The 70,588-nt window shown below is 47.0% G+C and overlaps 3 protein-coding genes across 3 annotated transcripts in view; all 3 read left to right on the forward strand.

Annotated features, from left to right (window-relative positions):
- Nucleotides 1-3,949: 3,949 nt before the first annotated feature.
- GPR157 (G protein-coupled receptor 157) lies at nucleotides 3,950-15,119 on the forward strand (the record flags this gene model as incomplete). Its single annotated transcript, XM_082009388.1, has 4 exons — nucleotides 3,950-5,151; nucleotides 11,525-11,738; nucleotides 14,204-14,398; nucleotides 14,898-15,119. The coding sequence occupies exons 1-4, from the start codon at nucleotides 4,514-4,516 to the stop codon at nucleotides 15,117-15,119; spliced, it is 1,269 nt and encodes a 422-aa protein (XP_081865514.1). The 5' UTR covers nucleotides 3,950-4,513.
- A 9,084-nt stretch (nucleotides 15,120-24,203) lies between these two features.
- Nucleotides 24,204-34,301, forward strand: LOC309412420 (solute carrier family 2, facilitated glucose transporter member 5-like; the record flags this gene model as incomplete). The annotated part of the gene is made up of 12 exons (XM_082009319.1): nucleotides 24,204-24,260; nucleotides 25,827-25,925; nucleotides 26,459-26,619; nucleotides 27,131-27,255; nucleotides 29,721-29,873; nucleotides 29,957-30,082; nucleotides 30,379-30,566; nucleotides 30,978-31,088; nucleotides 31,593-31,694; nucleotides 32,102-32,177; nucleotides 33,316-33,443; nucleotides 34,068-34,301. 12 exons carry the CDS (start codon nucleotides 24,204-24,206, stop codon nucleotides 34,299-34,301), a joined length of 1,560 nt encoding a protein of 519 aa, XP_081865445.1.
- A 25,896-nt stretch (nucleotides 34,302-60,197) lies between these two features.
- The window catches only part of ENO1 (enolase 1), a gene marked incomplete at its 3' end in the record, with an annotated part of 15,145 nt that continues 4,754 nt past the window's right edge, over nucleotides 60,198-70,588 (forward strand). Inside the window, exons 1-4 of the mRNA XM_082009371.1 lie at nucleotides 60,198-60,290; nucleotides 65,759-65,852; nucleotides 67,189-67,284; nucleotides 69,868-69,926. Coding sequence (XP_081865497.1) covers nucleotides 65,768-65,852; nucleotides 67,189-67,284; nucleotides 69,868-69,926 — 240 coding nt within the window. The 5' untranslated portion in view covers nucleotides 60,198-60,290; nucleotides 65,759-65,767. The remainder of the gene's footprint in view (nucleotides 60,291-65,758; nucleotides 65,853-67,188; nucleotides 67,285-69,867; nucleotides 69,927-70,588) is intronic.

Here is a 70,588-nt window from a genome sequence, read left to right on the forward strand (position 1 = left end):
ATCTCTCTCGGAAGCCTTCTTTTAATCATGCTTCCCTGGTTTCCTTTCAGCTGATGCAGTGAACCTAAAGATGAGATGATGACTTAGAAAAGTGGTCTGGTTCTTCTGGAAATGAAGAGCTCAGGTGCTGGTAAAACTGTTGGCTAGCTTATTTTTTTACTGTATTAAGATTCCAGAGTTCAGTTCATGTTTCCAGAGAATCGGGTTTATGTTAACTCTTGGCTAGATGTTCTCGTAGTTACGTAGTGTCTTGCACGGGAGTAGCCAGGCTGTGCAGAAGATCTGTGTCAGTGCAAGGTTATGCACAATGCATTTGATTTTGCATTCCTCTGAGAAGGGCAGGAGTTAGGTGTCTTGTTGCTCCGAGGCTGAGCCCTGAGAAGCTAATGAGTACCTGAAACCAGTTGTACTGACTTCCTTGAGAGGAACTGCATGGTGATTTGAAAACGAAAACAATGAAGACGTTTTGCCCAAACTCTGCCTCTAATGTCTGATTAAAAAAAACAAACAAAAAACCCCCCAAAAAACCCCACAAAAACCAAAAAAGCTGGTGGTTTCAGTACACATCTACTCTGATCTTTTTTTTTTTAATGGATGCAGTGAAACTGGGCTCTGCTTTTTTTCCACGCTCCTGCTTGAAACCACTTCTGTAGTGGGCTGTGGATGTGAAGCAGGGATGGCAAGAGGTGACCAAGGTACATCTGCTGGTCTTAGAGCCATCTGCCTTCATCAGAGAGAGAGGGTGGAGAAGCTCTTGCTAGATCAGGACAATGATGATGGGGGAAAAATTACTGCCTGGAACAGCACTGACCTCTTGTGGGTGGTGAGGATGGCTGGTTACCCGGCAGCTGGCACCTGGAGTCAGAGGATATTACTCACTCAAAGTGAGTGTGGTAAAGGGAGCTCGGATGCTCTTGGCTGGGTAGCAGAAACAAACAGCGGCAAATGTGCCAAGTCTTCTTCCTTGCATGTATGTGCCCTGGAGCTGTGATGTGAAAGTGTCCCAACTGGTCAGGAGCAGTCCAGCGTCTTCCCTCCCCTGGCTGAACCCAGAGTTTGCCCTCGACCACAGCAGGGGTGTAACATAGCGTGAGGCCAGAACTTTTGCTCATGTACTTTTTCCATCAAGTGTCTTCCATGGCGGGTCTTTGGCTCTGACAAAAGCTGTCTCCCTGATCTGGCACAAAATCGGGAGAGTACCGGGGTACTACTGCTGATGCAAGCAAGCTTTGCGTCAGTGGTGCGCGGGGTACTGTGTGCGTCTCGGGCTCTAAGGCATATAACCATGTTCCCAGTGAACTGAACCTAAGCCTCAGCCCAGCTTCCCAGCCAGCTGCAAAGGCAAAGTAAAAACTTCTTGTTGAAGCCTTTTTTTTTTTTTAAGGTTATGTCAGTACATTCTATCTCATGGTTAGTGGAGGTAAATTTATGTAGTTACAGCTCAACTGATGCTTTATAAGATGCAGGGTGTAGCCTCTGTGTCAGAAAGCTCTTCTAGTAGTCTGAGACAATTCAAATCGGGAAAAACACCCAGTACTTTCTGCGCCTTTCCACCAAATACCAGGTTGCTTCACCTCCCTGTGCTTTAAGAGCATCTGAAGGTGAAATTGTCGAAGGAGAATTTTCATTTGGTATGTTGCTTTATGACAAGCTCATTGCTTAGGTTTTTTTACTTCTCTCTCCTCTGAGCACTGCCTTTGAACTGTCGTGTCTCTGGGCAGTTCCCAAATATTTCTAGTCTCTGGACAACTGCAGATTCCATGGAACTGAAGGTAGGAATGTGTATCTGGGCAGAGACAGCTGCACTGCTACCCTGCAATTAGAAGGGAACACTGTCAAGATTACAGGAAAGCCCCAGAGATGCTGGGTGGTGGATGTCTTGCATGTGCAGATGTTAAAGGGAAAGGTAGTGGGAATCTTTAGTAAGAAGTTACCTGCCTTGTATTACTCAGTTCTGAAGCATTAACTCTTCATGCATGCCCTTCTGTTGAGTGATGACTTCTGTGTGTAAACTTACCATATTCCTATTTTTAGAAAATAGGAAGAGATCCAGCAGAAGATCCTCTGCCTGTCCTATTTCTTTCTGATTGCTAAGGGAAAGATAAATCTCTCAGTGAATCAAGATGAAACCAGAACCTGCATTTCCACTAGCTTGTGGTTGTGATTCAGATAGTCCCTTCTCTCCCGTTTTAAAGTAGTTTGTCAGGTCACCATAAGTTGTAGAAATAAACTACTATCTTGCAAGACTTAGTTAAGCTGTGTTGTAGAGCCTCATCCATCACCCCAAATTTATTTTGAGCAACACTCAAAAGTCAGAGTATTTGCTGAAGTCGTTTGTCTGGATGTTTGTGATAGGTGAGTGTCGTGTGCCGCAGAAGTGCAGAAGGGAAACAAAAGAACAAGGAAGAAGCCAAGAATGCGCAAGAGCAACAAGTGGGAACACAGCCTTCACAAAGTTTGTCTTGTCCTTTTGGGTCAGATGGTAGCTAGAGAAAGCCTGGAATTAGTTAAAGCTATTAGTGTCAGATTGTGTTCAAGGGGAATGCAAGTTGCTGCAACTTCCTTTTTCTGTAATAGAGCATGCAGAGGGCATCCGGCTCCAAAATAAACTTCTAAATGTAAAACCCTGCTTGACTGAAGTTCAACTGAGTGGTAAAGGCCAAAGAGATACCTAGAAGGAAGACCTTGGTTCCAAAGGAAGTAACTTTAACAGAGCGAATGGTAGATGCATTGAGGTGACCAAGCAGCAGCACAGCAACCCTGGATGTAGCTGGAGACTGAGTAAAGATAATTTTAAAAGCTCTGAAGTTCTATCTAGCAACTTCTTGGAAAGTGTTGGAGTGACACGTCCTTGGAGGTGAATCTCTGGAGCAGAAGCAACATGTTTGGATGGCACAGGAAAGGCAACTGTAAGATGGTTTATTTGTGGGGTGCTCTGCATGCTGACCCATGTGGCTCCCTTTTGTGCTTTAAATCAATCCCGCAAAGAGCTCTAAAGACTTCATGTAGAACTGGTGCCCAATCCTAAGTAGCCAAGGCACAGCTGAATGTTGTGAACTGGCAGAGTGGGTGTGAAGACTTATCCTGACAAACTGATGTATCCCCAAGGACTTCCAGGATTCATTAGGAAATTGGATTTGAACTTAGAAGTCAAAACCAGATGAAGATAATCAAAAACTTAAGGAGGCAGTGAAATGGCTGCAGGTTTTGAATACAGCTGTGCAGCAGAGTAGTGGAAGAAGAAATTGCTGCAGTGGAAAAATGGGAAAACCTGCTCTTAAAAATCCATGTAAGCAGTAGTGGCCCTCTTATACATCTGAAGGGAATGGGGGTTTATTTAAAAAAAAAAAGGCAACTTTTTTACAGTAAAGTGGCAGTAGTGCAAAAACAGAGTTCAAACAAATACTACTTATCCTGAAAAACTTGTTGGTTTTGTTGTAAAATGGTGTGTTCTAAATACAAGATTGGTCAAAAGAAGTGATTTAATGTTGAGAGGAACCCTTTCTCAATGGGGAAGATGGGAACGTAAACCTGAAAGGACACTATGGCCAAAAGTAATATGCAAATACTGAATAATTTGTGGGTTTTAAAGATATTTGTCAGGTGTGTTTTCTAGGGTGTGTTAGATGGCTTCAGCATGGGGAATAAGGCTTTACAGGTCGGAATAAACCTTGTTAAAAGTTGTGAGTTTAGCAACGATCCTTCCTGGCTGGGCAGCTGGGAAGTTGAGAGAACAAGACCCCTGAAACAATCCTCTCCTTTGGAATCTGAGCACGTCACTGCCCACGTCCAAGGTATAAGGTACGTGTTGTCTGTGTGGAAGCCCATGAAATACCAGGCAAGTTAGAGGCAAACAAGGATGTGCTTTCACCTTGTAAGTTCTTGGAAAGGGGGGGAAAAAAGCACTTTCTTACCAACAGAAATGTAAAATCTGTTTAACATGGTAGCAAATGCTCTACTGTGTCTGCTTCTCGTTTTCTGCTTCGCATGTTGCAGGATCCTGCAGGAGTCGGTGCTGGCGTGTTCCAGAGTAAAGAACAGGGAAGGTGAAAAGGGCGGTGCCAGCGCGGGGGGGCGAAGGAACCGCGGAGGTTTGCTGGCCCGGTGACCTCCGATCCCGGGGCTCCGGCCACCTACGGGTCAAACTGTGCCCCTGCGAGTGGTCTGCGAAGTACCGAGCTATATATAAAATTATATATATATATATTTCTCTCTCGGAAACGGGAGTTCTGCGCTCTCCTGAGGGAAGAAAGGTATCAAAAGATGCTTTTAAAAAAAAAAAAAATAGGCATTTCGTTCTGAATCGGTTCCTCCTGTCGCATTGCACCGGGCCGTCAGGGCGTTGTTGTTTTTTCCCCCGATTTAAAGCCATTTAAAGCAGAAAGGGTGTTCCTGGGCTGCGGGAGCCACCGCAGGCTTCCTCCGCCTGCCCTGGCGCGGGCGGTGCCACGGCGGGGCCCGCAGCGGCGCTTCCCCCCGCGGGAGCGGTGGGCCGGGCCGGGCCGGCGCTCACATGACGGGCGGGGCGGGCCGCCCCGCCGCCTCCCGGGCTGCCGGCCCGGCTGCCGCCCGCCCCGCCCCGCCGCTGCGCTGCTCATCCCTTCCCTTCCCTTCCGTTTCTATCCCGCGTCTTCTCTCCCGCTCTGCCCCAGAGCGCAGCTGGGGGGTTGCCTCCCCTCCCGGCTTTCGCGCCCGGCTCTGCCCGGCACCGCCCGGCTCTGCCCGGCACCGGCTCTGCCCGGCACCGGCTCTGCCCGGCACCGGCGCCGCCGGCATGCCCGCACCTCTGCCCCCCACAGAGCTGTACGCCTCCGAGCGCGGCGTGGTGCTGGGCTCCTGCGTGCTGTCCTTCCTGGGCTCCGGCCTCCTGGTTTGCACCCACGCCCTGTGGCCGGAGCTGCGGACCCGTCCCCGCCAGCTCCTGCTCTACCTGTCGCTGGCGGACCTCCTCTCAGCCCTCTCTTACTTCTACGGGGTGCTACAGGACTTCGACAGGACCTCATGGGACTGCGTGCTGCAGGGCGCCCTGTCCACCTTCTCCAACACCAGCTCCTTCTTCTGGACTATGGCCATTGCCCTTTACCTCTATATCACGATTGTGAGGGGCTCGCCCACGGGCACAGGCTTGCTCTGCTGCTTCCATGTCGTGAGGTGGGTGCTGTCGGCCGTTCCTGTGAGAGCACGAGGTGTGGACCCTGTAGGCACCCACCCTGCGGCCAGGAGCCACCGCTGCTGCGGGCGGCGTGCTCTGCTCCGCAATGAAGCTCTTGGATGGTTGCTCGAGTCACCTGCTCTTTTCTTAAAGATAATATGCCCTTCTCAAGTTCCTTTTAAACAGGGATTTTGCTGTCTTTTAACTAGCCAGCGCTGCTTACTTCCCCCCCCCCCCCCGCAGGTGAAGAAATGGAGGTGTGGAAAAGTTAAAAATTGTTTGCTTAAGGTCACATAGAAAAATCTCTGGCAAGAGATAATGACTGAAAATCCTGGCTTCTGCTTTCCCTCCACAGTCTGCTCTGATGTCCTAGAAATAATATCGTGAAACTTGTGTTTGCGATACTGGTCTGCTGCTGCCAAAACTCCCGTGTTCGGATCTGTTTCCACGGGTCCCTGACGTACCCGTGTCAGCCTGGTCTGTAGATCCCTACCCTCTCCCCGGGCAGGCTGCTGTAATTCCATACTCAGAGGAGAATATAGCCACAAGTGAGGAGGCTGCTAGAAAAGCACTCTGAAGGTTGTTTTGGCCAGTTTGATTGAAAGCAAGACAAAACAGACCACAGTGTAGCTTTATGTCTCAGTTGCTGCTATTTAACAAGCTGATTTTCCACATCATGTTTAGTAAAAGCTTTCATTATGCAATTTGAGCTTGTGGAATCATGTGCTACCTCCACGCTGAGCAAAACAGTGATCCTTTAGTCCTCTGTGCTGCCAAGCTTTTGCAATAAATTGTAAGAAGAATGACCTGGTTTAAAAAAAAAAAAAAAAAGCTATCGGGGCAAGTACTGAATTTTCTTTGGTTTCTTAGTCAAGTATTTGTCACCTTTTATTTTCAAACAGCATCATTTGGGAGATGATTAAATTAGAGTTGAGTCCAGGTAAAGGTGGGCCACAGAAAGTCATTAAGGCCAAGTGTGAATCAGGGAGGAACTTCAATTCCTGCCTTACCTGTTCTAATTACTGCTTGACAGGAAGGGCTGCCGGTGAGGTGACTGCGCATGCATTGGGATACACCAGGCTTGGTGAAGTTGAACTAAGTTGCAGTGAGGCAGTGGAGTTTGTTAGGTTATTTCGTTTCAAGTGAATAGAGAACTGCACCGTAAGAATTTTGGAGAGGATGGAGTGCCAGTGAAGAGCCACAGGTTGTTTAGGGAGCAGAAAAAAGGAGTCTCACTTCTTCATGGGCATGCTGTCTACACCAGGCTACATCAAAGAGTTGATGTAAATCTGGCCTATTTGTAGTTCTCCTGTCTGCTAGTCGCTTGTTGTGTGACTTTTGTCTGTACTTTAACTTCTCCATCTGGTTTACTGCTTCTTAGCCATATTGGCTACGAAGTGCGGAAAGAAACAGGCAGACTCAGGGAAATAATGTTGGCTGTAATCTGTGCACTCCATTAAAACCATAGAAATCCTGAAAGATGGCTCTAACTCTGCGACAGCGAGGAAGGAAGCATTCAAACTGAACGCTAGGTGAATCTGCTAGGTTTATTTTCACATCTTTGCAGTAAAAATAAAATGCCATCTCCTGTTCTTTGTATTGATCAGCTCCACTTGCCCTGTTTAAAGGGCAATGTGAATAGCTTTCATCAAAGACCGGTTGCCAGGTTGTGCTTTGTAAAGACTCCCATTCTGTGCAGAGCCGGTGTTTAAAGCTTCTTCCTCCTTCATGATCCGTATGGAAAGCCAGAGGAAACAAATGAGGACCTGTTCTCTGGCCATCCCCTTGTGACACATCGTCCTTCTTTCCTTCCCGGCACTTTTATCATTACCTGAGAACTCAACCATAAGCAAATTCTGGACATCGTGCTTGGACATGGCTCCCCCTCACGCTTTTCAGTGCTTCAGGGTGCTACCGGCTGGCTGTGGTGCTTTCAGCCTAAAAATCTTTTAGTACCACGCAGATGGGAACTGCCGCAGCTGATAGGGAAAGATCCCAGCACATACATCAGTTGCAGAAGGTAGGAGAGGGAGACCTGTCTAGGGCAAAAGCAAAGGTGGCAAAGGGCAGATGGTGTTTTAAGGGTTTAAAGATTTAAGTTTCCAGTATTTTTGTCTAGGCAAGAACCAGGGATTTTCTCCTCCTCGCTTCGTAGGTTGCTAATGCAGTTGTGCGGTGACCATTGTGTGGAGAGTCATTCTGAGCCTCTTCTGGAAAGGATTCAAGGCAGGATGGAGTTTTGTCATGCGTGTTTCGTATTCTTCACAAGCAGTTACTCATAAGGGGCAAGTGTTTGTAAAGACGAATACTCTTTTGATGCCAAGTACAACCAGAGACTGTTTGTTCTTTAGCCGGCGGAGCTGACTGAATATACCTTGGAAGTCAGTACCTGAAATTTTCTTTTCAGGGCAATTAGGATGTCACACTGGATGCAACCTGTCAAACAGGTTCGTTCCTTACGGATTTCATGTGGTAACTCATCCGCCTGTTCTGCTGCCAGGCTGGAGAGCTTCAGGCTCTTTTTGGTTTTAAACTTGTGTTGAGCTCAACTGAGCTTTGAAAACAAGCTTACAGTTAGCTTTGAAAGTATTTATGTAGTTGTAAGTTCTGGCATTCGGAGAGTAAATTTCCAGGCTACCTCACTTGTTCTGGATTTTGAAATATCAAGTATCGTTTAGTTGGGTAATGTCATCTTTGCTGTGAGAGTAGTTGATCCAAACTGAGGGTGAGGAATGGGCCAGACCCCACCTTGGGGTTGTTTCTTGCGTTGCTTTTGATAGCAAGTGCTGTCAACCTCTGAAGTATTTGCGTTTCATGATCAGGCTATGCAGATGCTTACAAGCATATATATGCTTGCTTTAATATATATATACGTGCACACATATGTGTGTATATATATAAAAAGTACAATATATGCCTGTATGCTTATATACACATTTATAACCTGGCATATATATGTGTATATGCATGCAAGTCCATGGAGCACTTGAGGTCTTTTAACGTACTACTGTATCGTACATCCGAGTCCTCAGTGGGCTGCCCCAAGCGTGACTGTGCCAGTGCCGAAGTTCAGAACTGGACTTGAGTCCCTAAGTGTTGCCCGTAAGATGCAGGAATCTCTCGAAATTTGCTGTGGCTTTATTATTTAGCTTGTAAAAGCTCATAGGTCAGGCCAGCCAAAGTGCGAGATACCTGACTGCTGGTGCCTTAGCTTTCCAGCTCTTGCATGCGTCTCTGCGGGGAGTCCCACCTGGTACCAAGAAGCTGGTACCTTGGGACTGCAGACGCTTTAATTTTGGGGGGGAGCAAAAATTATATTGGAGAAGATTTGGTCTGGAGTTCTGCTTACAATGTATGCTCAAAGCTCTTTCCTGAAATTGGCTGGTATATCCAGAACTGGTATATCCAGAAGACTGATTTTTCTCTCTTCACAGAATAAAAATTCCTGTCCCAAGAAAGAATTGCCTTCAGGCTTGCTGGTAGAATGGCTTGTCGTCTAACCTGTGCAGGCAGGGGACCGCAAATCTTCCCTGCTTTGTAAGAGCCTCTGGGGTGTTTAAAAAAAAAAAAAAGAGGCAGCTGTGCAGTGTAAATCAAAATGTGGTATTAAGCAATCTGACCCAGGCATACTGAGGACAAGAAAACCAATACAACTTGAGCTGAACACTGTGGTAGTTTAAGGGTCCTTGCCTTACCCTGTATAAATGCAGCATTGGTGTTAATGTTGAAATACATGCTGGGTTGTGTGTATTTTTATTAATAGATTGCTGGGGGACATATACTGGAAATAAGTACTGTTGCATCTGCCTTAGAGGCGGGATTGCCAGCCTTTTTACAGAGATGTAAGGAGCAGTTTTCTTTCCTTTCTCTCCCACGCTGATTGCGTTTAGATCCAAGTGTGCTTTTGAGCGGCCCAGCCTACATAATTGCACCGTCTTTGGTGTTCAGAGTAAAGTTTCTGCCTCTTTGTGCTGTCTTGGATCCTTTTAATTTCAGACATATATGCCTTGGGTGTGTCATATTCTGATTCTTCTGTTCCTCCATTCTTCTAGACGGGTATAAAGCATTGATATTTTTCGGTCCTTGAGAATCTGTCATTTTGGGATTCTCAAGACTAATCAAACCACTAGTCTCAGTTCTCCTTTCCAGTTTTCTAAAATGGAGCTGAAGAAGTTCACTGAAATGTCTGATTACTTTCGAGACTCTCTCTGACTTCACTTTAGTCTGTCATCCTTTGTCCTTGGTGTTAATTGTAATAGCCATCTCTTCCCAATATGCTATTTCGGTGAAAATTAACTGCCCGATGTGGGCAGTTTTCTTCCACATTCTTCCTTTTACGAGTTGGATACTTGAAGATCTTTAAGCCCCTTGAGTAGCCGTCTGTTATTTCCTGCTGTGGCCTCTCTCACGGTGTCTTTACGTTCGTAACGCTGTTCTCTCTTATATCCACGTGTAGTAATTTGACCTGGTTTCATCGTCTCATATAATTCTCTTTCAGCCTCAGGTCACCGTGGAGATTGTTATTTAGGCAAATTAGTATCTTAATACACTTCCTTTTTCGCGGCCTGGCCTCCTTTGTGCTGTGTGCCTTAATATGCCTTAAGGAAGTGCCAGTTCTCCTGAATTCTTTACCTTAGTGGTCCGTTCTTCCAAACGTACTGAAATTTTCATGTCTTTGTGTCCGTAATCCTTGTTTTCAGGCAAACCGCCATTTTTACCAAAACGAGCCTTGAGTTGTGCAGACGCTTTCATGGTGGCGGCCATGTTTGGAATGTTTTCAGAACGCCTGCTCTGAGAATAGCATGGGGAGGGCTTCCTGCAGCAGAAGTGTCCTTAAATAACAACGCTGCCTTGGATTAGCACTGGCTGTTCTGAACTGAACGTGGAAACAAAATGTTCTAAACATGCTAGAAGGTTGACTGATATTTTTACAGCATTATATTTACGTTTGGTTTGTTTTGTCGGTGAAACTCAGACTTTATTTAAGAGTAGGAGATGGGGAATTCTGGAAATCCAGTGTCATGGGATTATCTCTGATTTTTCAGTTGGGCTGTGGAATTTCAGATAATCTGGTCTAGGCCACTGCTGGTTGCCTGTATAGCGTGGTGCATGTGGAACTGATTTTAGGAGGAGGAAGGTCCCCTTCAGGCTCTCAGCAGACGCTCCAGGCCGCGAGCGGAAGACGAGTGCGAAGCGGGAGGGTGCCGAGAGCCGCGCAGCCGCGGCTTTGGTTTCTTTGCGTCTGGAGGGACCAGAGGGTTGTGCTGGGAGCTCGGTCCGAGCACCCCGAAGCGTCTCTGTCATTTGCTGAAGCAGCGTCTCTCGTCCCGCCTGAGGCTCCAGGCAGCCGTGCTCTGGGGCGAGGACGGGAGGGGCGGGCGATGCGTTCCGTCGCGTTCCGTCGCGTTCCGTCGCGCCAAGGGCAGCATCTCGGCCGCGGAGCAGTTTGTGCGTTGTACGTTGCAGGTAGGGCCGGCCTCTGGAGTCCTGGGTATTAACAGCACCCAGGAAGGGGCCGAGTGTTTGTACGTTTGGGCTCGTGGAATTTTTCAGTTCTTCCTGACATGTTTTTGTGGGCAGCCCAAGCTGCTGAGTGGCTTAATTCACATGTGTCACCGCAGTTATTTTTCTTCTGAAGGCTTGCCTGTATTTGCCTCAGGCTGTCAAGAGAGAAGCCAAAGTCAAAACACAGTGCGAAATGATGTGAATATGGCTCCTCTTTGCCTTCTTAGCTTTTTTGCTGTTACTGCCAGTGCTTTTCCTTGGGAAGAAACTTGCCCTTTGTCCTTCAGAAATTATCCTTTTGCTCCCAAAATATTGACTACACCTCCACTTAAAAACAAGATAAGCAAACAAACGGACGAACAAAGGAGAACACCAAAACACTGATGGAATAAAAGTGTGGATTTCTTTGTGTGCTGGTCTTTTATGTGCCGAGTGCCACTTAGGAATCAGAATGTGGGATTTGGTTGCTTGTGCTGTGACAGCTGTCAGTCAGCCGGCTTGCTCTCAAATGGCTGGGTCCTACAGGGTGGTCACATCGTACGGTGCTCTGGCCTTGTCAGATCCTCCACCTCACCGGCATCCAGGAGAGTGGGAGAAGGGCTGTAGGTGGGATGTCCCCTCCCTGGACCCTGACTGCTCGCTGTGCAGGCCAGGCTCCAGTTCAGAGTGTAGCACATCATGATGCATCTGTCCTTCAGGGCTGGGGATCCAGGTTCCTGGAGTGGGTCCCTAGGAAGTGGATTTGCAGTCTGATGAGGATTTCGATGAAGAACCCCTTGGTCTGTCACCCATTTTCTCCCTGGGGTGTGGAGGGACTAAACTGAGTATGTTCTTGGCTTAACCTTGCTCTTTATGTTCTTTACTCAGCTGGGGAGTGCCCCTTGGCATCACGGTGGCTGCTGTTGCTCTGAAGAAAATTGGCTATGATGCCTCCAATGTTTCCGTGGGCTGGTGTTGGGTCAACCTGGACGCAGAGGATCGGGTCTTGTGGATGTTATTAACAGGGAAAGTTTGGGAGATACTGGCCTATGTGACTTTGCCGGTGCTCTACATTCTCATCAAGAAGCACATTAACAGAGCGGTGAGTATTCTGCTGCTTTCAGCTTAGGTTGCAGACTTGCTATGTGGTTATATCCTCCCATGCTCTAAAGGTTTTGCTGCATATTTAGCAGCTACACGGGCAGGAATTGCTTCATGCACTGCTGAAGGGCGTCCGCCCCTGGGAGAAGCAGTACACCTGATTAAGCAGCCTGCAGCATCATTACACAATGACTTAGCAAAAGAAGGTTGTAAAAGCCTTTTGGAAACTTAGGGGGTTATGGGATGTACATGAGTGAAATGTAAATGCTACAGTAAGAATTGAAACAGGAGGTAAAGGACAAAATTCAGCTTTAATCTGTTTTCTGCAGTTCCACATGTACCAGGCCCGAGTTTAGTGTCTGGACTTACCTAACCTCAGTCATTTTAGGATCTCTAATGATACTTTGAGCTTACGACTACCTGTTTTGTACTAGCACAGTAAAGCCCCATTTGGGAGTCTGGGCACTATAGCGTTAGGCAGTATTTGCATACACGCTATAGGAAGACACCTTGTCCTAGGAGGGTTTCAGCATTCGGAGGCTTATTTGTTGCTGTTCCATGTGAACACAAAGAGTCCAGGCATCTAGGACAGCATTTGCATAATAGAGAAATCTAGATTGAGAGTAGCAGAAGGAACTACATCCAGAGATTCCTTTTTCCCTAAGTTGTATTAGACCACAAGCCCTGGATGGATGTCCTTCTAGGAAATGCTGCCGCTGCAAAGCTGCTTGCTGTGGTGAACCGGTGGCAGTCGTAGTTGGGGATAAACACAGGTACGGTTAGGGCAGGATCCTGCAGATGAGTTGGAAGAATGAATTAGGACTTAACATAGTCTTCGCCAGGGTCCCCTAAGGGTCCTGGGAATGGGGAGCTGGGAAGGGTTTGCTCGTGCCTGTCGCCATCACTCGACGCAGGTTAGGCAGGACGCCGTGTTCCCGCAGCCGTTAAGGACAGCAACGTACCTGGAAACTCCCGCCGGGGCTCGCTCTGCCGGGGCTCCTTGGGCGCTCTGTGCTCCCCATCCCGCTGCCAGCCCCGACCCTCTGACCGCAGCAGCGCTGAGGGCGGGCAGTTGTCACACTCCGTTCCCGTAACGGGGCATCTGAGGACCAGAGCTGCATGGCACCGGGACTGAGGGTCTCTCTTCCCATCGCTAGGGCTTTTGCCAAGCCCGGTAGCCTGCTTGCTAAGCCTCTTTACTGGCAGGAGTCTCCCACGTACAAGGAAGAGCAATAGGCAACCAGGGCTGAGCTTGGGCTGTAGTAAAAAAGGCTGAAGTGGGTTTCGCAGTTGTAGCTCCTACGCAGTCTGAGGGGCAGGAGAAATGATGGAAGGAGCTGTTGGGCGGCGCACAGGCAGGGTGTGTACTAGGGGCTTTCCAAATGGAAAATACTGCACGGGAGCGGGTGGGAAGCCGCACTGAAAGCCCCCAGAAGGGTTTGACTCGGGCCACCATACAGCGTTGTCACACAGCTCTGTTCTGGAGAAGGTAAGGTGCTGGGGCTGGGAGTACTGGAGCCAAGGAGAATACATCGGAGGAGTGTGTGCTCTGTAGCCCTGCTGGTAGGAGGAATAGTTTTCTGCAGGTCAGCTATCCTGAGATTTAATCTCTTCACCCCCGTTAACATCCTGGTGTTCAGCACTGCGTGTCTGTGGGCCCTGTGGACCTGCTCTCCCCCATCCGGGAATCTGAGTGCATCCAGTAGCTTTTACCATAGGAAGCTCTCACGGGCCTTCCACCTCCAGCCAACCTGATCCAGGGCACAGATCCCTGTTGTTTTTTTTTTTTCCTACATGTGCTGGTGTAGACAGGTTTGCTGCCTTGTCCAAATTCATGGAAGCCCATTGCTGGCAGTATACGGTCAGAAATCAAGCAGCAGGTTCTACACTAACATACTGAAGGACTGGTTCACATGGCCATAAATTCCTTGTGGAACTTGCTGGCTGTGGTAAAGGACAAAAGTTTGAATAGTCTGAGAAGGATGAGCCAGACTTCTCCCCATGTATATATCTTGATCTAGATCCATCTATATACCTCTCAATATATAGATCCCAAAAAATATATATATCTCAAGAAGCCAAGGCCAAACCCTTAGCCGTGCATTTACAAAGTGGTAAAGCCAGCAGCAATTGTGCCAGACCACTGGACCAGCAAAACTATTTTGTGGAGCACCACATTTTTTTTAACATGGTTATGATTGGTTTCTTGACAACTACATAGTGATGTTTGTTAATATAAAGCTTTAGTGGGACTCTGATAACTGCCCCATATCCTTGGCTTCAACAGGAATGTTTGCATTAGCAAGGGCAGAATGAGGCTGAAGACTGGTGCTCATATGGTGTCCCTGTTAACTTCCCGCAAGATGCAAAAACTTAATTTGCTTTGGAAAGAATCCCTGGAGCTAAATGTCCAATGTGTGTAGCTTTTTGTTCACGTTTTTGTCTCCCTCCCACCCGCCATGGAAGCATGCAGCTCTCTCAGAGTATCGCCCCATTCTCTCAAGAGCACCTGCATTTCAGCCCCGGACTTCCATAGCAGATAAGAAGTTGATTCTCATCCCTGTCATCTTTATCATCCTCCGCATCTGGAGCACTGTACGCTTCATTCTGACCCTCTGTAACTCCCCTGCAGTGCAAAATTCAGTCCTGGTTGTCCTGCACGTAAGTATTTATGAGGAAATGCGTTAGGAGGAGGATCTGGGAGGGAGAGAAGGCTTTGTGGCTCTTAATACCAGTTTTTTGTGGCAGGATGCAGCCCTTGCGAGGACATCTGCTCCCTGCTGGCAGATGCCGGCTGGGATGCTCGGCCACAGCTATTTCGGCAGCATCTAGTGGCTACAGAGGTAACTGCGACAGGAGCGTTGGGCGTGCGGGCTGCTTGTAGGAAAAGCAGGCTCAGACCAGAAGGGCTGGGTGTCCGTCCTTCCGCGGGGCTCAGCCCGCTCCTGCCCTCGGCCGGGCTGGAGAAGCGGCAAGCCACAGCAGCCGTCTGCTCCGCTCCTGGGTGCAAGGTTGATTTTTCTGAATGTGTTTTTCTCATTTAGGTGGAAGCTGCGGACGTCAGCTGGGCAGTACTGTAGCTGGTCCGACACAACGTTTGCTCTCCTCTGGGGGACGCCTGTAGGAGCAGCACTGACTCGTTCCTTTCTTGCCCTTGCAGGGAATTGGCAACACGTTCCAAGGAGGTGCCAACTGCATTATGTTTGTCCTCTGTACACGGGTGGTCCGGACTCGGCTGTTTTCCTCCCTTTGCTGTTGCCACTACAATGAGTTGGATTTGCCTTTGCAAAGATCAAACAGCTACCGGCAGCACCCAGAACCTCACAGGAACAAGGATGTGCCAGGCCCTGAGCGGACGAAACCCTTGCTTTCCAGCACCTGAGCCTGGGCTGTCCACATCGCGGCGTTGATTTCTCCTTTCTTGGTAAAGATCTAGTGTGAGTCTTTCCTCCTGCCCTGCCTGTGCTCAGCTTGATGTGAGGGGCGGCTCTCAGTAAGCAGTTGACAGAGGGGTGGGTTCCCGCGCCGCAGGGGCTTCCCTGGCTGACTCTGGAGCAGCTCCCCATCACGCCCCTTTGGGGTGAAACCATTTATAGACCCGACCCACTCCCCTCCCCTGTGAGCTGGGGTAGTGTCTGTAAGTCAAGCCTGTAAAATGAGGAAATAGGCGGCAGTGCTGTCTGGCCCACAAGGACAGGACACCAGTGACAAATGAAGAAGAGGAATTAGTGGCTCCTTCTGATGTAAAACACCGTGCGCTCATACATTTCTTCAGTACTGCACAGTTCAGATGTATTTAGTGCCCCACTAAATGAGTACTCATAAGGTAATGCAGTCCCTGCTGCTGATCATCATAAAGAGAAAATGGAGGGTGAGCGATTCATCCAAGCTTACATAGAAAACCTATAGGAGCAAAAACTTGACAGAAGCTCTTCGTCATTTCAGGTACAAGACTGGACACCGATGCCCTTGCATTGGTCTAGTTGTATAAGCATCTTGTTTCCTTGTGCTTGACCTCGTGAGTGATAGTTGCAGAACACGCAGGGGTGTCAAGACTTACTCTATTTAAGAGCGCTTGGGCTGCGGTGGTGTGGGGGCTTCTGCCGGTGAACCGAGTACGCACAGCACTCCCTTCCGAGTGCAGCTGAAGGAGGTAAAAACCTAGAGCGGCTGTCGGGACTGCTTCGGTAGATGCAAGCTGGTGTGCTGGGAGCTGCAGTCCCTTCAGAAAGGGGATGAGATGCCCGTGGTTCTGCAGTTACACTTACCCTGCGGGGCACGCTCAGGAGCAGGCGCTGAGTCTGAGGGGCAGCGAGCCCACCTGGGGCATGGGGCACAGCAGGGCTTAAGCATCCTGGAAAGCAAGCTGCGTATTGGGTGTGATAAATCTCCAAGGAAATCTCTCATGTACATCTGTTTCTTGTCCTCCCAGACCACAAAACCCCCAAAAAACAAAGGGTTTTTTTAATCAAATGACTTTTTTTTTTTTTTTAATTTGTATAACAAGTTTTTGCAAAAAGAACAGGGGCCTCATGAATTGCCTGGGGAGGGAGGGCAGCTGTCAGGCTCCCACTGCTCCAGGCACCCAGCTCTTCAAAAGCTGCTCTTACTAGTTTAATTTTAGTGATGCTAACAGCATGCAGAACAGTTAAACGACAGAGTGATCTCATGGGACTACAGGCATAGGTGAGTCGTGCTAGCTCCTGAATTGAAGACTTGGCATTAACTTTATTATTATATTAAAATGTTTAAGCCCCTTTGTACACAGGCTGTATAAACATGGGAAGGTGAAGTCCTCGAGAGCTCATTACCCCATTTCATGGGGCTGTAGAGGGGCTCAGCTCTTGAGCATCCCTAGAGTCTTTCAAGGGTAGATGCAAGCATCTTATCTCTTGTATAGATGACTTCCAGAGGCCTTGCCTCCTTTCAAAAGGCTTTTTTGGACTTCTAAAAGCTAAGTAGCAACCTTGGTAGCTCAAAGTCGTGTTAATCCCACGTGGTTTGGAGCTACATTAAAAACTTCTTGCAGAAAGGTAGGACAGTAATCTTAAATTTTATGAGACACAGAATTGTGCTGTTTTCAGGTTTTTGGAGCCAGCCCCAAAGAGAGGAAGTAAAATCGTCACCAACTTGGCTTAAGGGAAAGCAAAACACCACAAACATTCCCCCCCAACCAAAAAGCCTCAAACAACTAATCAAAACAGACTCCTTGTCCTCAGCTTGCTTTTTTCCGTAACAGAGCTCTGAGAAATGCTTTTGGAGGAATGTGCAGCTCGATGGAATTACATTGCCAGCTCCCCGGCGTTCAGGGAAGCACGCTGGTTTGGAAAGGCTGGCTGTTGGCAACAGCAGCTGTGCCGATGCCAGTGGCAAGTCTCTTGTCGTCTTCACGTAGGCGAGGAGAGAGAAAGAAAAACAGCCAGCAGAACCTCTTAGAAGTGTCAGTAGTTCCTAACACTGAAGCCGACTGCAGCCTAAGGCAAACAGGGATGGGATGAAAGGGGAGGTGGCGTGCAGGAACGCTTGGCTGCTCTCAGCAGGTCCCCCTCAGTCGCAGCGTGAAGTGCGAGTGCGGGGCTGGTGCTGGCGTGCAGCCCTCCCTGCAGCCCCCGTTGCCTCTGGGCTCTCCCGTCGGGCACGGACTGGAGAAAAGTCAGATGTTTCTGAAGGTGGCTGAGGTTGGGGTACTGGCTGTGCTTCAGGAATGTGTCTGTCATGCCTGTTTCCAGCTGCTGCAGGTGATGTCCCTGCAGCTTGTTGGCCCGGCTCAGGGCAAACCCCTGCGCGCTGGCTGCAGGAAGACGGGGCAGTCCTGGATTTTTAACTGTGCTTCATTTTGGGCAGGTGCAAGTTCATCCCAGAGTCCCAGAGAGGGAGCTAAAGCCTGGGGAAAGGCACCGCTGGCGCGGCTGAGCAAATGGAAGAGGTCCCACTCCTCCTCGCCATTCAGATACCAGCCGCTTTGGTCTTGAACTTTGCTCAGGATCCTGTGGAAGATACCGTTTGGCTGCACCCCAGCTTCCTGGTTCTTTTCCCTCCTTGCCCTCTCCCTCCACTGTAAATCTTAAAACTTGTTTGGGGTTTTGCTTTTCTGTCTGACAAGGCAAATGTGTTGTGAGTTCTGGGGTGAAGCAGTATCATGGTGGTAGGAAAACTTTAGTAACTGCTGAATAGGACTGTCCTGGGCACGGATTTCAGTCCTAGTGTGTGAGGTCTTCCAAGGAGGTCCAGACTGGCTCCTGTTCTTCACTTGAATGTGGACAACTGTGCAAACATGCTTGTGTTGTAGTAGCAATGGGTGGTTCCTCGTGATGGGGTGTTCCTCCTCCTGGGTGGTTAGGGGTCGTCATCATCATCGGGGTTTGCGCTGGCAGCGTGCTTGTTGCCTCCTGGGGAGATCTGAACTCTGCAGACTCCCTTGGTCCTCGGGGATATCTGGATGTGCCAGTCTCCAGCAAGGACAGCCCTCACAATGCCAGTGCTCTGAGCTCCAGGTGTCCTCTGCCTAAGCACAGGCCACAGCCTGTTCTTGCTTTGGGAGTGTTATATCAGAGCTGAGGAGGGGATGTGGTTTTGTTTGCTATTTGGAAATAGTGTTTTACCTTGTTTACAGCTCCTCACTTGTTTGTTTTTAAAACCCATTCTCCAGCTTTTACAAAATAAAGTTTTATTCTTTACCAAGGTGTTGTTCAAGCATGTTGTGATAGGTCTCAGCACCTTGGAGAATTTGCATGAGAAACTGTTGCAAGATCTTCCTTCAGATTTCTTTTGCGTCTACCTTAAAAACAGGGGGCACGCACAGGAGGACAAATCTTTCCTACCTATTTGTAAATATGTTTTTCTTCCTATCTTTTTTATATGTATAGAAATGTAAATCTTTCATCAGTTTGAGCAACCTGTTCACCAGTACGTGGTGTTATACTTCATTCTTGCTGTCCTGTTGGTATGAACTGTGAAAAGACCTCTGAGAAGTCAGTGGGTCTTGTTTCCCTTGGGTTCAGCTGACCTCATGGGCTGTGGCTCTCAGCTATGTGAGATTCCAAACTATATGTAATCATGAGGTTACAAACTGCACTTTCTCCAGATGAGGCCAGGCTGTAAGGTAAGTGGGGATAATGTTGGGGAGAGATGATGCCATCCCAGGACTTGCCCAAATAGAGAAAATGCAAGTCATTGTGGGGGAGAAACCTGAGGCATGGGCAGGCTGACAGTTGAGTATTGCTTTCTAAGTTGCCCTGTGATTACAACCTGTGAATGAACTTTTCTCAATAAATTCAAACTTTCTTGGCTGTCTGACAGGGTTGGAAGCAGCCAAGACCCCTGGTGTAGTAAGTGGTGCTGGACCATGGCTATATTCACAACTGATGGAGCGACAGTGTCTGTTACTAGGGTTGCACAATGCTTCCCATCTGGGTTATCTGCTTTTCTATGGCTTGTAGCTGTGCCTCAGGTTTAACTGGTTGATCTGGGCCGGCGAGGAAAGGAGTCCAGATGCTGTGGATGGCAAGCAGAGGGAAGCTTGTTTGTTCTGCAGTGTTAGAAGTGATGGAAGGCTCCTTGCAGTATTTAGGCTGCTCTGTCAGGGGCACTTGCAATTTGTGCTTTGTATCAACACTGCCTTCTGACTGCACGACAGGCATTTGAGAAAAATGTTAGCTTGCACATCCAGGGTTGTCTTTCAGTTTCTCTATCCTAAATATTGTCGTGCCTAAACACGTTTGCCACTTGGAGCTCCTACGCCCAGTGTGTTCCAACACATGGACTAGGATTGATGTCAGAACAAAGGCCAGGGAGCTGAGCTGTGTGCTGGTTTCCAGTAACTCTTGGGAATCTTTGAGCCTAGTGGCCTTCTATGATGGAGTGACCACATCAGTGGACAAGGGAAGAGCTATTGATGTCATCTGTCTGGACTTCTGTAAGGCCTTTGACACAGTGCCCCACAACATCCTTCTCTCTAAATTGGAGAGAGATGGATTTGATAGGTGGACTATTCAGTGGATGAGCAATTGGTTGGATGGTCACATCCAGAGGGTAGCGGTCAATGGCTCAATGTTCAGATGGGGATCGGTGATGAGTGGTGTCCCTCAGGGGTCTGTATTGGGACCAGTACTCTTTAATATCTTCATCAGTGTCGTGGACTGTGGGATCCAGTGCACCCTCAGCAAGTTTGCGGATGACACCAAGCTGAGTGGTGCAGCTGACATGCCTGAGGGACGGGGTGCCATCTGGAGGGACCTGGACAGGCTTGAGGCATGGGCCCACATAAACCTCATGAGGTTCAACAAGGCCACATGCAGGGTCCTGCACCTGGGTCAGGGCAACCCCTGGTATCAGCACAGGCTGGGGGATGAAGGGATGGAGAGCAGCCCTTGCAGAGAAGGACTTGGGGGTCCTGGTGGATGAAAAGCTGGACAGGAGCCAGCAATGTGCGCTCGCAGCCCAGAAGCCAACCATGTCCTGGGCTGCCCCCAAAGCTGCGTGGCCAGCAGGGCGAGGGGGGGATTCTGCCCCTCTGCTCCGCTCTAGGGAGACCCCCCTGCAGTGCTGTGTCCAGCTCTGGAGCCTTCGGCACAGGAGAGACACGGACCTGCTGGAGCGGGGCCAGAAGAGGCCCCAGCAACGCTCCAAGGGCTGGAACAGCTCTGCTGGGAGGACAGGCTGGGAGAGCTGGGGGGGCTCAGCCTGGAGCAGAGAAGGCTCCGGGGAGACGTTCCTGCAGCTGCCAGGGCTGAGAGGGGTCTTAGAAGAAAGATGGGGACAGACTTTTTAGCAGGGCCTGTAGTGATAGGACAAGGGGTAACGGTTTTAAACTAAAAGAGGGCAGATTTAGACTAGATCTAAGGAAGAAATTTTTCACAATGAGGGTGGTGAAACCCTGGCCCAGGTTTCCCAGGGAGGTGGTGGATGCCCCATCCCTGGAAATATTCCAGGTCAGGTTGGACGGGGCTCTGAGCAACCTGCTGTAGTTGAAGATGTCCCTGCTCACTGCAGGGGGTTGGACTAGATGGCCTTGAAAGGTCCCTTCCAACCCAAAGATTCTGTGATTCTAAGTTCACAGAGAGGTTTTAAATATGTAAAAACAGAAAGAGCTCTATGTGTGGGGAGGGTGCTGGCTGCTTACTATAGACTGCGGGAGTGGAGCCTGGGGAGGGGAAGTGAGAAAAGCTAGGTCTGCAAAGAGCAGAGCATGTTAAATGAGCTGGAAGGAAACCAGGCTGGAAAGATGAGAAGGACTTGTGGTGGTTGGGTTTTAAGACTGACTGGGTAAAAAAGTACAAGCCTGCAATGAAAATGTTGAGTGGAGGAGAGTGGGCTGTGTTATGGAGACAGGAGTGGGATGCAGCTCTGGATTGAAGGGCATAAAGATGGAAATGGCTGGAGGGTGCCTGCCCATGCTCTTTGTCCAGGCAGGAGTTGGTTAGAGCTTGGTGAGTTTACCTCTCACTTATACTTGCTGTGAGTACTGTTATACTACTTAGTGCTTTTGATACTGATTTGGTCAATGCAAAATCCTGTTCTCCCCTTTTCCCTTTTTGTCGTCTTCCCAAGACTTGAGTCTAATTGTGCAAGATGATCCCTGGCTCTAGGAGTGAACCAAGGTTCTGTAGTACAGGAGGATTTGGGCGGTCTGTTTTACTTTAAAACCTAGAAGTTATGTGTTTAACGAACCATCTATTTGCAAGAAAAGGATGAGTCTTCTTGTTGCTAAAGCAGAGGAGCATCTTGGCAAAGTAATTTCTGGTTGTGCCACTACTATCTTCTCTTCTCATCATGAAGAACGGTTACAAAGATGACACCAGAGTACTCTAATGCTGTCAAACCTAATATCTGTAAGATTTACGGTCACATAACACAAGTCACTCCTGCTACTCAGAAGCAGTGTGAATGTCTGTTGTGCTGCACTGAATTCCATGTGTCTTGTAGTCTGTGCAACCCTATAGGGAACCGCGGAAATCAGTGCAGGGTGGCATGAGCTGGCAACAGGCAGGTCCTGGCTGGCACAGTCGGTATTTCTGTCCTGGATAGAAAAATGAACCACTGAGCTCCAAGAGGGCACTGTGGGTATTTTGACAGTCGGGTGCTTCTGCTGAACACAGTGCAGATGGAGGTTTAATGTCACCCTTTTGGACTGTGGGATGTCTCCTTACTGCAAGCATTGCAATCAGCATACTGCTAATGTTCTCCACCAGATTTATTCTTCTGGAAACTAAGCCTCCCCTCTTAATTATTTTTTCCAAAGACATGAGGACTTCACAAGATACAGCTTTGCGCACAGACAATTGGGCTGAGTGTAAATAGTTCCCTGCATACTTGTATGGGAACCCTTGCCACGTGGTGGATGAATGCAGAGGAGAAAGGATACAGAGCTGAGTTAATGTCTTAGGCAAATACACTCTGGGGTGAAGAGCAGATGTAAGAAGCTTAATATGTGCTGTAGCTGAAATTGAAAATGTGCTTGTAAAATGCCTGTAAAATTGGCTCTCTTGTTACTGGCTCCTGTCCAACAGGATCTCAGCTGTTGAAGAAGTTATACCCCTGCAATTACTTTGAAAGTCCAAGGAGAAGTTCATTCACCATCCTGTCTCCCTTCATCGATCTCTTCCAAGATCATCCCAGTGCCAATTACTACATTATGGATGTTGTTACCAGATTCTTCCTGTGATTGGCAAATATGCAAAGTGTTGTGCTGTCATAAGCAGATATTTACTCTGATGAAGTATTTCTGATGGCAAACATACGTGTCCTGTTTGATTTCTGTATGTATCAAGATTACTTCTTCAAGTTCAGGGAAGGTGTTTAAAGACCATGATAGAGAATTCTCCTTTCTAATAATTATTGAGTATCAGAGCAGGTGTCATTCTGCCAAGAGCTCCCAAAAGAATGATACTGTCTTTAAAGAACAGGGATTTAATGAAGGAAATTTGTTCTCCTTGCAACTTCCCCACTCTTGGGGCAGAATGGCTCACTTTCCATTTTCCCTCTTCTGGCCAAAGATTTGTGAAAGTGAGAACTAAACTAGTTGCTGAGTGAGCTATGACCTGTCCTATTTGTTTTGAGCAATGTTTGAAGGCAGCATGGGAAAAGCTGAGCTAGCTCCGAGTGCCTTGCCTAGTGCCAGCTAGCTACGCTCCCTCAATGGGAGTGCAGAGGAAGGCAGACAAAGATGAGCTACGGGTGGAACGAATATTCTGGTTTGCATCTCTCTCCAGTTAAGACAGCGTGTGGGACTGTGAAGCGGGAGTAGTTCCTGAAAGACGCAGGAGTGAGCGTTCTTGAGGTGTGAGCCACGCTCAAGATATCCTAACAGACAGCGTCCTTAAGGACGTTAAGTTCCAACAAATGCAATGAAAGACGAATGACAAGACGTCTGGGGACTAAGTTCCACTACGCTGAAAGCAACAGGGCTCTGTTGCCCTTCCCATTTTTAGAGCAGGATGCTTTCACTTGGAGGAAGGGAGGCTGCAACCAGTGAAAGAACGCGTGCGAGACTCCTGAACAGCTGCTGCTCGAGAGGATGTGTTTTTTTAAGCTGGCTGTTAAAGATGGACGGACGAATAACAACAAGGTTTGGTTCCAGTTTCTCCGGCTGCTGGAGGCATCTGTGAACTTTGCATTTCTCTGATAAACTCGAGAAATTGTAGGTGACTATTAACCAAGCCCCGTACTGTTCAAAGTAGTCTGATAGTGTAGGAGGTCAATACTAAGCCAGCGACACGTGGTATGCCTTGCGCGCAGAGGGAAAGGAACTGACGCGCTTTGTTGGAAAAAGTGTGTTCTGTGTGTTGTCAAAAACAAATCCAAGAGGATGAACCTGTTCTCTGCGAACTGGAAAAGCGCCCTGAGCAAGCTGGTCCGTGCAAGGTAGGATGAGGAGCAGTATTTTGGCCCAAGGGCAGATATGCAATTTGTGGCTGCAGGAGGGCTAACGCAGCTCAGTTTTATGGCCGTGGCCCACGGCAAAAACCCTCTCTGTTGCCAAGGCTGCTCCCCTGGAATGCCCCGTTTTCCTGGAATGCAGCAGTTGCCAGGCAGCCCCTCCAGCTGCGCCCACAGCTGCCCATGAGCTGCAGGGTGAAGGAGCAGCAGCTTTATTGCTATAGACTCATCCTGTCCGTGTACGTATAGCTGGGGGAAAACGTCTCATTAAGCAGCTTTTGCAACAAGTCTGCCCCTTCTCCTTGGGCAGATGAGCCTGTTTCCCCTGTAGCGAGGCAGCACCTATGGCAAAAGAACATCTGATCCAGCGGCGACAGCCTTGAAGAAGGAAGAGAAAGAGAAGACTCGAGGGAGTGACGCAGAGTAAGGGAGTGATCAGAAAACAGCTCTGGCTGATAGACCTTGTCGTTGACTGGATGTTTTCTGAAAAGTCACGGAGGGGTTTTCCTGTGCCAGGCGTTTCCATCCTCTGCGTTGTCTGTTTTGGCTGTAAAAGCCTGTACTTGGCATCCGTGATTCAGACACCAAAATGAAGACAAAAGGAGAGAAGCAGGAGATCTCCGACTACGATGAAGGTTCAAAGCGGGTAGGTATGCCTGACCCTGTACTTCCCAATTCAGTCTCCCACAGAGACGCAGAGCAAGCTATCAGAGATCTGCAGGTACTTGTAGAGGAAGGAGAAGACCAAGATCTTTTGGGCTGACATATCCACAACTGATCTCACAGGGAGAGCAGATGCGTACGTTCTTGAACCCCGTTTATGACTGTCTGCAGCGTAGTGTTGCACTGAGTCTCATGATTTTCTCTCTTTGTCGGCATCTGACCTACCGTGTAACTTCTGGGTGACTTTCCCCTTCTGTGTGTGAGTTTTCTTTCCTACTTTCTAATCAGTTCTAGGCTGCAGATGCTTCTGGACGGGGGCTGCCTTTCACAGCAGCATTTTTATGGAATCTTGCACAATGCGATGCTCATGTATGCCAGAGGTCTTCCTAAAAGTGCTGAATGTCAATAATTAACACCAGTGGCTCTTTTGAGCTCCTTGGCTCTTTTTAATGAAAGCAAGGCAGCCTGCTTTTCATCACCAATGTGAGAATGTCAACAGCCTACTCTAGAAAATGTAGCTGGAAGCCTCAGCTTCCTCCTGATCCCTACTGTGAGATCAGCTTGAATTTTGATCTCCTGCAGGGCCTTAAACTCTGCAGATCTCTGTAGGTGAGCTGCTAGAGCTTCTGAGGAACATAAAGAATACCAGCAGCTATTTGGACAAATGTCCAATTAGGGAAATGTCAGTTCCTTCTTGCGGGACTTTACTTGAGCGTTGGGACATAAAACATTGCAGACATTAAGACTAATAATAGTGACAGAAAATTATATGTGTCTGAAAGAAAAATTACTGATGTATGTAGCAGCAATGAGATATATTAGTGAGCTATAAAAACAAAACAGCTCAGTCAACACAGTAGGGCTGAAGAGCAACTAAATTGTTGCAGAAAGCGAGTTGCCTGTAACCCTGAGGACTGTGTACCCGCAGACATGGTTGGTGTTTGATCCTACTCCAGATGGCAACTTCACCCTTCTGTTTAACTGCTGCTCCTACATCCCGCAACCAAGCCCTCACTGAGCTACTTGGATAAGTTCTAATTGGCTTCAGTGGCAGTCGGATTAGATCCATAAACAGCTTGATCCTGAAATGTGGGAGGCAGAACAAGCCAGCACGTGAAAGTAGAACAAATGACCAGGAAAGGGATTTTGCCACTTCATGCAAAATCTCTTCTTTTTTTTTAAGCTTTCCATCCCGTGTTATTTCACTAACCAGTTTGCATGTTGGAAAAAGAATAATTGCACATAACTTTTTTTTTTTTCCCCTGTGGGGTGGTACTTTAAGCATTTAAAAATTAATCATCATCCAAATGATCCATCAATACCCAGAAAGAGTAGAATGAATTACTGTAATGACTGTATGCAAATCAAGCAGAACAAAATTAGTTATAATGAAAACAACCCATTGGGCTTTCTGTATACAGTAACATGAAGTGAAAAACACAGAAGGCAATTCTTAGGGTATTTCATTATTTTTACTGAATGTCATTTATGGCTAAAAGTCAAACCTGCTTCTCAGGTGTGGTCTGTGTGTTTTCTTTCCCCTCTGCAGAAAATGACACTTTTGCTTGCGCTGGTAGCGCTGGTATCCGCATTTGGATCATCTTTCCAGTACGGCTATAATGTGTCTGTGATCAATTCTCCAGCCCCGGTAGGTTGGGCTATGGAGTGGACCATGACCTAGGAGTAGGTCTACAAACAAAAGGCGGTGGGCGTGTGGACATGGCACTTCAGGACATGGTTTAGTGGGCATGGTGGTGTTGCACTGATGGTTGGACTTGATGACCTTAAAGGTCTTTTCCAATCTTAATGATTCTGTGATTCTGTGAATAGATTACGGGTGATTGTGGGCAGATGCTTGTACTTCTCCATGCTTTCAATCACCAGGCACCTGGTGAGAAGTGGTTCCCTGGGAAAGGAAGGGAGGTGTTGAGACCTGTAACAACACTGCTGCTCGGACTTTCCCTTCTGGAAACCAGGCAAATCCTGTAAGGCGGGATAACTTGTAGTAACAGTGATCTAGTCCAGGATTCTCCATATATCTCTTGCATCCATTTTCCAACTCAGACATTCTGTTTTTTATCAAGACATTTGTTTAAAACTTTATGGCCTTTGTTGTTAGCTGGCTTTCACAGCATGAAAATTTTACTTACCGTGCTAAACATGCTCTGTATTTTATTCCAGTACATGCAAGACTTTTACAACCAAACCTACTTCAACCGGAGCGGAATGCCTATGGACAGTGGCTTCCAGACATTGCTCTGGTCTCTTACAGTGTCCATGTACCCTCTGGGTGGCTTGTTTGGTTCCCTCATGGTGTGGCCTCTGGTCAACAATTGTGGCCGGTACGTGACAGTGGTGTTTAACATCGTTCACCAAGTGTGCTGGGTTCAGATAAGGCTTGCCTCACTGGTCACTCCAGCTAGCCAAGCCCATCAGGAGCATGACTGTGTCACACACACCTTGACTGTAGGGCAGATGGGCCGGTGATTAGTTGCTGGACTCAGCAATCCGTGTTGTCTCCCATCCGTAGAAGAATTTATACGATTTCAATATGGTCAAGGCCAGGCTGTATGCTGGGCACTGAGCCAGGTAGAGAGCAATGATGAAAGTCCCGGGCTGGGATCTGAGGTCAGACTCAGCTTCTGCATCTCGGGTTTCCTGAGGAACTTAAGTTCTTTCTTGAAACCTTCATTCCCTGCAGGGAAAAAATGGGACAATCACCATTTTCCCTTTGATTAGTCTTTAGGATGGTGATTCATTGAGTTTTGGACCATGTAACACAGAGAGGATCTATCTGCTATTTGGGCCTTAAAAAAATAAACTGAATCTGTCTCCTTCCCTATTACTTTACAGAAAGGGCACTTTGCTGATAAATAACCTCTTCTCCATTGCTGCTGCAGTCCTTATGGGAACATCAGAGCTAGCAAAAACCTTTGAAGTAATTATCCTTTCACGTGTTATCATGGGAATATATGCTGGTAAGTGAGAGGCTGGATAGTAAAGAGCGAGCAATAAGTATATTTTTGTTATATATATATATGTTTTTTATTCTCACAACAGATAGTTTTACAGGTAGCATATATTAACCACGCATCTGCATAACAATGCTGTACTTGCTCGAACAGTTGTCATCTGCCTGTTGCAGAAGTACTAAAGATCTCTGGTAAACAATGGCAGTGAGACGGGAATTTAAGATGTACAGGGGAGATGTGTGTCTGTAGATGCAGCTATCCTCTGCAATAAGCATCTGCTAGCCGCTGGAGCTCCAACAGCCAGGAAAGCTGATGATGACAATCTGTTTTCCCAGGCACCTTAAAGCAGATAGCCTGTCTTTTTTTTTTTTTTTCCTTCCCTTTTTTTCTTTTTCTTTTTCTTTTTTTAACATAATCAGAAACAGAATAATCCTCCTAAGCCAAAGTCCTTGGAGACAATGCCAGATCCAATAATCCAGTGCTGCAGCTGACTGCTCTTCCTGCAGGAGAAACGAAATGTTGAAAGGGAGAGTGAGGGGTTCAGAGCCACTGGATTTACTGCAAAGATAGTGGGAAGCCGAGGGGAAGGGTGTATGTGGGCTGCTGGTGTAAGTGGCTCTATTAGAGCTACAGCAATATGGGAGCAAGCGGAACGCAGCATGGCTGGGTACCCGGCAGCACTGTACTGAGTGTGTGCAGAGCCAGGCGGGTAAGGGTCCTAACAGCGTTTAGGCTCGATTAATTTGGTTTGGACTAGTGAGACTGACATGCTCCATGGTTTATCACTGAGCTGGGAAATCCTGCGAAGATAACATGCAAAACCAAGAAAACGACACGAGAAAACAACTTGATCTCTACCATGCAGCGATTACAACTGGTGAGCTAAGGCAGGAAACTTATCTAGTCCAATAGTTTTGGTTTGGCTTTTGACTCCCCTAAGCCTGGCAGCTGCTCTTAGCGTTCGTTCTCTGAATAAATGCTAAGGGACCTCTTAATCGTGATCCCTCTTTCCAGTTATAAATAACCGACAAAAGAATCTGGACTGGCTGTCATGACTTGCCCTTCACAGCTTGACCTCACTTGACCTGTGGACACTGTCCGTGGGCACTGCCTGTGGGCAGCTGCTGAGCCCAGGCAGCCTGCTTCGGCTCTGGTCCGTCCGGGCGCCGATGCCCACCAAAAGGGCAGCGCTGGTGCTGGTAGCACCGTTGGCAGCCCTGCTGTGTACCGGGCCCCTCTGCGACAGGGCTTGATCAGCATAGGTCTGAACAGTTAGAAAGCCACCGTTGCGTGAATGCGGGAGCCCAGGAGTCACTGCGAGCGTGTTTTAAGCTAGGCAGTTAAAAGGCTGGTTATAGCGCAAACTTAAAACACTACATCTACTGAGTTTAGTTTCATAATGTTTTCTAGTTGCTTTAATACTTGTTTCCATGCCTTTTGGCATTCAGATAACAGCTTGATCACCTTTGTAACTCCAAGCTCCCGAAGGCTAGGAACTTTAGAAATGCAAGATAAGAGTCTCGTGTGGTCATTTGACTCCAGGAGTTTGGGTTTCGCATGCCAGGATTTACAGTGTAAGCATGGGAGCTGGCAGCTCTCTGGGGTTACTGTGGGTAACCGTGTAACGTTCCTCAAAATAACCTGTGTCTTTAGTGTCCTTTTAGAGTAGAAATACCTACTCCAACATGCTACCTGTAAGAGATCTCAAACCAGCAAACTCTCTGCAAAATGTTACTTGGCAGGTCCTGCTGGCAGAAAGCTACTTTTAGAAAGACGAAACTGAGGGCCCCCAAATCATCTGCCAGCTCTGTAGGCAAGACAGGCTACTGCTAGCCTTCTCAGACTTCTAAAACGCTTTGGTGCTGAGCAGTCAATAAGCTCGACCCTCAAAGCACCAGAAGGTGGGCAGGTTATCCCAAGGCCCATCGTGGTTGGTTCCCTCCTGTATTTCAGTTGAAATGGGTGAAACAATCCAGGCTCCTTGAACTAGCTCCAGCGTGGGAATGGCTCTGCAGCTTAGCCACAGACGATTTCTGTCTTAAGTTTAAGATATGTGAGTGTAATATTGACAGCCTTGGCAAAGGGACAGCATTATTTACAAAGAGAAAGGTAGTGGGACAAACTTCTCCCTCTAAGGCTCCCAGAGAAAGCTAGATTGCTGGGCCTTTCTGAGGGCACCAGATGCAGTGATGGATTTTGTACTTCTCCACCTACTGAATGAATCAATGCCACGTGTTTTTTGTCCCATGTTCCACTGAAGAGTGAGGAAAACATACACAGTTTATTCACTGGCCAGAAGATGACATTAAACCTTCAGCTGGAGCAGAAAGGTTTGAGTGTGAGGTTTCCATATGTCCTGTGGTCCAGCAGGGATCACTTTGGCCTCATGTGGGAAAAAGGCATCTTACTGAAGATGGTGGGCGTGCTGACATCAGGCAGCTGCATGTCTAACATTGTTCTCCAACTACTAGGTCTGGCCTCCAATGTGGTTCCAATGTTCCTTGGAGAAATGTCGCCCAAAAATCTGAGAGGTGCTATTGGGGTAGTACCCCAGCTCTTCATCACCCTTGGGATCCTTGTGGCTCAGATCCTTGGTCTCCACAACATCCTTGGGAATGCCAAAGGTAAAGCCCTGGCTCGGGACTTTTCTGTGGACTTCCCTGGGGAAAGATTTCTTACAGTTGTCATTTTGTCTCACTTGCTGCAGGCTGGCCCATGCTGCTGGGGCTCACTGGGATCCCATCGCTAATTCAGCTCCTTATATTGCCCTTTTTCCCTGAGAGTCCCAGATATCTGCTGATACAAAAGGGCAATGAAGAGCAAGCGCGACAAGGTACAGTATCATCCTTTAATGAAAGGAGAGGTGGAACGGGATAGAGCTGACTGTGGGACGTGACTGACAGCAACCAACAGTGAAGCAAGCGAGTGTGAAATTCTTCACTGACATGTTGCTGGGGGATGGAATTCCTGCAACATTGCTCCTTTCTCCGCATATGTGAATCCCTGACTTCCCACTATGGAAGCACGGCTGCCTGTGGTTTACATATTGTTGTGTCTTCATTTGAAGCGGGAAAGCTCACTGTAGACCTGCTCCCTGGGGTCCATAACTCACCTTCCTCTCCCAACTAGCTCTGCAGAAGCTGAGAGGCTGTGATGATGTGGATGATGAGATAGAAGAAATGCGGCAAGAAGACCGGTCAGAAAAGGAGGAAGGACATTTCTCTGTACTCAGCCTGTGCACCTTCAGAGGCTTGCGATGGCAGCTCATATCTATTGTCGTCATGATGATGGGCCAGCAGCTCTCTGGGGTTAATGCGGTGAGTGGGAAAGCATGTGGGAAAGGACAGTGGGATGAGTAATAAAGGGATGGGACTTCAGAGTGGATGATGTGGGGCAGCACTGACGCGGGAGCTAGAACCTAGGACACAGGAGTACCCCTTCATCAGGGTCACTGGTTCTGCGTCACATTGTGACGGGTTGACGCTGGCCAGTACCACATTCAGTACACACATGTACTAGATGCAGAGTCGAGCTGTCCTGGTAAGGATACTTTGGATGTTTTTAGAGTAAGGTGCTTGTGCCTGGATCCAAACACCAATGTCCCCAGAAATTAAAGAACTCAGTTTTCAGGCTTCTGTGCACCGGTTCCAGGATGTAAAAGCAGCCAAAATGGGATTCCTGTGTTCTGCCTTTGGCCACATATAAACACAGCTGTGGTTTTGCTGCAGGTCTTCTACTACGCAGACAGAATCTTCCAGTCGGCAGGTGTGGACAACAGCAACGTTCAATATGTCACTGTGTCGATAGGTGCCATCAACGTTGTCATGACTTTGCTTGCTGTAAGTTTCTGTAAGGCCTCTTCGAGTTCCACCTTGTCCAGTCTGCCCTGTCTGTCACGCGTTAAATTAGGTTATGTCATTTGCACATGCCGTGAGCTGCTTTGCACAATAGATACCCTGCAGTGTCCCTTGCTTGAAGGCATCTATGTTAACCAGAGTGATTATCATGCTGATTTCTCACATGCCTCAGAAGTTTTCAGTCTCTGGTCTCCAGGCTGATGTGCCCTTCTTCTGCTGTCCACTGTTACCACGCAGGGCTTCCACGCCGTTCTCACTGGGACCGGGTACTGCCTGTTGTCCCAGTATTATTGACACATCCAGCTTTTTGCAGTTCCTGGGTGACTTCATGCCCACAATCAGTACCACCATCATTTCCACCATGAGTAGCTGGTGGAAATGTCACTGAATTTCTTAAAAGACAAAGTCTACTGTAATAATTTTTTCTGAAAAAAGAAGTGCTGTGCCCCAGGTGTCTGGTCTTTCACCCTCTTCTGTCTCTTTCAGGTTTTCATCGTGGAATCCCTAGGGAGGAGAATCCTTCTCCTTGCTGGCTTCGGATTGTGCTGTGTCTCCTGTGCAGTGTTAACTTTGGCCCTCAGTCTCCAGGTGTGTAGCTGAATAGTTTAGGTGATCCTACCCATGCTTTTCTGGACCGTCCAGGGAACAGGCCATTGGGATATTTTGAAGTTGCTTCTACTCCTGGGGGAGAGGAGACAGTATGAAAGGTCTCTGTACTTGTATATCTACCTAAAGTAAACCCAGGAAAAGCTGTGATCCTGCTCGTCTGAATACTACTTCCAGTATGTCATGTTCATAATACCCCTTGCATCCAGTTGTTGGAAGCAAGGATCCTATCCAGGCTATGATTCTCGTGGCTAAGTAGGGACATATCTGGCAATGGAGGGAGACGCTGGCTTTAGAATGCCTTCAAATCTTACCGCAAATTGTGCCTTGAATGTGTTGGTGGCGTTCAGATAGGAACCACATCTAACCTCTGATAAAATTCTTCACAGACCACTGTCTCGTGGATGTCTTACCTCAGCATAGTGTGTGTCATCGTTTACATCATCGGACATGCTATTGGAGCCAGTAAGTACGCACAGTCTAGTCCAGTCTCCTCCACAGGTTGGGTAAAGCCAAGTGCTACGTTGGATTTCAAATCAAAAGCTTTGTGGAGCTAATCCAAGGACATGGAATTTCTTCTCTGTGTGGCCATGCACTTTGTTGATTGTCAGCTAGGCTTATTTATGTTCCAGTGATTTGCTGGCTATGCCCGTGAGTCAGGGAAGAATCTGGCTTTCAAGAGGAGAAGCAAAGGCACAATTGTGCCTGAGATTCCCCCAGTAAGATCTGGAGCAAAACTATGCTGAGGTGGTGAGCTCTACCAGCTAGGCAGAGGTGTTGCATGCTTGCATCTGTAGGTAACAAATCAAATTAGAAGCAACTCAAATTATATGTGTGGCCCTGCAGATCACTTGGCAGAAAGGAGATGTGTGGACAGATGTGGATATTGGAAAGGCTTTGTCCAGACTCAGGTTCTTGGCATGGCAGAGTTATCAGTTTAGCTTGGAAAGCCCTTCCAGACCCTTGCTGGATGCAGCAGTGGGGTTTTGAATGGAATGACATACAACCTTTCCTTTTCCATTTATGCCATCAGGCAGATTCAAGCGCTGGGGGCAGGGACGTTGCTGGAGGGAGGACACCCGGCCAGCTGGACCTGTGGCCTGTCCCTGTTAAGCAGAAGCAGACCATGTTCTCATTAACCATGGCACAGGGCAGCAGTGCAGGACATGGGCCCGAGGGTTTGTTCCATGAGTCATTTTTCCAACACCTGCATGTGTTGGGGTGTTTCTCTCTTTTCTTTTTTGAGGAGCAATGACTTAGTTGCTACTCACAGGGTGCTCTCTGGAGAGACAGCTCGTGTTTATCAATCTTATTTACAACTTGTGCTGGAGATGGGTTCAGGGTTAAGGTGCAGCCATAGGAGAGGCTGATCGCTGTGTGTGAGCTTAGGCAAGTCATTTAGTTGCTCTGGTTTTTGTGGGGATTTTTTTGTGGTTTGCGGGTTAGTTTTTTAATTTATTTAATCCTTTATTTGATTTACTGGGTGTTTCTAAACACTAGTAGTTTAGAAACCATTGCCTACCACTGAAATGAACGATGTAATCTAGGAATTCAGAGTAGGGGAATTGCTTTTGGGATTTCCAAATACGCAACTACCTTCCAGGTCCAATTCCCTTTGTGATGATCACTGAGATGTTCCTGCAGTCATCTCGGCCTGCTGCGTTCATGGTGGGTGGGTCCGTGCACTGGCTATGCAACTTCGCCGTGGGGCTGGTGTTCCTCTACATGGAGGTAAGACACAATGGCACAACAGGACAAGACTTCACTTAAAATTAGTCTCGTCACCCCTGTGTTCTTACAGAGAGCCTTTTTAAACCAGAGCGCCATAAATGCCTGAGTTAGTTCCCAGCACTTGTATTATATTCTAAGGGCAAGCAACTGATACTAATCAGTGTTTTTAATCACATCTGTCTGTTGCACATGCTTTAAAAGAAAAGAGTTACTTTTCCAGGTAGATGTCTGATCCTGAATTCAGGAGCATGGAAAAGATTGCAGATTCCCCGTCTTCCATTGCGGGATGCTGGGGGGGGGCAGTGGTGTCTCAGGGAGCCAATTTTAGCTTTTGATCTCTAGGTCACCAGCTCAAACTGATCCCCATCAGCAGTGACCCATAAATTACTACAGTTGCTGGTTTTAGCCTGTGCAAAGGGAGCTGGTAAGTTTAGTTTCATTCAAGTACCAGACCCTCACCCTCCATGGTAGTGGTATGAGAAGACAGAATCTAGAACCACCTCTAACTTCTAGTCATTCATCTTAAAATATGTGCACATCAGGGGTTCAACATGTCCAAATCATGTGATGTACAAAACTGGAGTATTCCCCTGATCCCTGCTCTGTCGTCTTTCGTTGCCCTAGGCTGGACTGGGGCCCTACAGCTTCCTCATCTTCTGTGCCATCTGCCTCGCCACTATAGTCTACATCTTCTTTATTGTTCCTGAGACAAAGAACAAAACCTTTATGGAAATCAACAGGATCATGGCCAAGAGGAACAAGGTGGAGATTCCAGAAGACAAAGAAGAGTTTAAGGATTTCCACGCTGTCCCAGGTGGGCAGGCAGAGAAGAAAGGATTCTCCAGCAGTAAGCTGTGACCCAGCCCAGTGTTTGGCCTGGCCCAGGCATTTTTTCAGGATCTGTTCAGGAGAACAAATTCATCGATTCATCATTTCATACTGATCCTCACTGTAAACTTCCTACAGCAGGAGTTTCCAAATGTTTTCCAAATAAGCCATTGTGTCTTGAAAGTGTTCTCATCGTAATTCGCAGGACCATTCTGCTTCATGGCCTAGCCAAGGCAAATTACCCAAATTACCCATTCAGGGTATTTGTGCCAGGTAAGGGCAATGTCGTCAGCCAGCTCAGTTCCTGTGATCAAGTAACCTATGTCATAAGGTGATGTATGTCCCTGACTGACACATCTCAGGTGACACAAGCCAACACTTGGGCTGGGTTTTGGTCCGTCATGTGGAAGGAGTACACTATATTCCTCTGAGGAACATGTCATTCATGTATTTGAGAGTCCAGCATGAGTGAAGCCAAGCCTTTGGTTCTCTGGTGTGGAGGGAGCGTCTTGTTCTGAGGTACTTTGTTAGATGAGCTGATAATGGCATTTATCCTGTCAGCTCTTGTCCTTCCTTTGCGTGCTTCAAAGGACCGCTAAACTGGAAATGCCTATCACTATAATCTCACCCCTACCCTGCCCACCCAGGTCTCTCCTTCAATTCAAATCTAGTCCTCAGCTGTGGAAGTCCTCAGCTGAAGACTTCCAAAACCTTATTCCTGAGGTTAGGAGTCATCTGTCTGGCTGATGCTTATTCACGACCACTTTATACCCCTTTGTTCCAGTGGCACTCTAGTCTTTGAGCTATTTAGCTCATTTCACTCCCTAGCGTTTACACTTCAGTTGCTGAAGAGCAACAGCCCCTCTCTTAATCCTTTAATAACCCCCATATCCCTACTCTGTAAGCGTGAGCCAGTTAAAGCCCATTCATTCCCCAGAGATACGTGGTATTGAACTCAGTAAGAACCTCCCTGCTGCGTTGCAGGAGTCAAATTCAGGTTGATTCCTGTGCAGTGGGCTACATGTTGGAGCCTGTGTTTGCAAACATGTCCAAACTTGTCTTTAGCTTCTCACATTGAGTTGCTTAAATTTAGTTTTTGAAATAATGGCTCTCAGGTACTTGAAACCACTTGAAAAAGTCTTCAGATGGTTTAGAGCTTGGTCCTTCTACTGGTTTCTGGTTGTATCCCTTAAGGGCACTGTTCTACCTGAAGGCTAAATCGGTTTGGGAAAGTTCTGAGTCTAAGGACTAATCACAGAATCACAGAATCACTAGGTTGGAAAGGACCTTTAAGATCATCAAGTCCAACCATTAATCCAGAACCACCATGTCCCCTAAACCATGTCCTGAAGCGCCACATCCACACGTTTTTTGAACACTTCCAGGGATGGCGACTCCACCACCTCCCTGGGCAGCCTGTTCCAATGCCTGACCACCCTCTCAGTGAAGAAATTTTTCCTAATATCCAATCTAAACCTCCCCTGGCGCAACTTGAGGCCATTTCCTCTTGTCCTATCACTAGTTACTTGGGAGAAGAGACCAACACCCTCATCGCCACAACCCCCTTTCAGGTAGTTGTAGAGAGCGATAAGGTCTCCCCTCAGCCTCCTCTTCTCCAGACTAAACAACCCCAGTTCCCTCAGCCGCTCCTCATAAGACATGTGCTCCAGACCCCTCACCAGCTTCGTTGCCCTTCTCTGGACACGCTCCAGCACCTCAACATCCTTCTTGTAGTGAGGGGCCCAAAACTGAACACAGTATTCAAGGTGCGGCCTCACCAGTGCTGAGTACAGGGGCACAATCACTTCCCTGCTCCTGCTGGCCACACTATTCCTGATACAGGCCAGGACGCTGTTGGCCTTCTTGGCCACCTGGGCACACTGCCGGCTGACTCTCAGAAGAAAGTAAAGTGCACACTGATAAAAATGGAGGATTTCTTAAAGTGTTTATTAGTTTAAGGGATTTGAGGGTTAATTATGGTATAATTTAGCATAAGGAAATTCAATTTAATTGTGTGGCTGCTGCACTCTGTTTTGAAAAAAGCAGAATTCTTGATCAGCCTGGCTGTGTTGTTGATGGAGATAATCCTTCACATGATTTACTTTTTCACATGATTTACTTTAACCTTAGAAAATGACTTTTATACCTGCCCTCAAATTTGTGATGTATACATGTTGATAAAGAAGTTGTTCCCAAGCTCTGTTTCTACATCCTTTTACAGAAAAGAAGACATGCCACTGATCAAAGCACACTGATTGCATACAAGCCGCACTCGGTCCTGCAAGGGCTTTACGTACCCTTTCCTATGTGATACATCTGCAGGGGAAGGGGTGGTGATTTGATGGTGAGAAATGGGAAGGAAGGATGCATGCAGGGAAGATGGTGAGAAACAGACTGGGTGAAGGATGTGGGAGAAATCTTATTTGAAAGTGGCTCCTTTGACCAAAGGGAGCGGGTCTTTGGCATGTAAGAAGATCTAGGTATGGGGACCAAAATCAAACTCCTGGGAAGGATGTGACAATGCAAGGTGTTGGACTGTGCCATGTTCTGCCCTGTTCTTTGCCTCTATCCCACTGATGGAGGCTTTGATCTCTTAGAAAAACAACCTGGAACACTAGCAGGTGCATACTGAGCTTATACAAAGCAGAAGGAAGAACAAGCAAATAATCTAAGTTTTTCTCAGTTTCCCCAGAAAGAAGTTCGGATTCTTCTGCTGCCTTAAAAAAAAAAAAAAAAAAAGTTGGGATCACTGACAGCTGGTGTCAGGCTCCAGAACCACCCCCCCCAGGAGGGTCATGGAGGTTTCCCCCCATGCTATGATATCTCCCTTCAGTTGCCCTGCTTTGCACAGTGCAAGGGCCCGAATATCTGCAGGACTGAGAACTTGGCTCCACAGGTTCACGTGAGTCATCCACCCTGCAAAACCGTTGGAGAACGTCCCCAGAAGAGTGTCTCTGTCTTTCCCAAGGACAAGCGTCCCTCCAGCCTGGCTTACATACCCCTTCTGGATACTCTTTGCTTTACCAGCTGCTCCATTGAGCCATAAATTTGCCATTCCAGACTGGGAGGCCCACGCCGTGCAGTAGTGCAGCCAGTCTTGTGCATTGTGGTACAGGGGGAAGCTGATGAAATGGCCTCCTATCCACAATCCCACATCTGTGCCCACAGTCATCACTAGCTCATTATCCCTCTGCTGTGTGGAGTAGGAAAGGACCGTCTGACTGCCAGCATGCTGGGCTTTTGTCCAGAAACATAAGGTGAAGGCTTGGAGAGACATATCATGGAGGGGATGGACATTCACAAAACTCTCAATGTTTTCCATAGGGAAGTAGAAAGCTGGAAAAGCGCTGGATTTAATACCTAAAATAACCAAAAAGCCAAGTGTTACCTTTCCTGCTGTGCTTATAAATCAGGTTAATTCCTGGAGAATACAACCATAGGAACTGGCAGGGCTGTGGCAGTCTTAGCTGTCTTGAATCTCAGTTACCAGCATGTGTTGTACCAACAGGGAAAGGGCTTGAAATGATGGCTTAGCTCCCTCACCCAACTTTTTGGGAAAAATCACTTTTTCTCCCCTCTTCCTCTTTTCTCATCTTGCGTAAACTAGAGATGGTGATTATTTACCTTGGGGGATCTGTGAGTTTAAATTCCTCACTGTTGGCAAAAATGTGCTTACGCTGCAGTTGCTCTGAGAGTAGATAGATTAGGGCTAGCTTTAATGATGCTGTAGTTGAAGAATTCCCAACAGCAGGCCTAAATATGGGACAAAATTCTACCTGTACATATGGGTACCAAACCTGTTAATGATTTAGGCCATCAAGGACAGCAGGGCATGGGCTCTTCATTCTTGCAAGGTAAGCTGGGCTCAAGAATAGGTGTGTATTTCTTACCGATGTGTCTCACTCCATTCAGCAACTCTCTCTTCATGTCTTGGAGCTGCATCTGGATTTGTTCCAGTCTGAGGTTGATTTCTTCTGGATGGCATCGTTCTAGAGCAATCATACAGCTGAATTTACAGAAGGCCAGGGCCTGCCCATGGTAGATCTTCTGCTTTCTAGTTTGCAGAAGGTTTGAGAAAAAACCCGTTGTTTTAAAATGTAGTGTCTCACCTCCGTATGGTGCCTGGCTAATCAGCCATGCCAGAGCTGTTTCTACAATGGTTAGTGTTCCTCATCCACATGGATGCAGACACACTTGAACCTGGCATTCTTGTGTGGTGCCACGTAGCACCACTTATCTTGGGAGATCTGTGTGACACCACTGCAGCCAAAACAGAGGGCTGGCGCACAACCTACAGCCACCACCGTCCCATCAGGAGCAAGATGTGTTGGCACGTGGGCCATCTCCACCCGCTGTGCAGGGGTGCTGCTACTCTGGGAAAGGTGATCTCCAGCGTGCCTAGCTTAAGTGATCTACAACTTAACTCCTTCCACATAGGTTTCTTGCCCGTCCTCCTCCTGAGTCCTGCCTGCTGACTCTCTTTACCTTGGGTGAGTGTGGCTCTGAAGGAGGACTCCACCACCCGCCCGTTGAGGGGCTGAGCATGCCGGTAGTCGTTGCGCAGCGTCCTGTTTTGCCAGTCCAGCAAGGTGTTCTCCAGGAGGCTGATCTGTGAGCAATGCAGGCTCATTACGGAGGGCAATGGGGAGAACAGTTCTGCCTAGAAGTGCAGTGCAGATCCTGCAGCTCAGGATTAAAGCTAGCAATTTATTATGGAGGAACCCACAGGGTCTCTTGCTGAGCATTAGCAAGAGAAAGGAGCAGAACATGAGGGCTCTTATCAACTAATTAATGATGAAGGTATTTTGCCTGAAGGAAGTTGTTAACACCTGCCTGATAGTATGCATGGATGGAGATTTTGCTGCTATTCTGTAGCATGCTGCTTTCTGAGGAGTGCCTAGCAGCCTTCCCTTTGCCAAAAAGAGTATTTCTTTTTCAAATGAGAACACACTGTCATCCTCCATTACTGTAGTCTCCACTTAATCTTGCTCTTCTACAAGAAAATGTTTCTAATGCTGCTTTTTCATTAAGGAAGATGAACCACTCTGCAAGACTCAACAGTGATCTTATTTTATTTGTGTTAGGTTTTTCCTTGCTAAAGCCTTTGTCCTTACATGGCAGACAGAGAAGAGAACAGGATTCTGCCATGTGAGAGTATTCAACTGCTGGGACACGTCGGGTTACTGCCCCGTGCTCCTGTGCACTCAGGAAGGTCCTCTGTAGTGCCTCTGCTGGAGCCTGGATGGACCCTCTCCTGTCACGCAGCCAAAGCCCACAGCAGGCCGCTCCTGAAATGATCCAGTCTAGCTGCACAATGTGAGTGTAGACAAGGAAAAAAACCCTCAAATACTCTTCTAAAAATGTGCCAATTATTCTGTAATTATTTTAATGTTATGAATGGCTCTTCTATGTTTGGGGGGGGGCAGGTTTGGACTCTCTTGTGGTAGTTTTTGCCTTGTCGATCCTGACTGGTCTCGTCCTTTTTATTGTCTTCAGTATGGTTGAGATGAACTGAGCAGAGAGCTTTGTTATCACTCACCAGACCTCAGGTATACAGAAACTGACCCTTGCTGTGATGTAGCATCACAGCATCATTACAGCCACCTGTAATTCCAGTTGCTTAGGAGTCTATCCTAAAAGCCCTATATGAGAAACGCCCCATTAGCTCCTCTGTCAGGCTGTTCCCAAAATCACTGGAGGACAGAAAAGGAAACCTGTGTGGACAGGTGAAGTGTGGAGGAGAGAGAAGCTGCTATCACTTACCTGTGTGTGTGACAGGACAATCGGAGAATGAAAGATGGTCCAGATCACACTCTCGGAGCAAGGTGGGGTTGTTAGTGAGCCCTGGTACCTGTAGAAGTGTGAGAGGTTTTCTGGCAGCATGGCTTGGACATCCAGAGAAATGAGCTTTGTTGATTGACCTCAAAAGGAAACAGAGGCAATATTGACAATTGGTGAGGAACAAAGAGAAGGGTGAGAGTGGCCCGTATTAGTGCAGCAGAGCACCTGCTACCTGGGGTGCAGACTGCGGGACCGTAGGAAGTTGTTATTTGATGGTGCTGCAGTGTGTTGCGTAGACCTACTAGAAGTATGTTTATTGCTTCCTTGAGCATCTTCCACACCACCCTGCTGCGTGGGCTGCTGTTTGAGATGTGTGGGCAGGGATGGCATGGAGTTGTGCATGGCTGAGGATGCTTGGCCACATAATTGCAAGCAAAGCAGCAGCAAAATGTCTGTACATATGTACAGGCTTTGAGAATATCAAGGATGGAGAAAGGCGTTCCCATGTCTTACCTGCAAACCTGACTTTTGCCAGTTTGGAAATGAATTCACTGTAGTAGGTATTCTCGAAGTGCCCGTCCTAAACACAGCATAGAAACTTGAACAAGAGGTTAGTGACCTGCCTGTCCTTCTATACTACTAATCAGTTTGGGGGACTAATTGATTAATTGGGAGACAAAGAGAACAAATACTATGACAGATCTCTTGATGGGCTGGACAATCCTAGACGTGATAAGGTATGTACACATAGATCTCGGGTAGAATACTGAACTATAAGGATCCTTTTTCACCACTTCTAAATTCAAACAAAATTAAGTGTGTTTGCAAATCAGAGCAAAGCCTTGAGGTACAGCAGAGGCACAGCTGATAATCTATCTGTACTTCTTATGGGGCAAATTTTTCTGGGGCTCCCAAGTTGTATTGGCTGGTATTGTGTGAGCCCCAGATGACATGAGGGAAGAAGAGTTCTGCTATGGTACAGCTTCCTCAAACTGGTAGCAGATATCACCTCTCAGAAGTACAAACCTAGTACAGGCTGCTTGTGTCTGGACCTGCTCAGACTGGGATTATTGTATAAACAGTGATCACAGACTGGCCTTTCTCAGCAACCTGGGCATCAAACCTACCGCATAGAGGAAGGCAAGCACAGCCAATCCATTTGGTTTGTCTTTGGCTTCTTCAAAGCTTGAGTAGTCAGCTGAGTTGTAATGGACAATGTGCATCTGTCAGAAGAGAGACAGGGTCATTTAGGAAGAAATTCCTTTCTCGGTGCTTTAAAGGACCAAATACAGACTGAAGAGAGAGTCACCGCCCCACCTCCTGCTGCTTGTGCCTCACAGCACAGCCAAATAGACCTTTAGTTTAACAGGTTTGTGACCAATGTGGAGGAACAATTCCATCTTTGAAGGATATTGGTGCTATTGCAACGGCTGTTCTTGGTCTTCTGTGCCAGCACCATCAGACTCAGCCCTTGCATTGCACCAACCACCTGCACTTACGGGAGCCCCATTTCTCCCACTTGCCCCTACGCTGATTCCTGCAGGCTCCCGTTCCCCAACTGCCAGCCTTGCAACGCACCCCACCTCCAGCCAGATCTGTTCACCAGTACCTCTGCGAAGTATCTCATCCCATCTATGGTGTGTTCAGAGCCGCTGGTCTCCAGGTCCAGGCCACCCCAGTGAAGATGCATCTGTACAGCTGTGTAGAGGCCTGGGAGCCCTCTGGAGATGTGCATGGTAGGTGGCAAATCAATCTGAACTGAAAAACAGTATTGGAGACAGCAATGGGTGCAGCCATGCCCGTTCTTGTAGCTACGCTCACAGCACCTGGTGCTTTCTGCCAATAACACCCTCTCTGAAACATGCTGGCACAGTCATGTTCGGGGAACTAACTCCAGTATGCCAAGAAAACCACTGAAGCTTAAAGCTAGGTGTTCTTAATATCCTTCCTGACCTCAGGCTTGTGCACCACAAAGACCACACCAGGCACAGAGATGACTGGGCGCTAGCTGTGTCTGCAGACCTTTTTCCCCATCTGAGCAGCTCTGGGTTTTTCCTTAGGCTGTGATAAAAGTGCTTGAATGTTAATCTCTCGCACAGTACATCACATCTTGCAAGGCTCTGCACAGATTCGCTAACTGCTTTATTTCCAAGGAAGAAAAGGGGGATAGAAATCAACAAAGTGACTGGCCTCATCTAACCTGTCATCATAATTTCCAGTATTCTGGACTCTGCATCTTGTGGGAACAGACATACTGGGCCAGAGCCCTGGAAGTTTGAAAAGGCGGTGTTAATGCTTGAAGGATTTGTAGAGACAAATCTCTTTGCTTCTCCTTGCCAAGGAGTATTCACAAAGAGACTACGAATCATTTGTCTTCCTGCTAACGTACTGCCACAAATCATGTATTATGTTAATAAATATGCCAAATCTAAGATGAAAAATGGAGAATTGCCTCATCCTAATGAAAGCCCAGAGCATGTTATAAAAAATAGCAACTATCTTTGTGTGGTATATCATTCATTAGCCATAGTTTGGGTTTGTGAGAAGTTTCTTTTTTTGTAAACTGTTTACAGACAGACAAGATGAAAACATGTTTCCTTGTAAAATCCCGAAGAGTCTAGCATGGGGAAAAAAACCCTACCTTTTTACATAAGATCCCTGCTCACTGCCTTCCATAATTAGAGTTATTTACCTCAAACACCTCACTACGGTTTCTACTTTCTGCAAAACGCGGCCAGAGAATTGTGTTTTGAGTTTATGGGAAGCTTAAGTCTCTTCCATAAGATATTTTATGCAAATACTTTGCTGAGAGCGTGAAGGTAGGTAACAGCCCAGTTTGCTTCTGCTTTTCACCCACGTCAAGTGTGTGTGCAAAGCACGACTGCCCTGAGCTGTCAGTGCCTTCCTCCTGCTTAGCTCTAGTTTGCCAGGCTGTGGAGAATCCGCTGGGATTACGCAGCGTGAACCTGTGTCTCTGCCATTTCCGCTCTGCCATTTGGACTCTTCTCCGTTACTGCCGTACGGATTACAGCACGTGCAGCCAGCCCGTGTGCCCATCGCCGGCCGCTGAGGTGGTTGAGTTAATGAGCTAACGAAGGCCACGCTTGAGGTCCCACTTCTAAGAAAAATCTGCTACGGGAGGAAGTTGCAGACACCCTGTGTGGATGACATTGTAATCTTCCAGAGCTGTGCATGTCCTTGCTACCTACCAGAGGACCAACCCCCTTAAAAAAAAAAAGTCCAAATGCAAAATACCAAAAGCTTCATTAACCTAAGGTTATCTGTGTGAGTGTGTCTGCACAGTTGTGGTAGATAAGTGCGAATCCCTTGTGTAGACACTCTGCACTACTGCAAATAGGCTTTATCAGGTGGGATTTAGCCTGTTAATTACACAACTAAAGAGAATGTGTAGCTGGTTTCTTAGGTGAGACACTTGGTCTTAAGCTCCTGAAAGCCTCTAAGGAGATTCCTGCTGATAAATCCACCTTCTGTCGCGTTCAGATCTGCTGAATGTTTTCTGATGTGGCCCAGTGGAATATTTTCCTTGAGAGATATTGCTAGCCCTGTCCCATCTCACTACAGCCAGCAGGAAAACCTAGCCTGACTTCACAAGGACCTGTGAATAAGGACAGTAATTTGCTTTTGTGGTTTACTAAAATGCCCTGCATCAGAAAATCACTGTTTTGATGTTAACAAACATAACAGGAAAATACACCCATGGAGTCAGATCTGAAACCTACTCCTGCAGGAATTCATTTGTAGGCAGTCAGGGTAGCAATGCTGACACGAGAGCTTCTAATTGAATGTTGAGCTTGTGTGGGCGACAAACAGGAGTTACGATTTATAGAAATACAACCACAACGGTCTTCCTCTGAAGGCAGTATGTACGTCTCTCATCACTTCATTTCCTTGCTCTCACTCCATATTTCTCTCTCTCTCTCCCTCTCTGTTACAGAGAGGAAGAAAGGACTGTCGTGCAGGATTAAAGAGCTACCAGCTTTATGTTCCAAACACGTTCCCAAAAATACTCATTCCTTCCCCACTGCAGCTATTAGAAAATTCTCTCATTGCTCATCTGTAGTCCAAGAGCATTAGCCCAACAGTACCAGCTGATGAATTATTCAGACAATGAATTACAGGCTGCAGCAGGGGAATCCAGGACTTCCTAAATTATAAGCCTCGCCCTGAAACTGTGTGGCCAAAAGCAAGGCTTTTAACCCATGTTGTGCTTCAGCTTCCCTCCCCAAGACCTGAAATCCCAATCCTCTGACTATAAGGGAGGGATTCTCCTCTGTGTTGTACCTTGTGTGACCTACATCTAGCCGAACCTCAGGTGCAGACTTGCTACTGAACTATGGTTCTCCATTCCTATCACTTCTAGTTCTTACTATCGCACAGGGGCAAAAGATGCATTTTCTGAATGCAGAGAGGAGTCAGTATGCCCCAAATTCCACTCGCTAATATAGTCCTGCAGTCTTGTAGTTCACTGAAAGAAAGTGTCACTCTATAATGCTCTAGCGGCTTTTTATCCCTTTTTAATGTCTAACAGAGAAAATATCTTGTGGAAACATAACTGCCTTTCATTTCTCTGGTTTATACATGAGTTTCTGGAGAGCTTTCCTGGGTGACTGGGGAAAACAGCAAAAGTAGGAGAGCGGAACGAAGAGCGATGGCAAAGCAAAGCCAGGTGAGTTCAAAAAAAGGGCGTTGTCTGTGGATAGCATTTCAATCAGCTAAAATGAATGATCTGTTCCTGCACTGTCATGAGCTTGACATCGTCCCAGGACATCTGCTCAGCCAGGGAAGAAAAAACTGCTTACTGTTACAGCAAAGCTGGCTCATTCCACTGCATTTCAACCTAGTGTCACTTGCTGGCCACGAAAGGCTTGTGGTCACGTTCCAGCTATAGCAGAGTGCTGAGACGAACACACAGGAGCTGTTGCCATATCCTGCGCACGCTGGGAAAACGCATACCTGACCGTATAAAGCCTCCTCTATACCCCAAACACAGCGTGATAAGTGCGTGCTACCCTGCCCAGGTGAGACCTCCAGAGGACACCGCAGCCTACTTTATAGCTTCAAAGCAGAAAGCTGTCAGGTTTGGGCTTCTCTTCCATCAGCGGTCCAGCAGGAAGGAATGTTCTTTCTCCCACTGAACGCACTGCAGGACCCAGCCCGGTGTGATGCACAGAAACCTCAACTCATCAGCGCAGGATGCTAACAAAGAGGCGCGACAAAAAGGGTTTGGTTCTCAGGACAGACCTACCATTAAAGACAGCTGCATTTCAAAAAGGTAAGGCCTTTGCTTTGCTGCTGCTGGCCTGTTCCCTGCGCTGTGGGCCGCCAGCATCACCCACTGTCATGGAAGTGTGCACGGGAGGGCCCTGGGTGCTGCACGTGCAGTGATCCGTGCATGTACGAAGCCACGGCTCAGGCGGCAAAATGGGGCTGAAGGGGACCGGCAGCACTTGCTTCCTTGTGCCTTAGAGCTGCTCTTTCTGACAGAAAGGGGACAGACAGTTAGAGCTGCTGCAGGACGAAATAAACCCCTTGAGCTCTACGCCTCGATTTCTGTTTCAGGCGGCTCCCTTGTCAGCAATGACTTCTTGAACCAGCTCCTCTTTTTAGGCAGGTAACGTGAAGGATCCCCCCAGTCTTACCGGAGTGACCGCTGTTGGTCATTGCAAAATCCCCCTGCAAAGGCCCATCGTAACCACTCAGCTCCAGCGGCAGCAGCTGGGGGTTGTACCTCACTTTTTTCCTCTGGATGTCAATTGGAGATTGCTGCGTGCCAGCGCAGTCTGCAAAGTGCCTTCCCCAGTGCTCTTCATCCAGCTCTCCTTCTGTGCGGAGGAGAAGCAAACCAGGTTATTAGCACACGGTGAGAACTGCTGCTAGCTCAGGCGTCGGAAAACTCTCCTCACTTGCCAGCAGGGCATGAAAATCTAGTTGTTATAACACCAGGAGCTGCAGCAAGAAAAGGTTGCTCTGCCTTCCCTAGAGTGAAAATACACATTATGCTGTCTGCAGGACAACTGTGCTGCAAAATAAGAAACCTGCATTGCAGTTACAGCTTACTGATCGCTGGAGGCTGAACCTCCACAGAAAGAGAAGCAGTGTTTATATAGAAATAGGGATTTAAATGGGTCTCAGCTGCCAAAGGCATGGAATCAGGTTCTCAACCAACATGAGAGTGACTAGGACCAGGGCAATATGCTGGAAGTCTCTGCTTAGGATCAGGAACTGGCAGCAAATTTGGCTATTTTTAACTAGGGAGAGAGCTAACAAAAGAAGAATAGGAATGAAATGGTTTAAATAAATGGAACCTTTTGTATGTTTTCTGGGATAGGGATGGTCTGGGGTGGCTTTGATGTCCTGGGTGTGGTTTTTATTAGCAAAACCCACCCCTCTCCTGAGCGCAATGCTATGCCTCTTCCTGGCACCCCCTTTTTACACACAACTGATAATAAAAAAGTGATTAATTGCTTTTGTGAGACAGACCCTGGTGTGGAATAGGACCTGGGGTGCTCCGATTTCAGGATTCAGTTGATTGCTCTTAGCTCTTGATGCCACTTCAGCCCACAGGCCTAATAGCCCCTAAAGGTCATGCTAAGTGTTAATACCAGCTCCTTTTCCTGCTCAGTGTTACCAGCTCAGACACCAGGGACTAAGAACTAAAGGCCCTACCTTCACCTGCATGTGCTCATCATCTCTGCAAATATTTAATACTAAAAATCTGGGGTCACCTGTGGAGGAAGCAAATGTAGGAGACTGGGCATGCTGGATACTGTCCTTTTTCCAATGGCTCTAAGTGTCTTAGCCCTAATTTGAATCTTTCCTGCAGATGTCTGGGTGCTGCTGAAACTCTTAACAAGTCCTTGAACCCTTCAAGGCTATTTGCCTTCTCCATAGTGCTATATTTAGGACTTCAAGGGTAAGTAGAAATTTTGATGCCATCTCTGTCATGGCTGTGACTGACAATCAGTAAGGAAACCTTTTCTTCTTCATGCCAGAAGTGCAATATATCGATCAGAGTCATGTCCATCTGGGACAAACAGGGCCAGAGCTAAGGAATCGTCATCTTGTGATTGTTGAACTCACTGACTTCAAATCCTGCGGAGATGGTCTGGAAGGAAAGGTGATTGTTGTAAAAAGAAAATAGTTCAAAGCTACTTCATCATCTTCCTAATTTTAAAATTGCTATAATTACAGCCACAGCTGAGGATTTGCTACTGTTTGTTAATTCTTTTCTTCTTATTTCATTGCAGCAACGCCAGTTTGCAAGTATTTGTTTCCTGACATTGATTAAATACGGGGGGCTTAGGGGATGCAGGCAGCCTGGCTAAAAGAAAATCCAGAGAGAACTTCTGCAAGCATCTTAGTGCCCTAATTGCAATATTGCACCTATTCAACGCTATCCTTTGTTTGAGCTTGATTCCCAGCCTGCTGAAGATCATAAAAGGACTACTGTTTACTTCGATGAGCTCTGCAAACAGCCCCCTGAAACAAACAAAAATCAGATACAATTTCACAAAACATATAAGCACTTCTTAGTGATCTGTATTGCACGGGATATGACAGTAAAATAATAAGCAGGCAGTACTTAAAGCTTTTCCTTCCAGGATCATCCAAAGGGCAGCTTTTATTCTAACACATTGTAAAGATTTCCCCCATTGTTTGAAGCTCATCGGTCCGCCAGACCTCACAATGTGTCCTAACCGCACAAAGGAGTAGAAAGGGGTGACACAGAAGAGAATCGCTTTCAAGACACAGAGGCATCAATAAAGTGGAATAAATTAGCTGCTCTGCGGAGATCTTTCACTAATGGAAAGAGAGTTGAGCCGAGTGTTGCTTCTGCAGCACAAAAGGGATGGGAACATCTTTAGCAAGCAGTAGCAATCCCAAAACAGGCTCTTTTTTCATTACCTTTGTACGTCCAGTGCACTAGGTGAGAGCAGCTCAGGTGCACCAGGAGCAGGTGGAACCAGGCAGCCGGCAGCCACATGTTCTTCCGCCGTATCTGCAGTCAGAACCCAGTTGGAGAGTGCATTTCTTCAAAAATCCTCAGGAAGCGTAAATGCTAATTTACTGCAGGTCTGGCCTTTCCAGCACCCATCCCACCCCTCTCCTCACCCATCCAAAACAATAACAGCAAACAGTGCGGCAGAAATTCGTTGTTGGGATGGTCAGCTTTAAAGGCTAGAGGCACATTTCCCTGACGCTCGGAGCCAAGCCGTCCCCGCAAGCGGAGCAGGTTCCCCCCCCCGTGACCAAAGCTGGTGGCCTCGGGGCCGCTCCCTGAGCCTGAGCCTGAGCTGAGCTGCTGCCCGCTCTCTGCCCGCTTTTCCTGTCCGTTCATTCCGGAATAGCAGGTAGAAAAGCTTCACTGCAAGCATCCTTAAAACAGGGCTTTGTAAGCACAGAGACCTAACGCTGTCCTGAGGTGGCCAGCTTGGCCAGCTGCTTCCCTGCTGCACAGAGGAAGGAGCCAAGGCAGGAGGCAGTTAAGGGACTGGTTTTCAAAAGCGCCGAGCATTCATAATCTTATTAGAAGTCAAAATCGTAGACACTTAACTCCTTTGAAAATCAGGCTTCTGGGGCCACAAGCTTAGTATTTCAAAGCAATTTGCTTTCAACACCTTCCCGAGTCACTGAAAATCTAGTTTTGAATGTGAGAGATGTGCAACCTTTGGAAAATTCAGAGCTCTGAAAAACTGTTTAGACTGTTGAAAGACACAGGCATGGTACAAGATACGGAAACCCTCGTGTCTTCTCGAAAAACATACAGGAATTCAAATGAAAACCAGCAGGTGTCAGATGTCTAAACGCTCTTGCCGACTTCAGTTACCTGCTCTGTACATCTTCATACACTTGGTTTCTTTAAAAACGTGTCCCAAGCAAATAATTGCCCAAGGTCCAGTAAAAAAAAAGTCATTCGGCAAACCAGGGAACAAACCATGGATCTTCTGCCTGCCTTTCTGTACCCTGGTAACAGGCAAACATCACTCCCTTTGCAAAGCCTTCTGCCCCCCGAGTGACAGGCTACCAGCCGCCCCTTCTGCCCAGCAGTGCCTCCCCCCCGGGAACCCACAGCTTCATAACACGAGGGGAGCACAAACCTGCCCAGGAATGGAATTTTCAGCCGGTACTGAGAAGAGCTACAGCTTCCACCAAATTCAGTACGACTTTGCTGTTGATTTTAGGTGACAGGCAGCGATATTAAACACTGGGCAAGAAAGCTCACATCAGGGCAACCTCAGCACTTCTGTTTGCGGTGTCCCTGCCATTTGCAAAAGTACTTGCAATTATTATTTTCAGCAATAAGGTACGTAATAACAGCAATTTGACAACAAGAGCCATAGGTGAGTTACGGATTTCATGTGAGCTCGGGTTGCTAGGATTAAGACTGTGCTGAAGAAGAGAAGCAGGGTTTTTTATTGAACATCTTATTCTTTGCAAGTGAATTGTTAACTTTAAAAGGCCTCTCCTGGTTTGCTGTTTTGTGCAGTGCGTATTTAATCTTTGGGAACTGCTGTAATATTGAGTTGATTAACCAAATGTGTATTTTCTCCTCTCTCCCCTAAAGAAGTCATTCATTCTGACAGTTGCACTGAACTGTGTAAGGACTAAACTAATCAAACATGCCCTGCATTGCACTTCATAATCCTTGTGTATCCAGTTGGGTAAATAGGCTTTGAAATTAGCTGAGGGAGAAATTTTGGGGGTTTATACCTGTTTAGACTCCAGGATTCCACACAGCACATGAGGGTGTGAACAAGAGTCAGGAACAGGAGGTCATCTCTGCAGCAAAGCATCCCTCCTTTCACCCTGCCTGTGTGTGCACACCAAGAGCGTTTAAATGGACATCATTTAGAGACAAGCTGTTTCTCTTGCCTGTGCTTTATCGATCGGCTAGCCCAGTCTGCACAAAGGATTTGAAATAAAGCCCATTTGAGAATGTACTGGTGCCAGGAAACTGGAGATGACAGTGAATTAATTTTTAATGGAGCTTTTGCAACATGCTAAAATTGTGACATTTCACTTGACATCAGCAGGAGCTGTGGGTGCTCAGCAATCCAAAACCCACATCTCTGTTAGCTCAAGTTAGCTTTCCCCACATTAGGGCTATTCTGCAAGACACAGCAATCTGGGGAGAGGATTTACTAAGGGCACTAAGTATGAATTTATTTTGGAGTTATGACAGAAAAATAATTTAAATTAAACTCTTTAAATGTATTTTAATGCTAAGCTTCTAACCACAAGCTGAACAATATGGTAGGAGTCCTTCTCCTGTATAGAGTATTGCACACATCAGTGATTACTTATTGGTTCTTGGAGCGATAGCTTTTTTTAGTGTATATGGTATTAAACCTGGCTGGCTTGAGGCTTGTCTTAGTCATCTGTTTTACTACCCCAATATAATTGCTAGAGAGAAGTATGGACGTAGTGCCTAGGAGCGGCAGGACCGTGCTTGAATTAAACTGGTGTTTTACAGGTGAGGAAGATTGTAGGTCTATCAGGTCACATCCCTGCAGCCAAATTTAAGCAGTGGGAAAATCTAAGGTCAGGTATCTCAGCCACGAATATTCTTGGCGTGATTTCTTCACAAAGACAGGCTGCTTTCACACAGGTGCAGTTACACAGACTTCAGCCTCTGCACTCCTGCCTCGACTACAGTAGGAAATAAGCCTTTTATCCCACATCATGGGCTTCCATGCACTTCACTCTTCTCTCTACAGTTTTCCCTGACTCTTTGCCATCTTTTAAACCCTGCTTCTCCCAGGCTGTTCCCTCTGTCCTTACTGGCCTAAAGCTCAGCTCAAGTCTATCTTTCAGATCTATTCTGAGTATTGGTAGCCACATTAAAACCTTGACATTGCATTGAAGTAGCTGGCTCAATACCTCAGTGCTCCTTTGACCCAGAACTTGAAAGGGTTAACTCCTTTCCCTCTGAATCAGCGGGAATTTCATCAGAGGTTGCAGTAATAGCTGCATCAGTCCCAAGTCCAGCAAACATTTGACCAGGAAGAGGCCGTTTGATGTGAGATGGACAGATTGCCTTCAATCAGGCTATCTAGGTTTTCGTAACTGAATCTAAAACCTCTTTAAACAGAGCTCTCTCTGCTGAAGTCACGCTGGATGAATGAAAGTACTCAGAGCCTACAAAAGTTTTATGAAAGACAAAAAGCAGGTAGTGCTGGTGAGTCCAAACCCATGAGTAAAGCTGGCAATGGCTGTGCAGATTGAAACATGAGATCCTTTTATTCAACAATTCCTGTAATGTTTTTACATCTTCCTTGCAAAACTGGCCCTCACTTCTTTGAAATTTTGCCCATGCTTTTTTTTTTGCCTTTTTGCCCCCTGGCTTTCAACTACATACAGAGATCACAGAAGTCAGAGGTAGAAAAGCACTACTTTTCTAGTAGTGCTTTTCTCCTATTTCTATTTCATTTCTCCAGTTCACACAATCCCTTTAGGCCTCCTTCCTCTTATATAATATTTTGATGTGCTTGGCTAAATTCACCTTTGACCGACATAAATTCAGATATATTTGTTGATTCTGTTGAAGCTTTGTGATAGAAATGGGCTCTGAGGCAGTCAGAGATAGACACCAGAGGTTTACACCAGTGCTCCTAAAAGCAGGATATGCCCATTTTAAAGCTGAGAGGTTTCCTCTGCAAATTCCATTTCACGGTCTAACAGATTTCAGCCTTAGCTACCCACAGTTCGCTGTCAACCTAGATTTTCTTTTGCTCAGTTTCAGCCAATTACTCTTAGTTATAGCGTTAGCCCTTGGATTATCTTAAAATACTTTTCCCTCTTCAAAGTTCACGTCACTTCTGGGGTGGTTATCACCTCACCTCACCACAGGCATGAGCAGCCTTTCACTCGCCATTTCCCCAAGGTGGTGAAAAGGACAATGTGATGCTATACAAAGAACAGAACGGGGTCAAATAATCCCTCTTCATTTTCATTTCCAGGAAATGTAATTACAGTTCTTGTAATGTCTATATAGACTGATCTACAGTCGAGAGCCAGCCTGGGAGAAATTTTTCCAGCATACAAGGGCTCTATGCTGTGGACTGGATGGTGGTAGGATAAAGAAGTAATAATTCAGTGACAAGACAGCTTGTCAGCATGTGCAAATACCTGTCCACTTTCTCAGACATTGCGTTATTAGTATTTTATACATATCTGCACCTCCTTCCATAAAAATACTCATTTTGCTCCTGATCTCCCAGTGTAATAACATGCAGAGGAAACACAGCTGCTGCTCAGTCTCTCTGAAAATCACTATTAGCAGTGCATAAACACAGGAGAAGACCCCAAGCCCCTTAACAAACAAACACTCTTCACAGAACAAATAATGGCTCTGGAAATGTGGCTGTGGCCCATTGCTGGGTAAGCACTTTTCCTTTCTTATTTCAGCTGCATTGTGTGTTGAGCAGCTGTGACATCCAGTGGCCAAACACAATACAGTTGGGTTTGGTACAGAACTCTTCATACATGGTAACAATAACAGAGCCCTTCCATTGCACTTTTCATCTTCAAAGAGCTGTACAAACAGCAGTTCATTAACCCCTGCACAGCTCAGTCGGGCAGATGAATGTAGTGACCCTAAAAGTACACATGAGAAGGGAAAACCACTCCCTAAGCTCTCCACAAGCATGGCAATCATCTCTTTCGGGAGGCGAAGAGCCTGCCCTAGGGCCAGAGTGCAGGACCTTCACCCACCACTGCAGAGAGCAGCTGCTGAGAGGTAAGGGATCAGAAATGTGCAGCTCATCCAGCATCTGAGGAAGAGGCTACACCTGAGGGAAGGGTTGTGCCCTTTTTCCCTGGAGCAAGAAAGCCCATAGTAAGGCACTGGGAAGGCCATGTGAGAGGACAGAGCAGGACCTAGAGCTGGTTTGGAAGAGATGCTTTGTTAGAGGCCTGACCAGAGGAAAAGTCTTTTGCAGTGATTTTTTTGAAGATGTCATAGGACTTTGTTGACGGATGTGGAAGGCAGGGAAAGGAGCACAAACATGGATTTGATTGAGAAATACAGTGGTGGAATCAAAGAAGTGTGACCCTAATGAGATCCCAGCGGTTAACTGGGATTCCTGTTGTGACAGGTAAATTGGAAGGTACAAAAACCAAGAAAACAAATCAGTAGAAAAGAGGAGCTAGATTTCACCCATGGAGCAGGTCATCCCAGACTGATGCTAGCAAACATCTATTCTGCAAAGAAAGAAAGAAATGGATCAAGAGATGAGTTTTCACAGGCCCATGTTAATGGGGAGGAATGGTGGGTATAAAGTCTCTGGCAGGTTTAAGCATAGCATTTGGTGCATCTGCCCCATTTCAGAGTTTGCTCAGCTCTTTGCCCGTGTTTGAGGTACGTGCTGCGGGAGCCGAGTGGCTGGGCCAGAGCCTGTTTGCTGAGCTGCTCGCAGCCTATGAGAGTTAGTTTTCAGTGAGTGTTATAGGTGTAATTACTCCACATCCTATAGAGTGTAAGATCCAGGAAGACATGTAAAAACGGTGTCTAGGTACAAGTTTGCCACCTTAAGCTTCCTTTCTCAGCCTGTGCAGAGAAACAGATGCTGTTTTATATGGGTATCTTTGAGGTCATTCCAGACATGCCTGTTTCCTTTTGATTATAAAAGCAGACTTGCATGACTCAGATCCAAACTATGGACAGATGCATCCAGTTTCAGAGATCAAGAAGTCAGTCCCTGCTCTCTCCAAGTCATCTGTGCCCCAGTGTTTGCTTGTTCAGACCTGCAGTGGTGGTTTTTTTTGCTGCAGGCAAGGCCCATGCAGGGACATCCAGCAAGAGCAGAAGCACCCACGGCCCCTCCTCTCCCAGTAGCTCATCTCCACTGCACCCTGCCTGTGCAAGAGGGAAGAAGGCAACGGGAGATAAAAGTGATTCCCATGAGAATGAGATAAATTTTTAAGGCAGGAGGACAACATGAAGGAAATTTAAATCCTACCGTCTGTGCTGTACCTGTTCTGTGGCAAGAGAATCCTGCTTGATAACTCTCGTGCTTTACATAAGTATTATGCACGCATTAAGAAAACAAATGAGTTGTTATTGGTTTACTCATACTGTTGGGTTTTTTTCAGTTTTTCATTCAAAAAAAATCCTAAATGCCAAAAATAATTTCTTAATGGCTGATCAATTCCTAGCTTGCTTTCCCCTTTATAGCAGAATATATTTCAAAGTGAGAGGAAAAGGCCTGCTCAGCAAGGAGTCTCGAACACCCTGCAAGAGGTGCAAGACTTGCACATTGGCCTCTATAAATGGGATTACTTAATGGTTTTGTCATAGTTTGAATGAGCAGCTATGGCCTTCAGACGCACAATTCCTGGCAATTAATATCCAGCTGGTTCAAAAGCTTTCAGTCTCACCTCAAACCACCATATCAGATCATTAGCTGCTGGGAAATTTACTCTTTGGTATTAGCACCCTGATTTCTGTGTTGGTTCACTTCCAAATAGCCCTTTACCGTCACCTGAAAATGGATATACTGTTTTATATGTAGGTTAGCATTTACAGTAGTTAAGTAGTCTGTATTTTTCCTATTCCAGCCATCTTATCTGCTTTTTTATTGTTGCCATGGTTGTTGTGCAGTAATGTTCCATTTTAAATAAAATATGTTCAAAGTATTCTGCCTAGTACATGAGTGTCTAACACAGTTCTCCTATACTCATATAGGCTGATGACTGACCCATGCTATGCGTTCATAGCTGCACAAAAACCTGTATCGATGGCATCACTTCTCAAAAATGGCCAGTTAGTCTAATGGTACCTGCATCTTCAGCATCCATTAAACCCCCTTTTGTACTGTATAAACCCTTTTCATAGAAAGCCAGACATAAAATTCTCTGGTCACGGTCTGTACGCTCCCTGCCCTGACCCTGCTGGCCTGCAAACTGAGGGACAGTAATTGCCGTAGACAATTCAAACCCCAAACCTACCGAAGCCAGCTGTAGTTAGAGAAAACCAGAAAATCAGACTGTCAGGTGAGATAGCAGATTGAGGTCCCTGCAGCCATGCAGGGTTTGTCACTCTGATAGCAGATCCTCACTGACAACTCTTAGTTTAATTTTTGTGCTGTAATTGTGAGTTTTCTTTAGGAGGACCTGAAAAGATCTAATTCAGTCTAGGTCCTTCCCTTACCCCAGTCATTGTACTGAAGTTACTTTCAGACTGGCTATTAAATGGAGGAACTGGTGGCTTTTAAATAATTTTCAGGACATTAACTAGTCCATCTCTAAAATCCTGGGAGAAGACAGGAGGATTAAGAGAAGCAGTGGAAATTACAAGCATTAGGAAGGCCATCAGGTCCATCATCTCAAGTAATTTCATTATTCATGTGCCTAAAACCTGCAGTCTTTAATTGCAGAGTTAAGGTGTAAGACAAAAGCGTGACAGAAAAGGGGGACGAGAAGCAAAAGAAGGATGTAAAGTCAGAGGAGGTTTTGAGTGCCTGGAAGAAAACATCTTAAATAGTCATTCAATAGTTTTAATAGATACCCAGAAACAGCATTAGTCAGACTCTGCCATTACCTTTCCAATGAATGTTCCTTAAAAATACCACGATCTGCAGAGTCAACGAAGAGAATAAATCTGAGTGACAGTGCTGAATCCTGCATCCGATCGCTTTCCTCCAGGGATCTCACCTCGACTGCGGTGATGTAGTAACGCAGTCAGAAAGCCTCATTCATAAAGCCACTGAGATGCAGGACTGCTCCTCAAAAAGAAACTCGGCAAAACAGAAACAGGCTGGCACTTGCAGACCTGTCGGGTAGAGGAGGGTGGTGCGTACACCGCGACCCAGACACATGCTCTTCAGGTGTTTTGTGAGGCACTGGGGAGAAAGAGAAGTCCCGAGTATTCAGGAAGCGCTTTCAAGGTGCTATGGAAGCTCACACCCTGGAATGCACCCGACTGCATAATGGTTATTAAGCTTATTAATGCACCGGCAAACAAGTCCTGATCTGTGGTGGTTCTGCTCCCTGCCTTGGCATCCTCAGCTGTTTGAACCAGTGATTTCACACTCTGCAAAGCGCTGAGCTCTCCTGCCCAGCCACGTGAAACAGGGAAGGAGTCGGCTGGCCTGGTCAGCTTCTGTGCTCATGGAGCATGCTGCAAGCAATTGAAAAACTTACATCTATTGTGCTTACAATTTTACCTGAAAAGCACAAGGCATGACTAGGCCTTGCAATGGAAGGGGATTTTGATCATGAGAATTGTTTTCCATTTCTGGCTGGTGGATGCCCGTAAGCCAGATCTGTGTCGGTGTTTTTTCTCCATCTGCTCCATCAGCATGTTATACCAATATGCTAGTGTACTTGCGTGGGCTGTCAAACTGGATTACTAGCTACACTGGCTTCATGTTTCCTGAAACTCTCTGTGCCCAGTGTCCACCCTATTAGCCATACGTCCCCCTCCCAAACCATGAAAGAAATATTTAAAAGAGTGCACTGAGTATTTGATTAACTGGTAACAAGCTCGGATTCCCACAGAAACTCATGCCAGCTAGATATCTCATAGCCTAAGGGATGCTCAACTTTTTCTTTAAAGAAAGAGAAAAAGGAAAATCAGGCAGGATACATGACTGAGCAGTAGCATTTTTCATATCAGCTCTGACTTATTTTAATATGTATGGTACTGGGCAATTTTAAATCTGCTGATCCAGGAAAAATTATACCAACACCTGAACAGTGCCAGACTTCTGATCATGGGTGCCTGATCAATGCTGCCTCTAGCTACTGTAGTGCCAGCGCCTTCAGCTGCATTCTCTCTTGCGGACACACGATTCAGTGGAGCGGACACGGCTCTTGGCACAGCGTCTGTGGCCAGAACCGCGGGTGAGTCCTGACTGCCAGGGATGGGACCGTGCGAGTAGCGGGGGATGCAGGTTCTCAGCACGCAGCTTGTTGCTCACACTCCAGCGGATGAAATTTGCTTGCTTTGTGCTGTTTTTGCGGTCACAAGGGACAAAGAGCCTAGGCAAGGGACAAGTGGAAGAGTTTAGGCCAGTATTCTACCTCTCCCACAGCTTTGGTTTGGTTGAGCAGGAATTCAGAGCTGCAAGAAGCTTGGTCCTCAGCTTCCCAGGCCAGAGGGTTTGCTTTACACTCCACTTCTGCCCGCCACCAAGCTAATGATGACCTTTCATATTATGTCTTCTATGCCCAAAGAGCACCCTATCATACTTCACCATCAGTCTTTTGGTCAGCTACTACAGTGCTTAATTTCCCTCGGCCTTACGCTTTCTTGTGCTCCATCTTCTCTAGCTCATTATGAGACTCAGCACCTCTATGTGATTTTCCATGCATAGCAATCAAGGGACTTCTACAAAGTGCAAAGATGGTGGAGCGTCTCTAATCCAGCAGTCATCCAGCATAAAAATCCAGTTTTATGATTTCCATCATCTGATTGCTCAGGAGCATGTTTTTGCAGGGAATGCTCCCCTCTCACGCCTTTGCACCAGGAAGAGTAAGACTCCAGGATAAGTCAGGAACTACTGCCAAGGACACAGCTATAAGGGGTGTAACATGCAGCTTTGCAGAGGTGGGCACTGCAAAGAATTGTCTACCTATATCCATGGGCTTTTCCTGGCCATTATTCTCAGCTGTGTGCAACCCAGCAGCATTTTAACCTGATTCATGGCTGTGCCGTCCCCATGAATCTCCGCCCCCAGCAAGGCAGAAAAAGCACAAAAACCCAGCATGCAGTGCCACTGTGGGCGTGTGGGCCATATTGCACTGTCACAAAACAGATTGGGTTCCAAATGGCATCTCCTTGCCAGGAGCCTAGGTGTCATGCAGGGGGTCCTCGTGGGGTACTGTGCCCGCATGGCGTGCCTAGGGAAGGCGGTCAGTTCAACAGATTTCCTTGGCTTTTTATTAGACTTAAAGCTTGTCTTGAGGGGATGTTCTCAGGAAGGAAGGAAAAATGTGCCCCGAAGAAATGATCAGTCATAGTCAGGCTGGAAGGGCAAGGCAGTTCTGGAGCAAGCACAAACATTACTAACTTTGCAAGCGAAAAAATGGCTTTATATGGTGCAGTCAGGATGAACTGGGTGCTGTCAGACTCCTGGAGCCCCTAGACCCTAACTCCAGGCTTGGGGAACTTCACAGGTTTGATGTTATGTACTTGAAATACTGCAGAGCCAGGCTTCCACCAATCTGAACACAGGCTGTGTAGTGCCAGGTGAAATGGGAGGAAGCAAATCCAGGGAACTGGGAGTCCCCGTGGCATTACACCCATGGGTCTGGGCTTTGTGGTGTCCCAGTGAGACAAAGCGCTAGTCCCTGCTTGGGGCTTCACACCCTGACGGCTGGGGATGGTGCTCTGCCTTCAACAGGAGCAATCGTGTCCAGGAGTGAAGGCTAAGGGCATGGGGAGGCGAGAAGGGACAAGACCGTGCCTTTCCCAGGTCAGCCTATGGCCTTGTTCAAATGTTTTGACCTTGCAATGGGATTCCCCTCATCGCAGACTCCTTTCCGCAGTGCAATGTGTGACTATCCCTCAGTTTAAAAATCCTGGAAGAAAAACAGGGTTATGGGGAGCATGGGCACAGCTTTTCTCTGTAATAAACCCACAAAGACCATAAGTTACAACTGCAACTTATCTAACGTAACCAAAGCAGTGTATTCCCTGGGAGCCATAAAACTGGGGACAGCCTGGAGGAACGGTGGCAACCAGGGCTGGGGGGAAGAAGGCATGTCCCCCCCAGCACCACACCCCGCCACGGTCCAACGCTGCAGCACAGCGGAGGGGATGGAGCGGGGCCTTGCCAAGCTGATCACAGGGAGCAGCTGTGGGGCGAGTTGGGTAAATAAGTCCAGGAAAGAACAGCATCCCTCCAGAGTGCCAGAACTGGGAACAACTCATGTGAGGGGTCATGTTCTTATTAAACACCATGACACACGGTTGCCGCTGAGTCCATAGACAGTTGAATATTACTTTCCAGGGATGGAGGCTTTGCCGATCACAGAGCACCCAGTTCATTCAGTGGTGCATGGTTCATACTTCACCGTGATGCAGCAGACCAAATAATTATCAATGAATAATTTGATGTTTTTTTCAACATCCACGGGCAGATCGGAGTTTTTCAGGAGCATAAGTCACTCCATTTTGGCAGTCTTTAAAAATTCTGTGGCCTGGTGTTGAGCTCTGTTCTGACCCATTCTTTTTTGGTCACAACATAGTCTTCAGGCATGTGCCTTGGGGCATCAGATGCCCCTGTGCAAATCCAGGCAAAACACCTGAAAAAGTCTTTGTTGCTGTTGGCACAGTAGTACCTGAGGTGTCATAACTTATCGTAGGAGAGCTCCTTCTCCACTCCAGGAAGTGTAACAGTTACTCACTTCAAAATGTAAGTAAAAATTTATTGTAATTAACCTTTTCCTAGAATTAACAAAGCCCCTCTCCCCAGCCTTCCCCTTGCCAGCGTGCCGCCTTCCTGCTGGTTTCAGTCGCTGTTTCTACGCCCACCCGGGGTGAAAACATGGCCGTACCCTTCTTCCGAGCAGGCAGGGATGGGATTTCAGCGACGCGGCAGCACCAAGCCGAACAACATGCTTGCCGAGTCTTGGCAAAATCAGGGCTCAGCTTCCAGTTTTAGTGACAATAAACATGTTAAATTCCTTCTCTCTCTCCCCACAAGTGCGCGTGTGTGTACGTTCATGCAGGGACATGCACAGCCGGTGTAGCCAATGTATGCGTTCGTGCACAAAGGAACCATCTTCCTTGTACGTACACACCAGCAGAAAAGCCCTATAGATGGTTCAAGGGTTTGCCACACGAGGAGAAAAATTTCCTTAGCGTGGGCCTGGCCTTCCCCACACACTCAGTCTCCGGCGAGCCCGCCAGCTCCCCGCTCGGCACGCGTGGGCTACGCCGCGGGAGGAGGGGCGGGCGGCTCCGCCCCGCCCGCACTGGGATTTTCCACGAGACGAACGGCGAAATCGGCCAAGCCGCGGCGGCACGTAGCGCACGCACCCGAGCCCGCCTCTGGCGCGAGGAGGAGTAGCCAATGGGAGAGCGGCAAGGGGCCGTCCCGGCCAATGGGAGACCGGAGAGGGGCTGAGACGACCAATGGAGGGGCGGGAGCAGGGCGGCTCATCTGCGTGGGGTGGGCTATAGCCTGGCGTCGGCGCAGCCGTTCGTTCCCAGTCAGAGGTGAGGCGGAGAGCGGTGCTGTACTGCGTGGCGGGGCTGCTGGGCCGGAGGTGAGTGTGGCGGCGGCGGCGGCGGCGGCGGGGCCTTTCGGCCTCCTGGCCGTGCGTGGCCGCGGCGGCCCAGGCCCTCCGCAGTGGTCCGCGGGGCGAGAGGTCCCGGTGGGGCCGTGGTTTCCCGTCTCCTTTCTCCGGCCTCCCCGGGCAGCGGCTCCGGAGCCCCTGCAGCCCCCGTGAGATGGGGCTGCGCCGGCCCTGCCTGCGAGCCAGGCCGGACCGAGGCCGTCTCCGAGAGGGTGCTGGCCGCTTGTGGGCGTGCTTCTGCCACGCAGTGTGCCAGCCGCATCGCGGGGGCGAGGGGAGGCCTGCGCCAGCCTTAACGCCGTCAGCGTCAGGGGAGGCGGGGTGGGGGTGTGTGTGTAAAATCTAAAGGGGAATATGGTGGGTCAAGGCTTCTTTCAAACACAGCGTTTAACCTCTTTTTCTTAATCATTAACAGTCGCTCTCAGATTGCGTGTTGTGATTTGGACCTTCCCCTCTTTAGTGGCAGTGGATGTCCTTCAGCTTTGCATCTCAAATATTTAATGTTTGATGTCAGCACTCAAATCTGTGTGCCTTAGGTCTCCCCGTGGGGTTAGTTAAGTGCTGGTTATCTCAAGGCAGAACTTGTGGGGAGTAGTACCTGACAACATGATGTGCATCTCTGGATGTTAAGGTGTGGAAAAAAAATTGCCTCTTAACTAGCTTGCCTCGTGCAGGGCTGCCAGAGAGGATCTTGGTCTTTCTCCGGTTCCGTTACTTGACTGCTGAGTCACAGGGCAGGGCTCTGGCTTTCTGAGCCTGGCAGGAAGTAGTGAAGTTTGTCATCCAAATGCACAGATTGAGGCAGTGCAGTTTCAGGCCTCCATCTTATTAAACAAGGAGAGAGAAAGTAGTTCAGCATGCCTGTGACTTATTCCCTGCCAGGCATTATTTAAAACACATTGCATTGTGTCACAGAGCATGGAGGTGAATTAATACCATGTGGAACACAGAGGAGTAGGATTTGGAAGGTGTCCTTGCTGGTCCACATTTGTCCACTTAAGACACGTGGCTGCAAAATGGCTCACAAGTGTAGCTTTTGGTGATAAAGTTGGCTGTAAACAACATTTCTGGAAATAATTTTAAGTTGGAGTACTCAACATTGGTGTTAGAGTACTGCATTCCCTGCAAAGAGCACAGGATCAGATAGGGAATAAGTGGTGATTTCTTGGACTTCAGTTGGTAGTGAAGCTAGTACTCGGAATGGGCAGTGGCACATTGGGATGTAACTTGGCCTTGAAGTGTGCTCGTGGGAAGGCCAGGAAAGCTAGTGTGTGTGGTTCCTTTTCTAAAGGGAGACACTGACCTTGCTAGCAGATCATAGTACAGAAAAAGGTTTAAGGCAATCCATGCATTAAATAGTACTCTGGTATTTGTGTGTGCTTGGCTGGCTCCATCACAAAGCACAAAGGTCCAGGGCAAGGGGTGGTACTGATGAGCTCTCTTTCAATCAGTTAGCATTTCCACAGCTAGACCTGTGCGTAGGCAGACTGTCACTTTCTAGATGAGTTGACTGAATTGATTGAGGCAGAATACATAATGCTCAGCTTGTGATGAGCTAAACGGTATCAGACTTCTTCCCAGGAATAGCTGAGTGGGAAAACTTTCTTGAACACAGAAGTGAGGGGGTTTGCAAAATGAGCCAAAAAAAAAAAAAATGGTGCAGTGCTGTGAAATGCCCCCTTCTGAAGAAAAGGGAGGGACTGCTAGAGAGGTCACTTGTCAAGGACACTTGAGTAATGTCAAAACTGGCAGACATCCCCAATGGAAGCTCTTGTAGTGTGTATTCCTGAAGTGCCACCTTCTTTGTGAAAGTGAGCAAACAGTTCTTGCAGTGCACTAAGACTTCCTGTGAGCTGGCTGGGCTTTCAAAGAATTAAGGCACCTAATGTTTTGTCACAAAGCCATTGTTCTGAAAATGAAAGTAAGGCATAGCAGGTGCCAGCCTAATAAGCTCTGAAAGCCCTTTTCAGATAAATGGGGGTTTTTCCTATTAGCCATTGCTCAGTGCAAGTGCAGAGAGATAAGTGTTAGCATGGATGGGACCGATAGCTGGAGAGCTGCAGGGATTTATTTCTTGCTTATATATTTACTGATTAAAGTTAAGTAGTGGCAGCCTGAAGGCCAGCTTGAACTGAGTTGTCTTGCTTCGTAGGTTAATCATCTGTCAGCGTGCAGGTCTTACTGTAAGGCAGGCAATATCTGAAAATCTTTGAGCTGCCTTAAACAATATGCTGCTTAGAGGCAGGACAATGGGAAGGGATACTTTAAAGCCAAGGGGACAAACCAAATGACTAGCCATGTTTTTAACATGGGGAGAGATTTGCTGTGGAGGAAGAATGAGTGTATGAAGTTAAGCCTCTCTCCCCGCCCCCCCCCCGTACAAGCAGCAGTATTTCTAAGGACCTGTTTTTTTTTTTTTTTTAAATTTGCAGTAACTGCAGAGATATTAATGACCATTCCTGTAAACAGGGTTACCACCCACATTGGCTTGCCAAAAAGCCAGCTTCCGGATAGTTCTACTTCTGGGGCTGAGCTTTCTTCTCTGCAGATGAGCTGGGTTTGATGCCAGTCAATGGCTTACAGGTATTTCTATGACTTGATTTTTTAAAATGTAGCTGGGCTTACATAAGGCATTCCTTACTGCAGTTTTCTTAAGGAAGTATATAGATACATGAGAAGAGGGGAAAAGAAAATATTCAAAAGATTGTGGTGATTTTTCTTCCATTTAAGAGGAAAAACTATTCCTGTAAATACTCAAGACAGGGTGTAACTGCTAATGTAAGTGCTTAATTAGAGCTATGACTGTCTTTCTATTTTAAGATAGGTCACATTTGGCTCTGAACAGCTGCTGTGCATACTAAGAACTGTTGCACTTTAGTTGGAATTCTTGTGATAAAAGACTAGTAGCAGAGATTTCCTGTATTAGGATTGCTTGGCTGCTCTTATGTGGTGAGGTGACATTCCCTTACATCTCTCTGGAAACAAGGCTTCTGGTTTTAGACTGTTCTTCCCAGCTAGTTTGAGATTTCTGTCCTTTCAACATATGACTCGAGCTCTTACTGAGTATAAGAAGTTTTCCCAGTTGAAATAGTGTGAAGTGATGTTTTTGAACTGGTCTTATGACTGCAGATGTTACTACAGGATATTAATGTCAAGCTGATGCTAGCAGCAGCAGTTGCTGCATGCTGAGGGGAGTGAAAGGCTTGTGAGGTCCTGGGGGAGGGTGTCTGGGGGGTGGTTCTATGTCCATGGCACCTGTGGGCTGTATGGGAGAGGGACCAGGTGGCAGGTCTCCTGATGTGTGAGTGAGAGTTGGGTGGTGCAAGCTGTGCCTGTGGCCAGTTCAAGCTGCTGGAAGCCACATAAAACCAGCCTCCAGGGAGCTCCAGCAGCATGGAAACAAGGAGCGGTGTCTGTTGGGAGCAGCATCAGCAGTTTGCTGGCAGCTCTGGTGGGAAGGGTGTGCCGGTGACTGGGCTGCTACCTGCTGTGCTCATCTGCAGGCTTAGACAGCAACCTGACAGTCACCCCAACTCAACTGATGGCTGTGCAAACCTACCCAGAAGCTCGAGGTCTCCAGGGAATTAGAAGGATGACTTCTGTCAAAAGAATTACCACTTTATTAGTGGGCTTTTTTTTCTGAGAACTATAAGGAGACTGTCTCCTGCTGAAAGAAAATGGTGTCTACCTGCCACAACAGCAAGACTGTGGCTGAAGCCCAAACAGAAGCACTACAGCTTACCTGTGCTGATGTCTGCACTCAAACAGTCCTCCCAAGGACTGGAATAGCTGTCCAGACCTTAGGTTGCATGGAGCTTCAGTATCTGGAAGTCCCCCTGGCACATGAAGGCAGTAGTGGATGTCATAGCTGCAAGTGCAACCATGCAAAAACTCCTCGAACAAGTAGCTATGTTGCAAGAGGAGCTCAACAGGCATTGCAGGACCCAGGGATGTGAGCAGGAGAAAAATACATGATATTGTGCACTGTCCCAGGCTGAGTGACAGCCCTGCTTTAATGCTGTGCAAGGGGAAGATAAGCCTGAATTCAGCCTTGAGCTAGCTGATGCAAGTAACTCATGAGATGGAGACTGGCCCCTTGTCTCCATTTGGGGGTGGAAGAACCTTCCCCAATCCTGTGAAATGCTCCTGCATAACAGACATGATGCTCTGGGGTTGAAGAATGAAGAGCATGTGAGTAATAGGTGGGATCCAGGAAAAGCAGACCATGCAAAGTTGATCCAGCCACGCACTTGCATTAGAACTGGTGCCACCAGAAAAGCATGTAATGCATTAGTAATTAAAGATTCCTTACTGAGAGGTACTGAAGCACCCATTTTCCATTCAGACAATCTCGCTAGAGAAGCTTGCTGCCCTACCAGAAGCTTGCATTTTGTGATATCACCAAGAGGCTGCCAAGCCTGGTGAACCCTACAAATTATCATCTGCTCCAACTGTTCTGTGTAGGGTCTAATGATACTGCAATGAGGTAACTTAGAAACATCGAAAGAGGCTATTGAAATATGTCTTGTGTCCCTTGGAGCAATGTTAAAAGGAGTGGGAGCACAGGTGATGTTCTCCTCTATCCTCCCAGTCAGAAGACTGGCTCCCAGAAGGAGGACATGAATTCAACAGGTGGTTGCCTGGCTGCCTAGCTGGTGCTATACTTGGGATTTTTGCTTTTATGATCATGGATCAACTTTGGAGAAGCTGTGTCTTTTGGGAGCTGATAGGATTCTCCTGACCAAGTGGGGCAAGAGCATTTTTGCCAACAAGCTGGCCAGACTTGTAAGGACAGCTTTAAACTAGAATTAGTCGGGGAAAGAGCTGGAGTTCTGAGAAAAGCCAGGGGCTGCTAATACATTACAAATCAAAAGGGAAACAGTTGTGAAATGCCTCAAAGGAATTCAGGCTTGTTCTAAAATGTTGACAGGGTTTGTAGCCCAACTGAAGTGTCTCCATACCAATGCATGCAGCATGGGTAACAGGAGGAGGTGGAAACCCCTGTGCAGCTAGAAAGCTATGATCTAATTGCTATCACTGAAACCTGGTGGCATGAATCATATGATGGGAATGCTGCAACTGATGGCTATAAACTGTTCAGGAGGAACAGGCAAAGGAGGAGTGGTGTGGGGGTTGCCTTTTATGTGTTTTGAAAAAAGGAAGTCATTGCACAGAGCTGTGTTTGAAGAATACTGATGAACATCTTAAAACTGAAAGTTTTAAACTGAAAGGAGGTAGATGTAATTTGCAGTTAAGGAAGAAATTTTTTATGATAAGGGTGAGAGACTGGAAGATTGAAGGTGTTCAAAGTCAGGTTAGTGCTTTGAGCAACCTGATGTAGTGAAGGATGTTCCTGACCATGGCAGGGATTTTGAACTCTTTGAAGGTCCCTTCCAACCCAAACCGTTCTATGATTAATGCTGAAATCTTCTTTTCAGGTGTTAAAGATGTCCATTCTTAAGATCCATGCCCGTGAAATCTTTGACTCTCGTGGGAATCCCACTGTTGAGGTAGACCTCTTTACCAATAAAGGTGAGTCCTTAGCAGTAGATCTTTACTCCTTTCTTGTATCTGATAGAACTGAAGAGGCAGTCAAAAGTATACAAACTGCCCTGTTCTAGCAGTGGTGTTGTGCTTACTCTTTCCTCCATACATATAACATGTTCCTGAGCTTGCTACGGGACTTGCAGGAGAACCCCCTCCCTCCGTCTGCTGGGATGAATTTTCTGAGCTCAAGATATTGGCCTGGACAGTGAAGGTTTTTTGAAGTGTCCTGCTTCCTGCAGTCTAAATTGTGCAAGTGTTAATCCAAACCTGCCTTCCCTCCCATGCCCTGCATATAAAGTGGGATAGCAAACTCAGAGTTAACAAGGCCTTTGTCCCTGTCCTTAAGCAGCTGCTAATGGTCTTGATTTTCACTGTTTATGACTGCCCTTGAAGTTTAATTCTTGACTTGTCTAGCAGTCACTTTGTGTAACGAAACAGTCTTCTGCTGCTGAGTTGATCTTGGTTAAAGGTTTCTTCTCTGCATAAGTGTGCAGGCATGACTAAACAACTTGTCTAATTGGGTTTTCACATATAACATCTTAACATTTTTAATTATTGTAGGACCTTCCCTTGGTTTGTTAGTTGTTCATCCCACATCAGATAGAATCTGACAAAGGCATTGTGCAAATACATACCAGTGTGGTTTGGTGGAATGAGCAAACACAATAGCTGTAATACACTAACTAAATAGCTGATCTTTCTGCCTCAAAAGATTAATGCAGTCATTTAATGAGATTGCCCCTGCTAAGCTCTTTGCTGTAGTGGGATAAAGGAAAGACTGGAGACTGAAGCTGGCATCTTGAACCACAGGCAGAGCAGACTCTAGTGTACTGATTTGCTCAGAGTTCAGCATCCATGGCTGGAAGAATGGGCTGTCTCGGTGGTTATCCTGTTGTCAAAAGAGCTCAGAACTCATATTAACAAGAGGCTTCCTAATTTTCCTTTGTATGCCATATTCTAGAAGAATTTAAGAGCTCTTTTGCCAGACTGAGCTCAAAAGTAGATTCAGTCAATAAAGCTACCTTTTTGGAAGTGGAATGGATGACTTTCCTAACTCCTAACACTTGAAATGCACAGTGGAAGAGAATGAGTGAGTCAGCTTGCTGTGGATCAGTATGAAGGAGACACTGATGAATTGGTGATGCTGTAAAGGAGCAGACAGCTCTCAGGATCACTGTATAAGTGAACAGCGATGTGGTTTAGAGATTACCTCTCCCATCTCCAGGGTTGGAAGTATGTGGTAGGTTGGGATGTCATATGGGTGGAGAACGTTTTGTGGGTTTGAATGTGCTAAGACAGTTCTTTTTTCTGTTGTAAACAGGTCTGTTCAGAGCTGCTGTTCCCAGCGGTGCCTCAACTGGAATCTATGAAGCTCTGGAGCTTCGTGACAATGACAAGACACGCTACATGGGGAAAGGTAAACCTGAATTTTGGTACCCAGCTTGGCCCATTACAGTGGCTGGGTTGCTGTGTAAGTTAATGCCAGATTTTGTAGCAGAGGACTCATGGGCTCGTTTACTGCCACCCATATTCTGTACAAGGCATGGCAGTTAAGCAAAAGCAATGGAGATTACCAGTAAGATGATAGCAGTGCATACTGGATGGAGGCTGCATGGCTGGGGCAGAGATAAAGCACAGACTGCTGGATTTTCCAGGGGACAATGTGGAGAGTAACTCTGCCTCCAGCAGTGCAGCTACGTAGTGGTGATAACTGTACTTCCATAGGTGGGTGCCTGGAGCTCAGGCATGCCACCTAGGTGATCATCTTGCTAGTACAATATGCCCAAACATACTGTGTTGCGCCACTCCAGTTGCCCTGCGTGTTGGTGCAGGTCAGAGTACAGAGTGCTTTAGTAGTGCAGCATCTAAACTACCTGCTCCAAAAGGCTTGGTGCAGCTAGTCACAAGATCTCTTCATAGACCAGGTTTTGAAAGAACTGTTAAATGTATCTGCCCTGGCTCTGCAGGCCCCTTAGATCCCAGCATGTTAAATCCTGTACCTGAGCTTTATGCCACCTGCTGACCACAGCTAATGTACAGCTTTGTGCTGGTGAGCACAGAACACACTTTTGGTTTGGACCGTGTAATAGCTAAAGCCTCTTTAGCTTTTTGTCTTTCATCATAGTTAGCCAGGATACTTTGTTTTAGTGGCGTAGTATTTCGGTTGTCTGGGGACTGATTGTATGTTCTGAAAGGAAACTAAAACACAGCAAGTCACCAGATTGCCTTGGAAACAAGTGTGGGGGGGAAATATATAGCCACATACAAGATGTCTTTGCCTAATAAACATCCTAATAGTAATTTTTGTGACTACTCTGAGAGCTTGGATAGTCAGAACTCCTTTTTCGCTTGCTCTAAAAGCATTGGTGATGCCTTCCTAGTTTTTGCAATCAACTTAACTTTTGGATGGGAGAGAGAATTTTACTTCAAACTTTTTTTCTGCCAGTCAGGTGAAAGGAAGCTGGGATATTTTGTGCCTATTAAGAAAAAACAGTTAGATTGGATAACTACTGAATTGAACTTGGAGAGCTTTGTCTGAGAAGATTCATGGGTGTTACTACTTTAATACAGAATAAACTAGATGACTGAATGTCCCAAAGAACTGGAGAGCTTATGCTGTTTACCTAGGGCACTCTTCCTTGAGAAGAGTAAATGTGTACTTACCTCAGTGAGCTAAATGTGTGTGTGCTTAGACCTGTTAAATCTGACCCTACAGGCAGTTCTTTGTGGCTCTTAGCTAGATAGTAGTCTGAGTTTCCACAACAGGCTGCCACAGCTGAAGGTTTTTGTCAGCTGGGGAATAACATGAGTTATGAAAAAATAATCACCAAATGGGTTGAGTTGCAGATAACTGGTAGGTCTTTTGTAATATAAACCTGCAGACTTAGACCATTTAAAAGACAATTAATGTGGTTCAGGGTGCACTTAATTAGCATTCACCAGTTCTGAAGCTTAGATCTCTGGAAATCTTTAAACACTATACAGGGATGACAATATTCCTTAGGCTGATATTGGTAGCTGGCTAATTTGTGGTCTCTGGTTATGGGGGTGAAGCAAGTTCATACTGGAATTGCTGGTTTACACAATGGTGGTCCACATAGATTAAAAGGATGGTGCTGTGTGCATGCTTTATTCCCTGTCTGAAGCCAGGAGCAGACAATCAATTTCTGTGCCTGCATCCAGGTGCGGAGACAGTGTACTTCAGCATTGTATCGCATGTAAAACGTGCTAAGGTGATGCTTTAGCAGTGTTACAGAATAATAGCAGATAGTGAAATGCCTGAGCTGCTGCATGCTTAACTTCTGAGGAAGCCTTTTTCTTTCCTCTTACTCATCCATTCTATGAATGAAGTAGCCTATCCTAAAACCTTTTCTAAATGCTGTCATTCAGCCACTTGAGGTTTGTGTCCACAATGGTGTTTGCAATAGCATGGAAACCTGGGTGGAAAGAGCAAATACAGCCTTCCTGGCTGATGCACAGCTTCCTCTACCCTTTGAACCTTTTTGTTTCTGGTCTGCTGCTCGGCATCAGACACTTGCTGACATGTAGGTCTGTTTACCTGTTTGTGTCCTTTTCTTTTTCTTGCATGACTGGCTTTGGTTTTGGCTGTGAGTCTTCATCTCTTCCTTGATTCTCTTGTCCATTTCGCTTGTGTCAGGTGTATCCAGAGCTGTTAAATATGTTAACGAGTTCCTGGCGACAGCATTGTGTACACAGGTAATGGATGTGCTTTCAGTGCAACCTTGTCACTTGGATGAATTTCTCCAGTGCATGGTCTTGCAAACTAACATTGCAGCAGGCATTCCTAGATGATGCTTACTTCATGCATTCAATCGATATGACCTCTGTAAGTGTTCAGATTTGGCTGTAAACTCAGGCTGGATTGGGGTTTGAATAGCATGAGGTGGTATTCTTGAGATTTTATTGTTACTGAGATCACCTATTAATGCCTGCATAACTAGTGTGGTTGACCAGTGTCCGATTTGCTTGTTCCTTCCAGGTGTCTCAAAAGCTGTTGAGCACGTCAATAAAACAATTGCACCTGCACTCATTAGCAAGGTAGGAGCAATCTGTCTTCTGCTAACATCAGCTAATGCTGGTCCAGTGTGTCCTAACGGATGGGTTATCCCTCTAAAGACAGTTACAGGAGCTGTTACAGTGTGTGTGTGGTTGCCTGTGTGTTGGAGTGCATGTGAGCAAACTGACCTACGGCAATTGCTTTACTTAATGACGGTATATCTAACTATATATATATAAATAATTGTAAATCAATAAAAACAGTCTCTAGCAGCCTAGTGTTAGAGTGTGCAGAAATACTTAAGCACCCGGGAACTTCAGTGGTGTGCAGTTAAGATACAAGCTGCTTTATGCTGAAAAGGGTGGCTGAATGGTGGAGAGGGACTGGGTTTTAATCAAGCTGGCTAATTTGGAAGGGAATCTGAGGGGAACTTGAAGTCTACTTGAGTGAGATTCCTGTGCGCCTTGTGGGCACTAAGCCCTAGCTAGAAAGGATGGTGCAAAACTAAGTGGTAATGCATAAAGTGATTGCATGTTCTTAGTGACACTTCCAAACATTGTGTACTAAGTTACAAATGAGTGTATGTTGTGAGTTGGTTGTCTTTGAGCTTGCACTCAAGGGGTGGTGGGACATAAACAGGGGCTTTCTCCTGTTCTATGCCAGGCAGATAGCAGTGTAAATGTCATGAAATCAAGTGACATGA

This window comes from Phaethon aethereus (genome assembly GCF_964289735.1).
Source record: "Phaethon aethereus genome assembly, chromosome: 21".
Lineage (NCBI taxonomy): Eukaryota > Metazoa > Chordata > Aves > Phaethontiformes > Phaethontidae > Phaethon > Phaethon aethereus.